The sequence below is a fragment of the Chenopodium quinoa genome, unplaced genomic scaffold, assembly GCF_001683475.1.
Source record: "Chenopodium quinoa cultivar QQ74 unplaced genomic scaffold, ASM168347v1, whole genome shotgun sequence".
Lineage (NCBI taxonomy): Eukaryota > Viridiplantae > Streptophyta > Magnoliopsida > Caryophyllales > Amaranthaceae > Chenopodium > Chenopodium quinoa.
In genome coordinates, this window is record NW_018742263.1 from 2,813,584 (window position 1) to 2,885,672 (window position 72,089).

The 72,089-nt window shown below is 37.4% G+C and overlaps 4 protein-coding genes and 1 pseudogene across 5 annotated transcripts; 2 read left to right on the forward strand and 3 right to left on the reverse strand.

Annotated features, from left to right (window-relative positions):
- Positions 1-4,979: 4,979 nt before the first annotated feature.
- Positions 4,980-5,807, forward strand: LOC110683408. Its single transcript, XM_021859772.1, has one exon. The coding sequence runs from the start codon at positions 4,980-4,982 to the stop codon at positions 5,805-5,807; it is 828 nt and encodes a 275-aa protein (XP_021715464.1).
- A 3,406-nt stretch (positions 5,808-9,213) lies between these two features.
- On the reverse strand, positions 9,214-27,037 carry LOC110683748 (pentatricopeptide repeat-containing protein At3g46870-like). Of its 2 annotated transcripts, none has more exons than XM_021860150.1 (3): positions 26,461-27,022; positions 21,412-21,802; positions 9,214-9,533 (listed from the first exon to the last, which is right to left on the reverse strand). In XM_021860150.1, exons 1-2 carry the CDS (start codon positions 26,860-26,862, stop codon positions 21,413-21,415), a joined length of 792 nt encoding a protein of 263 aa, XP_021715842.1. In that variant the 5' UTR covers positions 26,863-27,022; the 3' UTR covers positions 9,214-9,533; position 21,412. The 2 variants fall into 2 exon arrangements, with proteins under 2 accessions (XP_021715842.1, XP_021715850.1); XM_021860158.1 differs by lacking the exon at positions 9,214-9,533 and adding an exon at positions 9,540-9,727 and having other exon boundaries at positions 26,461-27,037.
- A 1,823-nt stretch (positions 27,038-28,860) lies between these two features.
- Positions 28,861-53,318, forward strand: LOC110683427 (annotated as a pseudogene).
- Positions 53,319-69,676: 16,358 nt separating this feature from the next.
- LOC110683437 lies at positions 69,677-70,153 on the reverse strand. Its single transcript, XM_021859814.1, has one exon. The coding sequence runs from the start codon at positions 70,151-70,153 to the stop codon at positions 69,677-69,679; it is 477 nt and encodes a 158-aa protein (XP_021715506.1).
- A 32-nt stretch (positions 70,154-70,185) lies between these two features.
- On the reverse strand, positions 70,186-71,191 carry LOC110683447 (putative uncharacterized protein DDB_G0286901). Its single transcript, XM_021859827.1, has 2 exons — positions 70,942-71,191; positions 70,186-70,826 (listed from the first exon to the last, which is right to left on the reverse strand). The coding sequence occupies exons 1-2, from the start codon at positions 71,189-71,191 to the stop codon at positions 70,186-70,188; spliced, it is 891 nt and encodes a 296-aa protein (XP_021715519.1).
- Between the last annotated feature and the right edge of the window lie 898 nt (positions 71,192-72,089).

Genomic DNA, 72,089 nt, shown 5'->3' on the forward strand with positions numbered 1-72,089 from the left:
CCTCCACCATTACATCTTCCTTATCTAGCTGGTTAAGTTAAGATTGATGAGCTTGATAGAAGTCTATAAAGGAGGGAAAGAATGATATCTGAGCTTCAATTTCACTTGGAAAAAGCTCAACAAATAATGAACAATCAGGTTAATAAACACATATCAGATAGGGTGTTTCAAGTAGGTGATTGGGTCTAGCTTAAACTCCAAGCTTAGATACAGTTTACTGTTCAGAGAAGATGCAACTATAAGCTCTCTCATCAATATTATGGTCCATTTCAAGTTGCAGCAGTTGTTGGTAAAGTTGCTTATAAGCTGAAATTACCTACTGAAGCAAAGATTCATGACGCATTTCATGTGTCCCAACTCAAGAGTTTCGGAGGTCAGCTGCCAATGGTAGCCCATATTCCATATGTTTTCAAGGAAAAATTGTGGGATCTAAAGACATTCGACCTACAGCTATTCTGGATAGAAAAATTGTAAGGTTTCAGAATAAAGCACAAGTGCAGTACTTGTGCATTGGGAAGGTTTTCCTGCTTATGAGGCTACTTGGGAATCTGCTGATTACTTGGAGCAAAGATTTCCTGATTTTGTTAGTTCTTTTGAATGGGGTGAAGCTGCAATACAACTGGAATTTAGTTAAGCAAGCTAATTCAATATTAAATCACAAATTATGTAATAATTAGAGGGATATTTCTACAGTGTCATTTTTCAATAAATGACACCACAACATAATGATGTGTCAAGTTATAATTGGCCAATTTTTAATTTATTTTTAAAAGGCTAAATGTACTATACATGTATACATGCTTGTAAATACATGTATTTATATAAAGAATACATCATTATAGTTTTTTTTAAACAAAATAATCATTCCCAAAACTTAAATTATAATTAAAATTCTGAAAATCAAACTTAGAAAAGAAAAAAAAAAACTGCAAATCAAATACTCCGTTTTCATTGTTCTTCAATTGACAATTGTGTTCATCACGTTAATGGCCATTTTTTTAATGATATCTCTCCTGGGCAATTAGGTGCAGCGATTAGGTTGCAAATTCCGGCGACTCTTCCTGCGCACGTATATCTGGCAAAGATTCAAGGCAGCGGCTCTAGGTTCCGACGAATTTCTATGCGGTTTTAGGCGTATTTTGGGTGTGTTTTTGGTGCTTTTTTAGGGGTCTTTCTGGGTGGGTTTCTTGATTGGTTTTGGGGTGGGTTTCTGGTGCGGTTTTCAGGCTACAATATAGGCATTTCGGCATGGCAGTTCTTGGCTATTTGGCGATGGTTTTAGGATCGGTTTTGGTCAATTTTAGGAAGGTTTCAGGCAACTTTCTCGGGGTTTGATATGGTCAGTTTTCAGGCAATGTTTCCGACAGTCATTCTTCTTCTCCGTCCCGCAGCAAATCCATGATTGATGATTGATGAACGATGATGATGATGGATAATGAACGATGATAAACGATGAACGATGATAAACAATTTAGACGTAGATGTGAATTTAATTTTATGATTTCTAATTATAATTATAAATTTAAAAATTAATTTTAATTATAAAATTAGATTTTCATAATTTATAATTATGTATTTCTAAAATAAATACATGTATGAAAAAAATAATACAAAAATAAAATACAATTTTAATACATTTTGGACATTAAAAATAATTCAAAATGAAAATACAAAATACAGACCAATCAAATTTTGCCACATCAGCAAGTTATAGTGTCATTTTTAAAGAATGACATTGAAGAATTTTTATAATTAGAGTATGTTACAAGTTTGTTAGAAATTGGATTAGTTAGTGGGAGGGTTAGTTAATTTTTTTTTTTTTTGAAAGAAATCCTAAAGGACATTAAATTTCATTAAATAAAGCTATACGACATCTACAATTGACAATTAACAATAATGAAAATGAATTTAACAAAATCAAACAAGAATTAATCGGGGAAGGGCTAAGAATCCAAATACATAAATATAACAATTCGGCACATTCTCGATTCGTTGTCTCATACAACTTTTTGAGTGGATCCGTCGTCGCTTCGCAATTTTGTGAGAAAGTTAAATCTTGAGCTGATTCCGTAATCCGAAATCGAGCCATAATCAATCATAGCCCCGTACAACCGGAGACCAAATTAAACACAAATAAAACCTTGTCTTTCGAAGGAGTCCAAAAAACCTTGTCTTTTGAAGGAGATCGAAAAAAACTTGTCTTTTGAAGGAGATAGACCCTTTCTTTCGAGGGAGACATTATTATTGTAACCTAAGAAACAAAAAGCTTAAAAGAAAATAAAGATTGGGGCTTTCCACCGATAAAATCTGATGGAAGCCCCTTCAAAATTGATAATGGAGGCTAGAGTTTAGGAGAGATAAGAGAGAGAGGAGGCTAGGGTTTTTTATAATGATATTACTTCAATGGGAGGGTTAATTATTTTCACTTAGTGAAAATATTACGGAATCCACTACTTAATCAATTGTAATATTGTAGCTCGATACATCAATATACAGAAAATCAATTCTTCTTCTTCCCTAATTCTTTCTGCTTCTCTTTCTTCTTTCTCTCTCTAAAAATACCCACAATTCCGCCATTGGAGAAGCTTCAAGCGACCTCCATTACCATTTACACAAAAATAATACTCCGCAATACAACGAAAAAGTCTAGAGCGAGAAAGTCTCTAGAGTAAGAAACTCTTTGAGTGAGTAAAGTCTCACACATACTCATCTAACTTTCTTCCCTGTTCTTCCTCTAACTTTATCTTTCAAGTGTTCTACCTTTCACTGTTCATTTTTTCTTTCCTAGGAATTATCGTTTTTATAGAACTATGTCCCGTTTTATAGTTCCAAATACTTTTGTTTATCCTCACTACATAGGAGAGGATTATATTCCTCCTCCTCCTCTTGATGATGGGTTAAATTTAGATTGGAATTGTAGTGTAATTGGGTGTTGTTGGGATGATAGAAAGGATTTCAACCCTATTATGGTTCAGCGTTTAGTGTCGCGCTTTTGGCACTTAAGGGTTCCAGTTCGTGTTTTTCCTTATGGCCGAAACTATATCTTCTTTTGTGGCACTCCGGAGGATGCAAATGAACTTGATTCGAGAGGCTGGGTTCATTTCCGGGGTGGTATGTTCGTTCTTCAGCGTCTAAGGGGTCATTCGGTTCCACTCAATCTCAACCTAAACTTAGTGGATTTATGGGTTCAAGTAGAGGGTCTTCCAGTTCGCTATTCTACACCGGATATAGCAGCCATTGTTCTATCACATGTCGGAGATGTTACAATGGTTGAAGACTATTGGTCAGTTTCCTATACCTCACCCTCGTGTTAAAATTCTAGTTGACTTTTCGTTGCCTTTGATTCATGGTTGTTATTTTCCTATTATTAATAATCAAGTCACGTGGGTTCGATTTAAATATGAGGGTATATTTAGATTCTGTAAAAAGTGTGGATTTATCAGGCATGGTGGGGATTCTTGTGTCGCGGATTAAGCATGAATTAACTACCATCTAGAAGCTCGCTTCCGTCAGATCCACGAAAGCGGCGCTCGTGTGCTATATGGTCCTACAGACTCTAAATTATACTCTAATGCTCTTCGTGGAATTTGTCCAGTTTGTTCAAATTGGACCACGGAGTTGTTTTTTGGTGGTTATGACGATGAGGACCCACAGGAGAATTCGGCTGATTCTCGGCCGACGGACTATGATAGTGGTGGCCTAGGTCTTCCCTTGGATTCGGATGATTCAAGGTCTGGGTCTACAGTTAATGATCACGCTATGACCGACTCTTTTCCGGGCTTGTCTCCACCACCAGCTGGTGTCTTCCGAAGCCGCGACCATGAGGTTCGCCGGAGAAATCTTAGGAATAATCGTTTCCTTCGAGAAGAGCTTGAAACACGAGATCAGGTTGACACTTCTACACCACATGTCACTCATGCAACTCCTGTTAGGGATCGGTGGCAGTTTGAGATGAATCAAAATTCAGAAGATAACAACGGAGGCTCTTTGTTAAATAGCTCACATGATGGTTGGCGACGGTATTTGGATTCTTCTGATATTCAAGGTTGGTCAGATAATTCTCAAAATGTTTCACGTCAAATGGGTTGCGATGATTCGGGCTGGGCTTTAAGCTCAAGGATGATCTCTTCTGAAATAAGCTCTCCTTTGTCATTTGAGTCTTTTTCTAATGGGCTAGATGGTTCTTCTTTTCTAGGCTGGCCCAATTTTAATGTCGATCCCTATTTTCAAGCTTCTCAACATTTCACGGGTACGGATCAAGTAGTGCCCACTCCAAACTCGGTTCCTCCTACTTTTTCTCCTCCCCCAATGGGCCCTTCTGGCCCAATTTATGAAGATCCCTTTGGTGCAGGGCCGAGTAACTGGGAGGATCAGACGGCTACCGTTTCTCCTTCACCGTCGCTGTCGTCTTCTTTCCCGGTTGAAAGCTCGGAGCGCTCTAGGTACGTAGCTGATTCTTCCTCCGGCGCTTTTGAGTTTTTGCCCTCTTCGGATTTGATGGCAGAGGAGAATCTGCAGGATACCGAGCAGCTTGGTTCGGAGCATGATTTACCAGATTCAGATTCTGGTTCGGTAATACCCATGGACTGCTCTCCACCATCCTCGCCTTCTTCCCTGGATGTTATCGTGTCTTCTTCTCCCAAAGCTCTAACTTGCTCCCCTCTGCGTAAAGTTGGTAGCAAATTGAGGTCTTATTCTAGCCTTAAACTGCGGAAAAGTGGCGAAAAAGTGTGGGAATGGGTTAAGCAACACAGTCCGCGTAAAAGGGCAGGGGGGATGTTAACTCCAACGGCAACGCCACTCCCTGATAATCAGCAGCACCTTCTTGAAAATGAGCAGCAGCAGCAAGTTTCAGCTTCGCCTTATCTTCCTTGTTTTCTACCATACAAGAAGCGCAAGGCTGATATTGGTTCTTCTTCTCACATCTCTTCTGAGGGTTCGTTGACTTCACGGAACAAGTCACCAAGGACTGGATGAAGATGGCTTTATGGAATTGTAGGGGTTTAGGACAGGCGGACTCCTCTAAAATTCCTTATATTTCCTCTCTAGTCCGCTCTTATGGTTTGGACATGATCTGTCTTTTGGAAACTATGTTACCTGTAGAAAATATTGTAAAAAAATTAGCATATTTGCCTTTTTTGGGTTGTTGTGGCATAGATGCTATAGGACATAGTGGTGGTTTGTTTATATGTTGGTTTTCTCCGGTAGGTTTGGGTCCTGTTTATAGTTCTCCTAATGTATATCTCTGTAAATTGGTGCAAGGAGATGAAATAAAATATGTAATGTTTGTGTATGGCTCGCCTCATATTGCTAATCGTATGGAGATTTGGAAATCGATTAGCGATATTTTAGAGTCTCTTTCGAATGTGATAATCATTGGAGATTTTAATCAAGTGGAATATGGTTCAGATAAATTAGGTGGTAATTTTTTTATCCCAGGTCAATTGGAGTTTATGACTTGGCGTATGAGTATAGATTTATTGGATGTTCCTTTTACGGGCCTTCGTTTTACATGGTCTAATAATAGATTAGATTCCGATCCTATTTTCGAACGTTTGGATCGAGCTTATGAGTCTTCTACCTGGTTCTCTAATTATCCAGACTCCAGAGTTATTCACCAGCCTATTTTATTCTCCGATCATGCTGCAATCATTTTTGATGATACAGCTCCTTCTGATTATACCAAACGACCATATAGAATTGAGAACTGGTGCTTATCAGCTCCGGAAGTTCAGAACATCATTTCCTCTGTTTTTTGTTTGTTTTTTCCAGGCTCTCCCATGTTTGCTCTTTCCAGGAAACTCTAAGTTTCTAGGGATCGCCTTCTTTCTTGGTGTGTCTCCCACAAAAAGGCGTGGGGTATTAACTAGAGAGATTTAGTCTTCGACGTCCAACAAGCTTCTCTTTCTTTAAACACACGGATGGATCGCTGTTTATTTATCTCAACCAAGAATGATAAGGTTGCTGAAGCACAGGCAGCTTATATCTTTTGGCAACAGCGAGCAAAACTTAAGTGGGATGCTCTGGGAGATTCCCATTCTCGTCTTTTATTCTCCTCGGTTCAGACACGGAGGAGGAAAAATAGAACTTTTGGTTTAAGAGACTTGTCAGGATGTTGGCATCGAGATTATTCTCAGATAGTGTCCATTACCCAGTCCTTTTGCAAAGATTTGTATTCAGTCTCGGATCGAGCCTCTTCAAAGGATGTTGAATGGTGGGATAGTCTTCAATTACCCTCTCTTTCTTCTGATCAACAGAAATTTCTGATGGATCCTTTTACTTCGGAAGAAATTCGGAAGGCGATTTTCAGCATTGAAGACAGTAAGTCTCCAGGTCAACACGGTTTCTCTTCCGCTTTCTTTAAAGTATCATGGGAATCAGTGGGCTCTTCGGTGGTCAATGCAGTTCAACATTTTTTCGCTCATGGCTATATGTTGAAGGACTGGAATCGAACTTTTCTGGCCTTACTCCCACAGGTGGATGCTCCGGAGTCTATTTCTCAATTTCGCCCGATTGGCCTATGTAATGTTATTTACAAATGAGTGGCGAAATGTCTTACGAGTCGGCTTCGCTTGGTGTTGCCTAGTTTGGTCGCCGACTTCCAAAATGCCTTTGTTCCAGGACGTCTTCTCTCGGATAATGCTTTAATCGCACATGAAGTTATATCCTATATGAACAAGTCAAAAGCAAGAAAGCGGTTCTTTGCAGCTATCAAGCTGGATATGAATAAAGCCTATGATATGGTCAATTGGGATTTCCTATTTCGGTTACTCACTGCTTATGGCTTCCCTCCCTATTGGATTCACATTATTCAACAATGTGTTACTACGGTTTCTTATCAGATTTTGGTTAATGAGAATCCGCTACAGGCTTTTCATCCTCAGTGTGGTCTTCGTCAGGGTGATCCTCTTTCTTTCTATCTGTTCGTTTTGTGTACGGAAATTCTGTCAGCCATGCTTCGTAAGGCCGAAAAAGCATCTTTGTTTAAAGGCATTTCAATTACTCGGGGTGCTCCAGCAAATTCTCATTTGTTCTTCGCTGATGACTCTTTGTTATTCCTCCAAGTTACTCTTGAGGCGTGTGAGAATCTTACGAACCTATTATCTGAGTTTTGTTCTATGTCAGGCCAGGTAATTAATCTTCAGAAATCTTTTGTCAAATTTAGTCCCAATACTCTAACGGACTATCGGGATTTTCTGGCTAGTAGTATGAAGCTCCAGTGTAAGGCTAGCCTGGGTTCTTATTTAGGCTTACCGGTGGAACTTGGACGTAGTAAAGTCTCGGAGTTTAGTTTTCTGATTGACAAGGTGGTTCAACGTATTTCAACTTTCGCTTCATTGGGACTCTCTTCAGCAGCAAAACTGGTTATTATCAATTCAGTTCTTCTCTCCCCGTTCAATCACATTCTCTCAGTCTTCCAGATTCCTTCCTCTATCTGCTCCAAAGTGGACAACCTTTTAGCTCGTTTCTGGTGGAAGTCGGATTCAGGTTCCCGGGGTTTGGCTCTTCATTCAAAAGTTCTTTTACATCTTCCTAAGGGTCTGGGTGGCCTAGGCATTCGTCAGCTGAGCTCCTTTAACTCAGTCCTTTTGGCTCTTCAGTGTTGGCGCATTCAGCATAATCCTCAATTGCTGGTTTCCAGGCTTCTTATGGCAAAATACCCTTCTCTTCAGTTCTTCTCGACGAGAAGGATTCCAGGTTCCTCCTGGGGTTGTCGAAGTCTGCTTCAAGGTCTTTTCGTCCTTTCTAACGGCATTGCCTGGAAGGTTGGTTCGGGGTCACAGGTTCGCATATTGGAAGACTCTTGGGTTCTTGGGGAACCTATTTCATTTCGTGATAATGGTGAGACACGTGTTCCGTCTCATGTTTCTTCTATCATCAATTCGCGTTCTTACGCGTGGAATTCGAATATAGTGCACCGACTGTTTAATTCCTCTACAACCCATCGTATTTTAGCTATGGAACGTCCTAGTAAACCAATGGATGATTTTGTATGTTGGAAATTTACTAGGGATGGTAAGTTCACCACAAAGTCGGCTTATGCAATGTTATTATGCCGACTTAGTTCTTATGGAGAAGCAACCTCTTTTTCCTGTAGACTCAACTTGTGTTTTCTGCCTTGGAGGTCCTAATACCATTGATCATCTATTTCGAGACTGTCCCGTTGTCTCTTCTCTCTAGGTTTCAGTTCCTCTTTTTTCTTCAATCACAGTGGATCAGGATAAACCTTTTTCCGACTGGTTTGTAGAGGTGGTGGTTTCTTTGCGGAATCTAAATCTTGGGAGGTTTTGGTTAGTTTGGTTTCTTTCTATTGGGCTATCTAGATAGCTCGGAATCACAAGGTGTTTCGTCAGGCTGTTCTTTCTCCGGATTTGGTTCTTTTCTTTATGCAAGATTGGGTTTCGCGGAGTTCGACAGTCTCTGAATTTAAAGCCTCGATATCTTTATCCAGTAATCGTTCTAGTGCTTCTCTTCGTCCTGTTCCTCTTATCTCTCTGCCTCACAGGATCTGTTGAGTCAGACTATAATATTACTTTGATATTTGATGGTGTGTTCAGAGTGCGGGATCAATATGCAGGTGCGGGCTGAATTTTCAAATATTCTACCTCAGATTTGGTAATCGGGAGAGGTTCAAGAGCTTTTATCTCATCCTCTGCTATTCACTCGGAATTACAAGCTTGTCTTTGGGCTCTCCGAACAACAGATCGAAGGGGTTTTCGACGTTTGCTGATCTACAACAATTGTTCGAACTTGGTTTCTCATCTCCATGGCAAGAGTAGTTCGGATATTTCCTGTTTATGGTTACTTCAAGATATTAGGGATGTCATTTCCAGGTTTTTTGCTTGTGAGCCTTGGAAGGTTCCTCGTCAGTGGGTTGCTCCGGCTCATTGGTTGGCTACCAAAGCTTGTCAGCAACAATTTCTGTTCTGTTCTAAGTTTTTTTAATTTTTATGTTGTCTTCTTTCTTTCTTAGTTCGTCTTGTCAAAAAAAAAAAAAAAAAAAAAAAAAAAAAAAAAAAAAAAAATTACTCCGTAATTATTTATGTAAAAGCCGCAAAGTTTGACCTTGTAAATATAAATGAAATAATCTTGGGCTCCAACCCGCTGGTTTAGCTCGCTCAACAAGTTCCTGCTGACAAAGACGACAAGTTCTCATAAAGATGGAAGTAAAATTTTGTCATATATCCTTCATTGAATTTTAAAAAAACGTTATTGTATCTTCTAAATAACTTTCTACTTCTATGGTTGTTAATACAAAGATTAGAATATTTTCATCTTCAGATGAAATTTTCTCAAGATCCCCACCACTGAGATATGCAGATCACCTATAGGGCAAAAATAGGAGCAGCTAACAGGATATTCATACAGAAAAACAACAAATGCAGAACTTAATGCCCCTTGTCGAAGGCAATCATTCTCCTCCCAGAGCCAAAATCACATCCCTCTCATGAAGAACCGACGCTAGCTTTCACTGTACCTCCGATGCCAATTTTGTCCATGGCTTTTTTAGCCTTCTTCACTTCAGTCAAAATCTGATCCAACCCAAATTAGATTCAGGATCATTGGAAAATAGATATGGCCCAATGACAATTGAGTAAATCAAATTGTGACAACCAATGACAATTGAGTAAATCAAAAGGCAAGGTATACAGGTAAAGCAGAGCATGTTAGACTGGAGGGTGTAATAAGTGATGACAATTGGACTAATAATATGCGTAGGAGCATTCTGCAGCAAAGAGAGTACGAGAATTAGAAAAGGGGCAAGCATTGAGACAAACAAGAAAATCAACAAATATGAACCCAAAAAAGTAAATATATTTATTTTAATTTAAAAAAAAGTTAACTCAAGTAACAACTAGAGGTGGTTATTGGACAGGGTAGTCCAATGATAATAGGGTCAGGGCCAAACTTATAGGGTTTTTAATGGACAGGGCTATTAATGGACAGGGCCCTTATTGGGTAGGGTCAATATAGGACCAACATGTTTTTCCAATTTAGTTGATAAAGAAAATACATAATGTAAAAATAATTATATAGATTAATTTGTATTCATATGTATTTAATAATGGCTTTGTCCAATATTTGTTTTAATAAATATTTTGTAGGCCCGCCCATTATCGACCCGCAGCCCGCATTGTACCGACCCTATATTGACCCTATAAAATGTGACCCTCTTTGACCCTGACCCGACCCGCCCAATAACCAGGTCTAGTAACAACCCATAAAACTTGTTTGGGAATGCAGATCCTGCTTGATTCCTTTTTCAGGTTCTTTCATGAGTGCATCAAGTCCCTAACCATACTAGTGCTACACCAAGATTGTCGAATAAAAGACCAATCTCTTTGACAGATAATTAACTAAAAATTCAAGTAACTGACTTTGAACAGGCTCCCCAAACGCATTCATAGGATTATTGTGCCTTGTATAAGCAAGCTGATCACCACCTAGTGGCAGTATAAGGCCACTGTATAATTTTTCATTTTGGATCATAACAACTATTCATATAACCAAGCTAAATGACGAGTTTGATTTCAGAAGAATCATGCTATTTTATTATGATAATATAGCATAAAACAGGGTAATCAGACTTTCAGATGATGCAAAGCTGAACAAAATTCTCTTATTTAAAATTTAGCCTTCAGGGATTAAAAAAAGAGACACAAAAAGAGTAAACCTAACGAGAATCTAAGACACAAAATTGAATTAAGAAATCCAATACCCCAACATAATAAAGAGAAACAGCTAACAAGTTATTTCAGATGATTTAGGACATAAACAAAGTAGCGCAAATCAGAAAGAGCTTAACCATAGGAGCAGTACCAATCAGAAAGCCTTAACTATAACCCAATGAGAAGATATTAACCAAAGCCATGCTGATCAGAACGACTCATACAGTTAGGCTCAAATCAAATTTGAGTGTTCCGTGCAAAATGTTCAACCAAAAACATGGAGACTCTGAAATTACTCAATAAAAACAGAAATTGTTAGATGTAAAAGATCTAAAGCCGGGTTAGAGTCCATGCAGAAGTAAAATACTGAAACATTCTTTTAGATGCCACCTTACCCACTGCAGCAGATACACAGATATTTATAGTCTTCTGAACAAAAATATTCTTAATATTTATATACTAATGCATCTGTTACAAGTGTTTGTTGAAGATAATGCTGCCAAGTCTAGTTGGTTACCACAAGAGACTGTTAGTAGGTTCAATACTATATTTTGCTGTCAAGACTAGATAATATACATAGCCTGTAGCTCGTAACATTAATCTAATCATGGGAACAGCCAAAAGCTACCTTTGCATGATATCAGCTCTTTTCTAAGAGAAGTATGGTAGGAGACCTCTTCTCTTACTGAGCTCGGCTGGTATGGTTGTGTCCCTATCAATTTTGGCCTTGGGTCCATGTTTCATGAGCAATCAGCCCATATGCTCAGTTGGGCTATTGTTGTCAGCATGATCGCAATCTGTGCTGATGTTTTTTTTTTTCTTTTTTTGCAGTGAGACTATGGGCCCAAGGGATGAGTTTGTCGGTCTCTGTAAATAGGTAAGTCGGCGGTGTTATGGCGATGACATTTCTGAGAATTACAGCAAAGATTAGGGTAATGTTCTTTGAATTGGACGGAATAATGGTGTTGGGAAAAGTGTTTTTCTTTTTTGTTATGCCAGGAAGTAAAAAAAAAAAAAAAAAAAAAAAAAAAAAAAAAAACTTGGAGGATACAGGTTAATAGTTTGAGGATAAGAAAGTTAGTGATAAAGGAAGAGAATCAGTGAGACTGGAAAAGAAAATACAGTAAATAGTTGATGTTTGATTCAAATGATCAACATCCCATATACTTAGAATACATCGATTTTTTTTAAAATGTAACTTAAAATCAATTACAATAGCAATATGGCTGGCATGCTAAAGCAAAAAGGGGCATGCACTGAGACAAAGCAAGAGAGTAGAAGAGAGACTATGAAACCAGAAAATCAACAGATATGAACACACAAAAAAAAATTATTTATTTTTTAATGTACTTTTTTAAAAAAATAATTAAATTAAATTAGGAAGAACAAAAAATAAGTATATGAACAATCGAGCTTAACCTATGTTAATTGTAAATCTAATTTGATAAATTCGGTCTCATAAACCTTTGATTTTCTACAAAATTCGAGCTAATCCCAAATCATTTAGAACCCTAGTTTGAAAGATCTAGACACTTATCGGAACATTAGTCAAAAAACCATCTTTTAATATATTCTTTAAAATTCCGTAAGAAGCCACCTTTTTTTTTTTTTTTTTTTTTTTGTGAATTAGCACCTTATGCCGAATTCTGAAATTTCTTTTTTGGTGTTGACCACTCACGTGCCATGCACATGACCACTAAAAACACCCTTTTCAACTATATCACCACCAGACCCACAAATGTCGGCCCAGCGAACCTCTCCAAAATCCAACCAACTCCCTTAAAAGTTTAACACCACCCAAACACCTCTAAAACCAATTACACACCACAGAAAACCCCCTAACTCCCTTTAAACCACTTAACCACCACCATAACCACACACCTACCTCATAAAATCACTCCAATAAAAAAAAAAAAAAAAAAAAAAAAAAAAAAAAAAAAAAAACCCTAACCTCCAAAACAATGTCAAGAAAACCATGTCAGCTACTTCAAAATCAAGTTCACCCACTCCCAAAACAACTTGGAAAACTTGAAAACTAACACTTAACCTAAAAACAACCTCAATCAACAGAAAACCCACCAAACAATTAGAATTAAAATAGATAGAGATAAAATTAAATAAACAAATAAATAAATAAACAGCAATAAAAATAAAAAAAAGAAGAGAGAGAAAGGAGTAGTGAGAGGGGCAGTGACAATGGAGGTGGGACTTGGGAGAAAGAGAAATAGTGGTGGTGGAAAGGAAAGAAGAGGTGGTAGTCCAGCCACGGAACGAGAAAAAATAAGGGTTGAGCGAAGTTAATGTCAAAAATAGTGAGTCAAAGGGTGAAATCCGGGCCTATCTAGGAAAAGGTGGTCTTCTGACTTCATATAGAAATCAAATATATAATTTAAGAGTTTTTTTTTTCCAACTTTCATTCACAGCACTCCAAATTCCCATCCCTGCAATTCTAGTCATCTTTTTTTTTTTTTTTAAAAAAAAAAAAAAACCAGTAACCACCATTATTCCTCATAACTACCCATATCACTCAATCAAAATCCAGCCCTCTATTAAAAAAAATAAAATAATAATAATAATATAACTAATATATAAAGCTAAACTTTTATCCAGGCGACGAAATAACGACACTTGGCGTTCTAAATTTTTGCCAAGTGTCGCGCCACATAGGATTAAGTTATATAGAATTCAATTTGTAGGATAAAAAAGTTAATTTAGAATTCTATTTTCAATCAAATTTGGATAGAATTTAAGCATAAAATTGTTAATATAAAGTTTTATTTTCGATAAAGTACTAATATTTCATACGTACAAATTAAATTATAATTTTATTAAAAAAAAAATTATAACACTCATAAATTATCATGTAAATTTATTTTTTGTATCATAGTATTTTTTTTGGAGCGAAGGAAGTAGCTCAAAATGCACCACATCCATTATTTATAATATATTCTAATCAATTAAAACAATATACTTTACAATCTAATATAATTTTATTACTGTGTAGACATGTCAATCGGGTCGGGTCACGAGTCATTTCGGACAGGGTCATTATTTCAGGTTACGGGTCCAGAAATGTTTTTCACCAATGTTATTATTATTAGTCATTACATGCCTACTATATAGTTTAAATCATCACAAAAACACATCAATTCCTAACTAATTTTGTATCAATGATATGTTTTCAAATTTGACATATACATTAAAAACTTATCTTAAAATTCAATAAACAACCCGGGCATCGCACGGACACAAAACTAATAATAATAATAATAATAATAATAATAATAATAATAATAATAATAATAATAATAATAATAATAACCACCCTTTAATAACTATCACTTCTACTATTTTTTTTCTCATAATATATACTTCCTCCGTTTTTTTATTATTGCACCATAAGAGTTGGGTATAAATATTTTGGTAGTTGAAAAAAGTAAGAGAAAGAAAGGTAAAAAATACAAAATTGCCCATGTGACATTGATAAATTAAAAAGTGTGAAAAAGCAAGGGTATGTTGGGTATTTGTAATGTGAGCACAAACAATTTTTTTCCTAAAAAAGAAATTGTGCAATATTTGTGAAACTTCGCAAGTGATGCAATAATAAAAGAACGGAGGAAGTATACTACATATATCCCGTGCATGAGCACGGGTACACTAGTAAATAAATAAATTTTGAAGGTGATTTTTGACAGAAACCCAATTTTATAAGGTGGTTTTGACTGATTTATCTAATTTATTAGAAATTGAAATCACACCCAAAACCTAAGATTTTACATGAAAATCACCCACAAATAAAATTATGAAGAACATGAAACAAAGGGTACCTAACATCAAATGGATTAACAACTATTGAAAGCATAGGGGCAAAGGAGTTACAAGAAAAAATAGGGTTTTGGGAGGAGAGAGAAAACGTTAAGCGCTTATGCTTTCAATAGTTGATTCGCTTGTATCTACAAAAAAACTTGGGTTTTGGGTGGAGAGAGAATTCTTTAATCTCATGGAAAATAATCAGTGATTTGCTTTTCCTAAAATGTTAAGCGCCAAAAGTGTAGTGAAATTTCATTGGGAATTTTAGTCTCAATTACTCAATCTGGTGCTAAGAAGCAAAAAGCCCGCCCCCCCCCCCCCAAAAAAAAAAAAAAAAAAGAAATAATAAAATAAAATGAGTTTGTTTCCAGCTTATTAAAAAACACAAGTGCAGTGTTGTCACAATATCAGGCCTCATGTAACATCCAAGATGTATGTGTATCATCTTTCCCTAAAAGGCTATCAACATCATGGTTTGAAAATGTGGTTTCGACCAAGGTTTCGGTCGCGATCACGATAACGGTAACGTGTCGCGGTAACGGTGTTGATGCGGTTATCACGGATGTGGAGACCGAATTTTAGTTTTATAATTTTATATGTTTTATCAATATTACAACTCATAAATTTTAAAACTTAATATTTTTTATCTTTTTCTAATAATTAAAATTAGTACTCCGTATTATTTTCAATTATTAGTCCAATTCCTATGAAATAAATTGTCTTAACAGTAAGTTATGGTAACACACTAACACATAAATAAAGAGTACAAAGAAAACAACTTGTTAAGTTACTGGAATAGGTCAAAAGTAAAAAGTAATGGTTTATTAAATGACACGTGTCCACATGGGCTACATCCCAACTCTCACCTATCTGAGAGCTCATTGGTCACCTCACACCCCTCTCTCTCTCCTCTTCCTGCCCTTCTCTCTCTCCTCTTTCTCTATCCTTTTCTTTCTGTTTTTCAATGGAGTCAGAAGAAAAAATTGCGAAATTATGCGATTTCTCGGACGATTCATAGTTATATCGGTGTACCGGACGATTCGGGCCAAAAATGCGGTGTATTTTAATAACCCGCATCAAATCACTCAATCTAGGTTCGGCAAAATTGAAAATCGCTACATCTCGACCGATACGTTATGATAAGGCCGCATTTTTCCTAATGTTATTTTATTTCGAGTCACATCATTAGACTATTGGAGCACTCCTTTTTTAAACTTTAACTAATTATAAGAATAAAAAAAAAATAAAAAAAAAAGTTAATAACAATTAGCCAATCATTTTCAAGCCTAACTAGAGTCGAGCTCTATTTGAACCAAGGAGAGTCGAGGCTCAAGTTTGGAGCTTTAGAGACAAGCTCAAGTCATTTCACATCATAAACACCTTTGCCACCACAATTTTACTCAATAAGATACACTTAGGCCCTGTTTGGTTAGGCTGAAAACCATTTCCAGGAAAACTATTTTCCTCATTTTACGTTATTTGGTTTGGGCCGGATAGAAAAAGGAAAATTTGGGCGGAAAAACTATTTTCCTTGTACAAGAAAACGTTTTCCCCCAAATTAGAAGGGAAGCCGTGTTTTCAGATTTTCACCCTCCTTTTATCTTCCCCCTTCTCCTTACGCTGCTAGCTACGAACATAGGTAGATCTTCGTCACTCAATTTTTTTTACAAATTTGGTAATATTCTCTCTCTTCTTGTCTTGATTATTAATCTAGGGTTTAATTTGATTTAAAATTCGATTGTTTTTTGGTATTTCTTGTACATATTTTGATTATTCGATTGTATTTTTTTTTTTACAAATTCGATTGTTTTTGGGTATTTTTTTGTACATATTCGATGGTTATAATTTGGAAATTTGTTGTTAGATTCATTCTACTTGCTGCAAATTTTATTTTCTTCAAATATTTTACATGTTTTTATCATGCCCACAAAGTGTTTGATAAAATGCCTCACCTAAAATTTGTCTTATTTTGATGATTTTTTTGAAGATTGTAAGCTAGTATGATGTCGGATCAAGGGGTAGCATCTCAAAATTCACTTCAGGTATATAATACATCTCTAATGGTCTGATTTTACTTGCTTCATTATGTAGAGAATGTAAGAAAATTTCTGTCATATTCTTCTGGAATCTGGTAATACTCATTAGTATGTTACATATTGTAGAATAAATCTATAACACATTCACATGCATGTTGTTTCAGTAAAATAAACAAATTAATTAATACCAACATGTTTATTGAAATTCTGTCTGCAATGTGCATTTGTGCTGTACATAGATCCAAGTAGTCATCTGACCTTCAATGTACTTGGTAGAATATAGTCATATTGCACTTCTGGATGTGTCTGATGAAATGATCAATTGGTACCCATCCTCAATTGCACTAGAAAAAGCACATTTGTTCTCTGGTTAGCCAAATCCAATCTGATTTCAGATTTTTTTGAGCCAAATCCAATCTGATTTCAGATTTTTTTGAGTACCCAGCTGGTTTAATTTTGTAATTATTGAGATAATTTGCTATTTTTGTATATGTTATGGCTTATTACATAATTTGTTGTATATGTTATTGTAGATGACCCATGAAATGAAAGGCATGATTCTTAGTTTTGTGGCAGCTATAATTGCTTCTGTTCTTTCTCTTGTTGAAGAATATAGGTTAAGGAATAAAAGGCCTAGAATAATTAGGCAACCTTATGTGAATAGAGATAGTTTGAGGGAGGCAAATATCAATAGTATTTTACATTGTGGTGACACTCATTGTCTAGGACAAATTCGTATGAGGCCTGCTGCATTTTATAGCCTATGTAATATTCTAGTTGAAAGAGGACTTTTGCGGGAAAGTGTTCGGATGAGTGTTAAGGAGCAAGTAATTATATTTTTACACTTATTGGGGCATAATGTAAGGTTTCGTGTGATTGGGGGAAGATTTTTTCGGTCAACATGGACCGTACACTACTATTTTCATATTGTACTTCAAGCTATCGGCAGTGAAACCACCAACAACTTCAATTCAGCCAGAAATTCAAAACAACCCTAGGTTCTTTCCATGGTTTGAGGATTTCATAGGGGCTATAGATGGAACACATGTGCGTGCCTCCGTTCCCATTGAGATACAAGATAGATTTCGTGGTAGAAAGGGCGGAACAACGCAAAATGTGCTAGCTGCTGTTGATTTTGATGCCAAGTTCACATATGTTCTAGTTGGCTGGGAGGGTTCTGCACATGATTCAAGGGTCCTTAATGATGCGCTAAGTAGGGGTTTCAAAATTCCAGAAGGTAGTTGTCTCTTTTTTGGTAGTTGGCTAGTTGCAAACTGAAGATAAATTGATTATAATATGCATTTTTATTTTTGTGTGCAAGGAAGTATTATCTTGCAGATGCGGGTTTTGGTAGTCGCAAAGGTCTTATTCCTCCATACAGGAGAACCTGTTATCACTTGAAAGAATTTACAAACAATCCTCCAGAAAATGAACGGGAGTTATTCAACCTTCGACACTCTTCAATTAGAATGGTTGTAGAGAGGGCGTTTGGAATTCTAAAGGCGAGGTTTCGTGTTTTGGATGCTGAGCCTTTTTGGTCATTTAAAACCCAGGTTGATGTGGTTTTAGCATGTTGTGTGATACACAACTTCCTTAGGGGTGTGGACCCTAATGACCAGATAACTAGAGAGGTAGACTTGGAGATGGATTCACATGATACAAGAACATTGCTTACTCGAAGGGAAATGCGAGAAGAAACAAATGAGTGCATTAATAAAAGAAATGCCATAGCATTAGCCATGTGGACTGCATACAAGAGGTCTCAAACAACCTGAGTCTTTCTATTTATTTCCTTATGTTGTAATGCGTTACACTAATGATTTGAAGTAGAAATTGCAAAGATGTTTATATTCTCCTTAATTACATGAACTTTTATTTTGGTGAATGTATATGAAATGATTAGATTTTCTTGATAATTCATGTGGTTTGCATATGAGAAGCATGTGTATCTACAATTGCAGGTGAAGAATGAAGAAAAAAAAGGGAATTTTCGTTGGTCAAAACAAATGTCCAAGGAGTTGCTGGTATTTCTTGCAGAAGAAGTGAGAAAGGGAAATAGGCCAAATAACACTTTCAAAACAAGCTCATTTGTTGCTGCTGCAAAAAATATATCGAAAGTGAAGCTCATGTGTATCTACTTCCTGCACGGCTGACCATGTTGAGAACCACATGAGGACGGTGAAAGCTAATTGGGCAATCATATCGAAAGTTCGTGGTAACTCTGGATTTGGGTGGAATGACACTGTGAAGATGTTAACAGCATCTCCTAATGCAATAACTATGTTCAGGTATCTTAACTTTTCACTAGCTTTTTACATGCTATAAATTATTATGGTGTGTATAGAAAAACAACTCAGAGAAGAGTTTTCCAAATCAGTTGTGTTCTGTGATATTTATGCTGTATTCTTACATGCTTAGGTATTTGGGGTTTTTTTTTTTTTTTTTTTGGATAGATAATCACTTTTTCAAACTTTTGGCTATATATGACAAGGGAGCAGGGCTAGATATCTGGAATCTGGTCCACTGGTATTACATGAAAACTTAAATAAATCTGCATTTGCAATATGTTTATGTTCCTCTATGTTCAGTGATTCTTATTGAGTAAGCTATCATCTGTAATTTTCAGCAGATTATTCTTGATTCAACCTACTAGATCTGTGCATTACATAGCTGTCAGATACTCTCTGGCCTGTTTCATAATTATAAGTGTGATATCTAATTGCTGCAATTTTGTAGAGAATAAGTTGTTTATAGTACGTATAGTAGATGGTTGGGTAGTGACGTATAGTAGATGGTCTTATAATTATGCTTTCATAGTCATGGTTGCTTTATATTACATTGTTTCAAGTATTTCACTGATATTTTCTCCTTTTGTATACAGGAAAATCCTTCTCATGAGAAATATCTCAACCGAAAAATTGATATGTATGAAGAAATAGCAATCGTGGCTGGTAAAGACATGGCTCGTGGAGACTTTTCTAAGAGTTTTGCTGATATTGAACTTAACAATGAGAGTGGACAAAGGCATCCTACAAGTATGGCAGAAGATGGGACATCAAAATCAGATAGTGCCACTTCTTCAGAGCCAAGACAACATCGTAAGAGGACTCGAGGTGAAGACGACACTTGTGACTTGCAACAAATATCTAATCAACTAGGAGAAGTGGTTAGTGCTCTGAAAAAATTCTCAAACAACCAACTTGATGTGGAGAAACTTTATGAAGAGATAATGAAGATGGATGATTTTGAAGAAGCAGTTCGTGATGCCGCATTTGACCACTTAGTTGAGCGGGAGATGCTTGCCAAAGCTTTTTTGACAAAGAGCAAACCTCTCCGAAGAGTTTGGATCCGAAACTTCATAAATTCCCTTAATCGTTAAAATTAGAATGAGTATGTTTTAAACTTCATATCTACTAAAGGTCATCTCGTCGTTCAAACACTTTTTTCTTTTGTTTGATAGCTTTGTTGCTGCTACTTTGTACTAGTCTACAACATTTTATCTTACTTATATAATTTTATTATGCTAATTTTTACCCTTTTATTTCTAAATTGCAAAAAATATTTACAAAAATAAATTCAAAGTTATCACTTAAAAAAAAAAAAACAAATTCAAAGTTAGCTTAGAAAAAGTTCGAAGATTATGATAGTATTAGTAGTACGGTATGAGAAAGAACTGATAAGATCTTCCTTATTGAACCAAACGACGGAAAATGCTTAAAAAGGAAAATCAATTTACATGTAACCAAACAAGGGAAAATGTGTAGGAAATTACATTTTCTTATGAAAAAGGTTTTTCATGGAAAATCATTTTCCATTGAAAACATTTTACACCCAACCAAACAGGGCCTTAGGCTCTTATTGTTTTGGTGGAAATTGTTCGAGTAGAAAAAGATTGTTTTCATTCATTTCTCTATTTCCTTTTGCTTGTTTTGTTAATTCAAATCATAAACACCCTTGCAACCAAAATTTCACTCAACAAGATTATACACTTAGGCTCTAATTATTTTAATGGAAATTATTAGACTAGAAAATGATTATTTTCATTCATTTCTCTATTTTCTTTTGCTTTTTTGTTAAAGGGGGAAATCGATTTGTCATAGGTGAAAAGTTACTTATTATAGAAGGAAAACTAATAACCTCTTGTAAAGAATGTATGTGGCGTATGCCACATTTTCCACGTTACTCCTCACTTCTCTATTTCTCTCCTTTATCCTTCCCCTCCCTTTTACTTTCATATTTCTTTTTTCCCAAGTTTTCCTATAATAAAAAAACAAAGGAAAACTCTTTTCACAATAACGTTTTCCATTAAAATTGTTTCTTAATGGTTTTCCATGAAAAATATTTTCAATCAAAGCCTTAAATTAGTTTTAAAAAACAAGTCGAGGTCAAAGCTTCCTTACACAAACAAAATTAATGCTTTTAACAGCCTACTAAGCAAATAAAACTTCCTTACGTATAGCTTATCACACACATATACAACACCAATTTGAAATCAACTCAATATTTCCCAAAAGTAGCAAATAAGTCGGCCACGTTACAAGGCAATCCTTCTCTTTGTTTCACACAACATAAAATATCTAAATTACTACGTAGTAGTTATGTTACACATGTATAGAACTAAAAACTCTCAATATTATATATACAAGTATTTGGCATACCAGTGTTTCAATGTGAGTTACCAATTTACCTCCAGCATACCACACATATTGTCAAACAGAATCCAACACTTCAACAGTTATAAAGCACAAAGAGCACACATGCAAACACAACAGCAACAATATCTAGCTCTCTGATGCATGACATATACAAAAGACCACAAATCACAGTATGACATTTTGTACAAAGGAAAAAGGAGACGTAGATCTGACAACAAAATAAGTATCCAAGTTACAAACCTCATCGCATTCCGAATATCTCTTGAGGTGGATCATACACAGAATGCTCAGGAAAAAGTTCCTCAAAATTTTTCTTAACTTTGTTTCTCAAAAGTGGATGTGGCAAAAGACCTTTCATTAAAATCCTAAATGGCAGTTCTGCTGGAAGTTCTGGAGCCTTCAGCATGTCCTCATAGGTGTTCATAGCATCTGCAGGGGAACCATCTCTTAAGAAGCCTCTAATAACTTCAGTATATGTTTGAGAATCAGGAAACAAATTCTCTTTTTTCATGTCTTCCCAAAGTGTCGTCACATCATCCATTCTTTTAGATCTCGCCATTGCAATAATCAAGTCCTTATAAAGATACGTATCAGCATGATACCAGTCCTGCTTTTGTATTACTCTAAACATCTGATTCAAGAAGATAACCGTTAAGATAGCTATTGGGGAGAAAATTTTCTTTTCAAAAGTTTCCAATGGCCATTTGTATACATGATTGAGTAGGTCACATAGAATAAAATAAACACTGCTAGTTGTATGGAAAGAGCAAACTTCCTAGAAAGAGAGTAGTCATTTCCCTACATAGAGGGGGCGTTTGTAGGAATGGGAATTTGGACAATAGAGACTGGGATATGGAATGGAATCAATGCCTTGTAAGAGGTAAATGCAACTAATTTTAATAAAGAGGGCATATAGCCGTTTCCAAGCTTTATTCCCAAACCCAAGAAACTAATATGGGAGGGGAGTTTCATCCAATTGAAATCAAGTCCCACTCCTACCCTAAACTCCCACATACCTACCACTAACAGAGGGACACAGATTTGCAGAGCATCCAATTGCATCTGCAAATCTTTGTAACATTTATTTGGACTAAGCTTAAAGCAATAAATTAGCATATAGCTGTCAGCATCTTAAATATGATATGAGTACTTGCAAAACTCCACTTTTCTAAATATTAGAAATGAAAAGTTCACAAAATGGGAAAAAAATAAATTCCCTCATAAATCACTAGATCTAACTATCTAAGTGTCTTGTAAAAGTGCAAAACTACTCACAAATAAAGCATTGAAATTAACAGAAGTTCAACTCAAAAAAAGTTTGGCCCATACAAAATACTATAAGAGTTTTTTTTTTGGGAATAATAGTACTTCAAATTTCAAATAAATATATTCAGGATCTCAAAGAAAGTCAATGATTGTTCATTGAGCTCTGATAAAATTATGCAGAGGAACAACCTATTTAAACTTTAAAATCATTTCTTGTTCACTCTTCATAATGTGGTAAAGAAACATTCGAAGAAAAATGTGGTAAAGAAACATTCGAAGAAAAGATTCACACTAAAGTCGTCATTATTATAGCCAAAAGAATGGTAGGATCAAAAAAACTGGGTCAGGGAAGTCAAGATACTTCTCGAAGTTGCTACAAGAATTTGACAGACAAAGAAGGGCCGACTTTATCAGAATGATCATCCGTGCTTCTCAAAGTTGAATAAATTTCCAAAGCTGGAAACAGATCTTAGCAAACAGTAATTCTACCAACCAGTTTTCTAACTCAAGTCACCACATTTGACTTTCAGCTAAACCCACCTAAAATGTTCTACAGGCTCCTCGTGTAAAAGTCACCATATACTTGCTTAAATTCTTAATACAAGCATAGAATAAAAATGCGTCCGATATGTACCGGATTTCAAGCCTACCGATCCGAGAATTCCCAATTTGATGCGGTGTTTTTTAAAATGCCGAGTTTTCGGCCTATTCAACCGATACGAACTAAATTTCGCCCGCATTGACCGATATTATCTCACAACTGGTTAATTTCCAATGAAGTACTTGCTTAGGGAAAAGAAAGGGAAAAAGTGGAGAAAAGTCATAAACCTCCATTAAAATCAAAGAATTCTTGGAAGAGGAGAGAGAAACTAGTTGAGCAGGTGAGAGAGAGTGAGCTGGCAGGATTTCTTTTGGGTAGGTGGGGATAGTGGGGTAGGATTTCTTCAAATAAAATAAACAACACCACGTGATACTATTCTAGACCTCTCCTCTTACCTTTTAATTTAGTATTGTACAACTGTATAGTGTGTATAGTGTCTAGTTCGATATACTTTTAGTGAAATTCGAATTTTATAGGGTTAGGAGGCCTGTCAATTGGGCCAAAAAGCCTTAAATTTAATTAATAATCATAATATATAAATATAAAATAAAATAAAATCTTAAGATTTATTTTTTGGTTTAATAAATTTGAAACAAAATTCTGCCTGTACAACCGCGACCTAGCCCGCGACAAACACATCAATTCCCGATACCGTGATACCGCGACCATTTCCGCGATCGCGACCAATACCGCATTCTTATCTTATGATTACAAGTCAACTTGTTGCAATTATTGATAAACAGAATAAGTACTAAAAAACGAAGGGAACAAAAGATTGCACAATCCAGAAGATTCTAGTCACTAATACTCATTCCATTAATAATTACAATAACTTTTTTCTCATCCCCCAACTACCCCAAACCAATAAAACCATCTGCTTCAGGTAATGACAGCATGCCGGCATCCACCCCAGCCTCTAGGGATGCCGGCAAGCAAGCTGTTTTAACACCTAGAAGACAATTATACCCCACTCAAGAGCCTGTTTGCATAGGCTTATTCTCCAATTTAGCTCCGATGGGGTTGTCTTCTCTGTAAAAGTTATGTGGTGTTTTTTATTCTGCCTATTAATAGGTCTTCTTTAAGTAGTATGTGCTAGCTTATCTGTATTGGTGTTGGTGTGATTTCATTCTCATTTTCATGAGTTTCGCTAGTATTTTAGTGTATTGTTCAGTATAGTTCAACTGGAGCAGTGTGAGGACGAATCAAGTTAGGCTTCCATTGTGTGTTATCATCTAGAAAATTTGGAAGATGATTAGTATGTTGAAGAATTATTTGAAAACACTTCTAGCCTGGATGAAGCTATCCCTTATGCAACATTTCTCCAAGGAGCAGAATTCTCTCTTCAAGGGGAATGTAATTGGTACTGTGGTTGTGAAGTATAACAAAGCAATCAAGTGTTTGTGTGTTAGTAACAATTATTTGTGATGATTTTCCAGTGCTTGTGAAAATAATTCATTGCTTACAGATTTTGCCATAATTTGAAATTGGCAGCAAGTGTAATTAAACTAAATGACTGGGCAAAGCCATTGCCTATTGCTATATGGTGTTGGGGATTAATAAGAGAAATGTGAAGACATCAGTTTAGAGACCCTTCGGTCGGAGGTATAAAGCTGTTTACTAAAACAGTTCTAGCCTTAACCAAAAGTTCGAAAAGCTAAGGAAGCAAGGCAAGCATCAGCTTATATCCTCAAGATTCTTTCGACTGGATTAATATTAGCAATTGAATAATTAAGTCATAATGCATTGGTTGATTGTATCATTAACCATTTATTTTTTTGGACTGTGAGGAACTTATCATGAATCCCCTGTAAAAAAGAGGAATAGTCTTATTGAAGTTTAGGATGTTTGATAGGGCTTACGAAGACTTGGATAAGGCAAGGCTATTGAAACCAAATAACAAAGTTATAGCCAAGGAGTTATCATCAGTGAAAACAGCCCTTTTAGATTGAGCCAAAAGTTGGTTTCAGTGATCAAAGTATAAGAAAGAACCCCATACCTTCAGAAGAGGGGAAGGAATTAAGCTCTAAGGCCCAAGACTAGGACTTTGCGGATAAAACCAAGGAAGGGAGCGAAACCTCATCTTGAAGTGGTAATGAAGGGGATCTTCCCATAGAGGAGAGCATAGACATTGATAATGTGAAGGAGACAATATCACGTGCCTTGTCTCACAAAGGCCAACAAATTGGGAAGACTACCTTTGTCAACACGAGAAAACCTTCCATGCGTATGAAAATCTTTCCTCGAGGCAAGGAAAAATTAAGGAAAGGCAGGGAGTTGTATCTTTATCATCCTCATACAAACTCTTTTATGAAGGTTCGTACCTTCAAGCAAAAGCTTTGCTCCAAGGGAAGTATTGAGTGAGAAAATCTCTAACTAAGACAGAGGCCATTCTTACACATGTAGTTCAGAGTCTAACTATGTAAGCTAGACAAAGGACCTAAATATTATTCTGGTTTTGTTTTGTGGCTGATAAAAAAAAATACTCATTCCATTTATATAAGAATTTGCTTCCCAAGCAATGAACAAAGCCTAAAAGCCATACAACTTATAACCGAACGAAACAAAGTGACAAATGAATAATTTGGATAGCACTTTCATAACTAGACTTTAGCCCTAGATGTTTTTATATGATTAAAACGTAGCACAAAACATATTTACAAATAAAAATCTAAGCAAACCTTCATCTTAATTAAAGGAAACCTATACAGGCTACTATACAACTACACTAAGGCCCCGTTTGGTTTAACGTAAAATGTTTTTATAGAAAACGATTTTCCCATTTTCCTTTGTTTGGTTTTTGAAGGGGTGGAAAACCATTTTTTCACAATGGTGGAAAATTGCATCCTTGATGATGGAAAATATTTTCCTTTACAAAACAAGGGAAACCATATTTTCCTCCTTCCTCCTTACATCCTTTTTACTTCCCTTTCATCCATTCTCACATTTCCACTCCTAATTATGAATTTTCTTGAACTTTTCTTGTATGCAACCAAACAAAAGATAACTAATCTGCCAATTGTACTTTTCCTTGAAAATATGTTTTCATCAAAGCTAAATTTTCATTGAAAATATTTTACATCAAACCAAACGGGGCTAAGTCAACACAAAAATTCCCAGCTCTAGCCATTATTAGAATTTGAAGCAATAATATCATACTAAGATGCTTGTAACCAAATTGTATCATGAGTAATTAAGATTATTAAACTCAACAACTTAAAAATGACCACAACAAAATCGTAATAGCTTAAACGATTGCATAAGCTGTATAAAAAGAATAAATGATTCAAAAATCATGCAAAATTAAAAACCCAAACATCAGAATCAAGCGCAAAAAATCACACAAACTTCACAATAATGCGCAAATAAACAATAAAGATCAAGAATTTACACATAAAAATTGAATTCGAAAACGTAAGACAAACCTTGAGGGCCAAAGAAACCTCATCTTGTCGCTGAAGTTCAGAAAGAACAGCAATCATATCCATCTTCAGAAGCCTCAACACATGATTTTTGACAAATTTATCAAGCTTCTCTTCATCATCCTTAAACCTCTTCAAACCCAGAATTACAAAAAGAGCCTCTTTTCCAATTAACTTCTTACCCCTCCAAAGAGGACCTCTTGGTCTACCATCGTGGTATTCTCTCTCCAAAATTAAGGAAAACCCATTTGTTGGTTTTGCTATATCATTCGAACCCAAGCTCGATAAATTAGGGTTTAACAACGAGGTTAAAGGCGGATTAATGGGCAATGTTTTGTTCAATTGAGGAAGAATTAGAGGTGATAAAAATGGAATTTTTGCTCTAGCAAGGATTCGAATCAACATTAGTCGGAATTGAAGGAAGACAGTGTTGATAGTGAAGGTGAAAGAGGTGGTGGTGGTTACTGAGATTGAGAAAAACACAAATCAAATTTACGGGTGTCTATTATTGGAAAAAAAAAATCGAATATCAATCCAATTCAAACTGAATTATCAATTCGGATTGTATTGGATTGAAATTTTTAAAAATTCAATTTTTTAGATTTTGACCTTGTTTGGATTCAAAAAAATCCGAATTAATCGAAATATGAAACCATACTTTTACAAATAAAAATTGTTTATATTAACTAGGTAAGATTATGTTGATAATTACATTAATTTATTATGTTAAGCTATGTTATCAATAATTGTATTAATAATATACAACTTTATAGTTGCATTTTTATTTTTAAAATCACTATTTGGCCTAATTATAGCATGACACGTGTCGCCTGAAAAAGGTCTCCAAGTGGACCATCCAGGGAATGACACGTGTCAAGCAGATAGCCCATCAGGAATTGACGGCTTTTAAGGCCCAATTCCTGAGGTAGCCGCAAAACGGCGCATCCAAAGATACTAGTTCATCAAACCCTAGGACAAGGACACACATTTCTAGGACCCTATAGATAGGGAGATTCCCCCATTTAATGGGGCACGTTCCAATCATTACCTCACCCATCACTCTCGAAAACAAAGAGACACCCGATCTCAAAATCCGAAAAGATATATACTTTCCGCATCTTTTTCACTCCGACCCGTACTAACATGATCATCGGAGGCGGAACTTCGAACATCCGGAGCTTCCTGTTGTTTTTCAGGTACATGCGGCTTGACTCCAACCAGCGAGCTATAACTCTCCCGAGGGACATAAAAAAAAACCCAAAACATTTGGCGTCGTCTATGGGGAGAGTACCTCAAAGATGTTTCACAAGAACCTGTACCGCCACCAAAAACCAACTGGTTGGCCGGATCCTCATAGATACAGGGCAGCTTCTCTAATATCATCAGCTACAAGTGCTTAAAGAAGCTCAAATACAAGCCCATCAGCATGCATCCGGTCGCCCACCCCTTAGTTGGATTTCGGGACGGCGTGGTGCACCCGGTAAGTAGGATCGACCTACCCATCTGGCTAAGAGAGAAAGTGTAATACTCCATATTTTATGTATTTTTATAAAGTATTTAAGTATTTATAAAATATATTTTTAAGTGATCAAGTATTTTAATTAAACATTTTAAATAGTTAAAGTATTTTAACTATAAGGTTTTATAAAAGTAAAATATATTTTGGGTCAAACGTCTATTAATTATTGGGCCTTATTTAAAATATTGTATGTAACCTAGTCCTACATACCTTTATTGGAATAACCCATTTCATTTAAATAAGTCCAACCATTTATTTGAACCCTTGTGGTTCAAATGTTTCATAACTCAAGCTCATTTATTTATTGAGCCCAAACTTAAACCCTACTCTCTACTCTATAAACCTATTAACTATTACTAAAACAAAAGTTTGCTGAAATCATACACCCCCCTCCCTGTCCTACGTGTCACTTCCACATTAAAAAATTTCCCGCCATTTTGTTGTATGATGTCATCACCTATTATATTAAATTTTTTTTATATATATAAAAAAACTACAAGTTGCACTATAATTACGTAGATGATAAAGTTTGTTTTGGTGTTGGTTGCCGCCTATAATTACTTAGCTATATATCTATCAAAGTAGTGTATGTTGTTCTAAACTCAAGTATTATACAGTATTAGATAATTAGATAACATCCATAAACTAAAATTTGTGAGGATAAGTAGTGTAAATAATAATAAAAAAAGCAATAATTATCCTATGAATATGAAACTTTATCTAATGTACGGTGATCATGTGGAGCATTTGCTAATATATATTTTAACGTATCAACTTTTTTCAACATTGTGTGTGTCTTATGTATTTGAAGGTATCAAAATATGTGTCTTCCACATTTCAATTAGCAATTTAAATTTACTCATATTGATGTCAATTACTATGATTATTCGGTATTAACTTTTTTAATCATGCAGGATATATGAAAATGTCTGCACAACAATATGAGTTTATTGAAGACATAACTCCAATGAAGGGAAATATGACAATTAAGATACGAATTATACGCTTATGGAAGCCACCAAGCTTTGATAATCCAAATGACTATAATAGTATTGAGATGGTATTTCTTGATGAAAAGGTATTGATAATATATTCAAAATAAATACTTAAGTCAAATACAAAACAATTTTAACTCTATTTTCTAAACGTATGATTTTTATAGGGTGAAAAGATTCAAGCATCTGTTAAGAATGTGTTGGTTAGAAAGTTTGGTTGTATGCTTGTGGAAGGCCAATTGTATATCATTACAAAGTTTTGTGTTGGGCAGAATATTGGAAGCTTTAAGCCAACGCAACACCCTTACAAAATCAATTTCTTCTACTCAATAATGGTCGATCATTGTGAGGAAAACTTGCCTATATCCCTACATGCATTTAATTTTACATCATTTGATGACATATTATCAGGGAATTTGGACACTTCATTCTTAGTAGGTACGTTTCATTTCTAAACGTTACTATTTTCATTCACTCTTCAAATTTTTGTAATTGACTATAGAAGAAATTCATATAACAGATATTATTGGACAAATCGGTGCTTATGGGTCTCTTGAAGACACTACAACAACAACCAAAAAAAAAAAAAAAAAAAAAAAAACAGGGTAAAAAGCTTATGGTGGAATTAAATGATGTTAGGTTAGTATTTTTACATAAAACTACGTATAAACATATATACCTTAGTGTTCGTATTAAAAAATTGTATAATTAATATGAATTGAAGTTTTAACTTCTTTTTTTTTTTTATTATTTGTTTTTTTTTTGTCCAGGGGAGTAAAACTCATGTGTACATTTTGGATATGTATGCTATTGAAGTCTCGAACCATCTTGCGGAAAGGAACTTAGAACCCATTATTTTAATCATGCCATATGCAAAAATTAAAGAATGGAAAGGTATATTATATATAAAAAGAATAATTTTAATTTCATTTTTCGATTTGGTTATCTAACATACTTTAATTTTATACATCATAGGACAAGTTACTTTGTCAAATTCACTATTTTCCACAAGACTATTCTTTGATGAAAACATTGATGAGGTTATATCATTCAAGAACAGGTTGTCATTAATTTAAAGTTCATAATATTCATTTATTTAACTATTGATTTTAATTTTTTGCAACTCATACCAAATTATTATAGCACCTATTAATTTATCAGGTTAGTGACAAATGCTTCTGCTGTCATGCGATCGGACATGTCAACAACAAGTTCAGTTTCTATAACAGAAGAGTTTCTCCAACGACATGAACGGAAATCTATAGATGATATACGTGAGATTGACAAGGCAACTTATTGCATAACTCTAGCAACCATTAATCGCATTGAGTTAGAACATGGATGGTATTATTTAGCGTGCAAGAAATGCAATAAAAAGGTCAAAGAAGATGATGCTACTAACCAAGATGATCAAGATACTGAAACCAAATGCACTAAGTTCTTGTGCAAGAAATGTGATAAATTGATCGATGCTGATCAAGTCCTACCAAGGTAGATATAGCATAAGTTCAGATTATATAATAATTAATCCTATTGACTTCATTGTAACCCTTTTATATTTGATATTATACAGGTTTAAGGTTCAAGTTCGAGTAATTGATGAAAGTGGGAGTGCATCGTTTCTCATGTTTGATCGAGAAGTTGTGTCGATTGTGCACAAATCAGCTTACACTTTAAAGTTGTCAATGACAAAGGTAAAAGATGATAAGCATAAGATTGGATAATTATGGATAATTATGTATAATAACAATATTGTATTTATCTTCTCCTTGTTTATAACCTAGAGTTTAGCATAGTTCTTATCTTTTAGCTAGTTTGTTATTCTCTCGTGTTGTATAAATATTTGTTGTACATACCTTGCCAAACCTATGAAAAACAATTATTATCTTTCATGGTATCAAAGCAGGAAGATCCAAACACCTCCAAATTTTTTTTTTCCTCACCGTGCTCCACTTTTTCTCCATGGCTTCCACTCCATCTACAATCCCCAACGATGCTCTTCCCTCTTCTCCCCTTATTATAGTCAACCTCACTAATGTGGTCAAGCTTACCAACCTTAACTATTTATCCTGGCGCCTACAACTCGAAGCTATCCTAGTTGGACATGGCTTATTCCATTTTGTTGATGGCTCCATTACTCCTCCTTCGCCCACCGTCACATTGGATGATAAAAATACTCCTAACCCTGCCTACACCACCTGGTTCCGACAAGATAAACTACTTTTTGGAGCTTTTCTAGGCACCTTAGAAACCACCGTCTCCCCACTAGTATCACGCGCAACCACCACCAAGGAAGCTTGGGACATTCTAGCCCATACCTTTGCTCGTCACACACGTGGCCATGCCAAACTCCTAAAAACCAACCTTCGGTCTATAACCAAAGGAACCCAATCCTTTACTGAATATATGAATGCCATCCGCGTTTGTGCCGACCAACTAGCTGTTCTAGGAGACCCCTACAAACCTGACGATCTTATTGAACGTGTTTTAGAGGGCATTCAGGATCCTGCTTACCAATCCGTTATTGATGCTGCAAACAACCGGGATACTCTTGTTACCTTTGATGAGCTTCATGAAAAACTCCTTCTAAAGGAAGTTCAAATTCGTAACACACCTTCCCCCACTCCACTGCCCATCACAGCCCACGCCACTAGCACCCGCCCCACTGCTCCCTATCCACGCAAGCACAACACTACCACTCCCCCGTCACAGTCTACCCGCAAGCACAGCTCCCCTACTCCATCTCCTACTGACAAAGCCACTGGATATAAGGGTAAATGCCAGTGGTGTCACACCCTCGGCCATTCTCTTTACCGCTGCACAGCTTTTCGCCAACGCTTCCCGGATGCTAGGCCCACTCTACCACCCCAGCAGCCCACGCCTTCCCCCCAAGCCAACCTTACCGTCGCACCTAATGTCTCTGCCTCCTCACCTTGGTTGCTAGATACCGGTGCTTCTCACCACGTTACCCATGATCTCTCTACTCTCTCCTTGCATCATCCATATGATGGCTCTGAAGAAGTAATTATAGGTAACGGTTTGGGTGTTTCTATCACCCACACTGGCTCTCTTTCTCTTCCTTTATCTCCCTCTAAATCGCTGCTATTATCTAATATTCTATGTGCTCCTAATATGTCTCGCAATCTTATTTCGATTTCCAAACTTTGCTCTGATAATAACCTTCTCATTGAATTTTCTTCTGATTATTTTACCTTGAAGGATCGCCTCACGGGGGCACCACTCCTGAAAGGGCCGGCTAAGCAGGGACTCTATGAGCTACCTCCATATTTGGCCATTCTTGCACTCTCTTCCATCAAAGCTCCCGCAATAAATTGGCATCACAGATTGGGCCATCCCTCTATTTCAATTTTCAAACACATTGTGTCTGATTTCAATCTTTCAGTATCAAGCTCGTTTAATTTTAATTGTAACGCTTGCCAGTGTAATAAAAGTCACAAACTCCCGTTTGCTCAATCTACTTTAGTCTCTAATGCACCTCTTGATATTGTTTACACAGATTTATGGTCTTCTCCCTTACATTCACTTGATGGTTTTAAGTACTATGTCATTTTTGTTGATCATTACACCAAATATGTTTGGTTTTATCCTCTCAAATTCAAATTTGATACTAAACAAATTTTTATTCGCTACAAAGCTTTAGTTGAAAAATACTTCTCTAGGCCAATCAAGATTCTTTACTCCGACAATGGTGGAGAGTATGAAGCTCTTGCCTCCTTTCTCACAATTGATGGAGTATCCCACCTCACCTCACCCCCCCCACACCCCTGAACACAATGGTTTTGCAGAACGCCGGCACAGACATATTGTTGAAACCGGCCTATCTCTTCTTTCTCATGCACACCTTCCATTGTCCTACTGGTCCTATGCCTTTACTACCGCATCCTACCTTATTAATCGACTACCCACTCCAACTCTATCCATGAAATCCCCTTACCATTGTTTCTTTGGCGCACCCCCGAACTACCTCAAGTTGCGGTGTTTTGGTTGTTTATGCTATCCTTGGCTACGACCCTACTCCACCCATAAACTACAACCCAAGTCCAAACCTTGCATCTTCATTGGTTACTCCAAAACACAAAGTGCATATCACTGTTTAGACCCTAGCTCAAACCGTGTCTACACTTCTCGGCATGTACAATTTGTTGAAACCGAGTTCCCAGGCCTCACATTACAAAACACACAACCATCCAACCCAATCCCAACAGCCACGACTTGGTGCCAGCTCTCCTTGCCACTTCTTCAAGCCCCGAGTAATCCAACCCCAACAGCCACACCATCCTCTACCGCCACAACAGACCCACCACCCACTGCCTGCACCCATGACCAGCCCCCAGAAGCACCCAGCAGCCGTAACCCAGCACCCTCACGCACCACTCCAACAAACCAGCCCCCTGGCATCATCACTAGATCCCAAAACAACATATTCAAACCCAACCCAAAATATGCTCACCACACCAACATCCAACCAAAACCCTCTATACCATGCACCATTACACAAGCCCTTAAAGAACCTCAGTGGAAGCAAGCCATGGAAGAGGAACTAGCAGAACTCCACCGTCTTGGCACGGGGGTGCTCTCACCACCGAATGCTGCCACCAACATAATTAAATGCAAATGGGTTTTTCGCATCAAATACCATAAGGATGGTACTATTGAACGCTACAAAGCTAGGCTAGTAGCAAAAGGTTTTCAACAGCGTCCCGGCATTGATTACTCAGCCACCTTTAGCCCAGTTGTAAAACCTGCCACAATTCGAACCCTCTTGAGTCTTGCAGTCTCAAACGGTTGGCATCTTCGTCAATTAGACATAAATAATGCTTTCTTACAGGGCAACTTATCGGAAGAGGTCTATATGACCCAACCTCCAGGGTTCACTAACCCTACACACCCCACACATGTATGCAAGCTCCGGAAGGCTATATATGGCCTTAAACAAGCCCCTAGGGCATGGTACACCGAATTAGCAAACTACCTTATTGGGTTTGGCTTTCGGCGTTGTTTTTCGGATGCCTCATTATTTATTTATCATCACTCCACCACCCCAATATATCTTATTGTCTATGTCGATGATATCATTGCTAAATGCCCTAATACCACCTTTCTTAATGAGTTTATCAAAAGCTTTTCTAATCGCTTCTCTTTGAAGGACTTAGGTGATCTATCTTACTTTCTCGGAGTTGAAGTCATGCCAACACCTCCTGGTCTCTTTCTAAATCAACGAAGGTATATTCTGGACTTGTTAGAAAATCTCGGCATGCAAGACTCCAAACTAGCATCAACCCCCATGATTTTGACAGAACACTTAACAACTTCTTCAGGTACTCCACTAGCCGTCCCTAAAGATTATCGCATGGCAGTTGGAAGTCTACAATACCTCACTCTCACAAGACCGGATGTTGCCTTTGCTGTCAACAAGCTATCCCAATTCATGCATTGCCCAACCACTTCTCATTGGACAGCCCTCAAACGATTACTACGTTACTTGAGTGGCACCCTAGACAAAGGTTTCACAATATACCGAGAGTCTACACCAAATTTGCATGGTTTTTCGGATGCATACTGGGCTGGAAATCGTGATGATTTTACGTCAACAATGGGTACATCATTTTCCTTGGTCGAACTCCAATCACATGGTGTTCAAAGAAGCAACGCTCTCTTGCTCGATCATCCACAGAAGCTGAATATAAGTCAGTGGCTACAACAACTGATGAGCTATTATGGGTCCGAAATCTACTCCTTGAAATGGGTATCAAGCTGCCATGCACTCCTACAATATTTTGTGATAACTTAAGTGCAACATATCTCAGCGCAAATCCGGTGTTTGAATAAAAAATGAAGCACCTTGCCGTAGCCTATCACTTCATCCGAGAAAATGTTCAAAAGGGGCTACTACGGGTTGTACATGTGCCAACTGGTGATCAATTAGCGGACTTCCTAACTAAACCACTGTCTAGACCACGTCTGGATACTCTTCTAACCAAGATTGGACTCACTGACTCGCCGTCCATCTTGCGGGGGCATGATAAGCATAAGATTGGATAATTATGGATAATTATGTATAATAACAATATTGTATTTATCTTCTCCTTGTTTATAACCTAGAGTTTAGCATAGTTCTTATCTTTTAGCTAGTTTGTTATTCTCTCGTGTTGTATAAATATTTGTTGTACATACCTTGCCAAACCTATGAAAAACAATTATTATCTTTCAAAAGAGAGGAGAACTACGTACATTTTGTTTGATGCTTTATTGTCTACTGCTAATTAAATACTTAAAACCATTTCAGAATGATGATGATGGTATTCGAAAGAGCTTGATAATCTTGTGGGGAAGAGATTTTTGTTTAAGGTCGAGGTGTCAGATTATAATATAAAGCAAAATTGGCCCGTGTACACTATTACTAAGATGAGCGATAATGAAGATTTAATACAAAATTATTTAAGTAGCTCTTCTGGTTCAAACAAGGTATACAACATAATTTAAAGTGTTAAACACTCACAATGCATTTATTTATTGTCTAACAACATTACTTACAATTGTTTAACAGGATGTCAATTCAGATATTACCTCCGTTGACAACGACAAATTAAGGACAACCAATGAAGCTGAAAAGGTTTTACACTTATTCAACTACGTGGTTAAAATTGTTATTTTAAAATAAAATAATAATACTCTTTATGCTGAATATTTTTTATACGTTTTTGTAGGAAGCAATTTCATGCATGGGAGACAATGATCAACTTTCCGAGTTATCACCCACATGTTCTTCCAAAAAACATGCGTTAGAAATTGATTCAATTAGCTCACAAGAAGAAATGTCTGCTACCAAAAAGAAGAAGTTTGAAGTTAAGATAGAAAAGGATTAGGAGTAATAAAATCATTAAAACAATAGGATTAAGTTATATGGTTTTAGTTTTTATCATTATGTTGGTTTTTTAGGCTTTAAGTTTACTTTGATTTCAATTTTTCTACTACCTCCGGTCCATTTTAGTTGCAACTTTGGGGGTCATTGCGGAGGCCGAGGCAAAACTTTTAAGGGGTTGATTAGAAAAAGTAAGGGTAAGTAATTAGGGGAGTAATATGGAGGGAATATTTGTGGTCCCATTATTTGACTTTTTTGGACCACTTAAACTTTCTGATTTTTAGTGGGAATTTCCCACCAAGAGATTCTGACAGCATACACACATGTGGGAAAATTGTTTCCCACTTTGTTTCCCTCCCAAATTTTCACCCCAAATTCAAAAAATTTCCAACTTCCCCCAAAATTCGAATTTTTCATAGTCATTCAAACAAAATGCCCCTTATAAAAGGAGGGCATCCTTTCCAAAACCCCTTATCAAAAGAACAGTATTAGGGGAATTGGGGAGGGGTTGGGGGGTAGGATAGTTAAGTTAGGTTACAACATAAACAATATTTAGTTCATTCAAAATACAGGTAGCCCTATGCATTTTCCTAATTCTAGATTAGCATTTTCCTAATTCCTAAAGATGTGTTAGTAGATGCAGCTTCTTTAATTACAGGAATAGGCTCAGTTGAAGACCGACAAAAAAAAAAAAAACCAGCCGCCACTTCATCACCAAAAAGCCACCCTGAAAAATAAAAATTGGAGGGACTCATGGCAGAGTTCATAGATGAACTTATGGATGAGTACATTCAGCATCAACAAGCATTGGATGATGAATTCATAGAAGATGCACAGATTGAAGAAGAATATCCATGGTTGTATGATTCAGATGATGAACAAGATCAAGAACATGAAGCCAATGATGATGGATATGATGCAGATGATGATGTAAACAATGAAGAAGCACAACACCATGTCAGAGCAAGCAGAGAAATGAATGTAGATGAGAAAAGAGCACTTGTTGATGAGATTATGTTGCACATGGAGGGGGACTCACTGCCAAGAGGCTTCTTAGCTAATTTGGCTAGAAAACATTCAGTGCACAAATCAACAACAACAAGGTGGTTCAAGGTAATCAAACAATCTCTAGCTAAAGGTATTGTTGTTGATGTTAATACCAAAAAATTAGGCAGAACAGGACCCAAACCAAAAGTGTACACAGATGAATTTCTAACATCAGTACCACTATACAAGAGAGGGACAGAGAGAGGTTATGCTGCAGCCCTCAAAATACCAAAGACAACACTTCATAGATTGAGGCAACAAGGCAGGCTAAGAACACACACCAGCATAAATCATCCAGCTCTAACAGAGAAGCAAAAAGTGGCAAGACTGAAATGGGTCCTAAGTCACATAGATCCCATTCCAATAGAAGAGGACCCAAAATTCAGAGATATGCAACAGTGGATACATCTAGATGAAAAATGGTTCTTCATTAATCTAGAGACAAGAACTTTTTATTTGCTGCATACAGAGGAAGATCCATACAGGGCACAACAATCAAGGAGATTCAAGATAAAAGCAATGTTCATGTGAATGATTGGGAAACCCTTGTTTGATGAGAAAAAAACATGGTACATGATGGGAAATATGGTTTATTTCCTTTTGTAAAGTATGAAATGGCCAAAAAGAAAAGCAAAAACAGAGATGCAGGGACTCTAGCGACAAAGGCACTTCAAAGTGTCACAAAAGACTACATTAGGGACATGCTAATGACACATGTGATTCCAACTATCTATGAAAAGTGGCCAAAACAGCTAGCACATATTCATTCAATGGGATAATGCAAGACCTCATCAAGTTCCTAAAGATGAAGAATTTCAGGCAGCTTGTCATGCACATGGATTCAACATCCAATTCATTTTCCAACCAGCTCAATCACCAAAAACAAATGTTTTAGATTTAGGTTTGTTTAGTGTCATTCAATCACTACAATACCAATCATTCCCAAGGAATCTAGATGAGCTCATAAAGGAAGTTGCTAGAGCTTTTGAAGAGTATGATCCAGTGTTGAACAAGTACACATGGATCACACTCCAATCATGCTTGATTAAGATATTAGAGAAGCAAGATGGGTATAACTTCTCTCCCCCTCACATGAAGAAGAGAAGTTTGGACAGTCAAGGTCTACTACCACAGTTACTAGAAGTTGACAGGAATCTCATTGGTCAAGTTGTTCATTATTTAGATTCAGTGACAGTAATTGGTGATGATTAAGGACACATGGAAGTGGATGCAGACTGAAGCAAATGAGGAGAACAATGCAAATGGAATAGGGACTTAACACATGACTGCCACACATAACCTTTTAATATTCTAACAACTTTTTTGAGTGAGTTTATGTCTAGGTTATGTGTCCTTTTGGTAAATACAAGTTACACAATTATTAGGCAGTCATGTATTCAGTGTTAATCTTTTGTTTAGTGAAACATGTAATCAACCCACACTATGAAATGTTTTGTAACTAATATTTCCATCAGATTGGTTGTTTTTTCAATCAAAGCTTTAGTGAGTGTTGATACCTCAACAAAACCTCATACAGAGATTACAGGAGCATCCACACCACCCAAGTAGCTATTAGGTGAGTCCCATCATCATTTGGAAAATAAACAAGGTATGCATTTACAGTTTGGGGGACTCAATGCATTTTAGGGACTCAAATGCTAAGGAAGGCCATCTAGTACATGCATTATGATCAACCAGGGGACTCAGAAGGGTTGTGTTAAGCATTAAACATTTCACATGGTTCAACTAACACAAGTACAACCAATAGCAACCTAATGCATAACCCTAGGACAACCATAGAACCACATTAGCCACAAGACAAAGCACAACCTTAGCAGCACATCAGCCAAAGGACTGAGCATAAGCCTACCACCACACAACACAGACCACAACCAACACAAAACAGAGCACAACCATACCAGCACACAAGACATAGCAGAATCAAGACAACATAGAGCACAACCAAACCGGCACACAAGATAGAGCATAACCAAGACAACACACAGCCCAACCCTATCAGCTTTAAAGATACAGCAAAGCCAACACAGGCCACCAACAACTCACAACCAACATATTCCATAGAATATTATACAGTGCATAACCCAAGTAACCAAAAAGCAAGTTATAAATACAGAAAATACACAACAAAATACAACAATAATTTGTAGAACATGTAGCACACAGAAAACAAGATCCAAGATAAAAGCAAGACAATCACCATCATAATAAACCAAACATAATCGAAATGAAATCCAAAAGAAACTAGGGTTTATAGAGTATACGCTGAGCATTCAGTTAGGAGGAGGGTTGAACTGAGGGTAGTAGATCTGCAAGTACGCCTCAATCACCTCTTCCCTCGACATCCCTCTAGGTGGACCAGATTTGATCCTCTTAGCTCCGTTAGAAGGCCCTTCATCGGCGATGTTTGGGGGTTTTCTGTGTGTCCTTCAGGAGAGTTACAATTTCCTAGCAGACTTCCTTCTTACGCCTGTACCTGCACCTAGCAGACTTCCTTCTTACGCCTGTACCTGCACAAGTAACGGAGACTCCGGATGGGGGGTGGGAGTTCCGCCTCCGAAGATTAAGTTAGTATCTTTTCGAAGTGGAATAAGAACAGTAAAAAGCTTCTCGGTTCGAGAGCGTTTCGGTAGGTTTGGGCTTTGTTTGGTTTTTTTGTGGTTGCAATTAATGTATGTCATAAATGAGGTCTACCCTTACTATTTATAGTAAGGGAGAACTGTACCTCAATTAGGGTATAAGGGACACGTGTCTGCAAAGGAATTGGGCTTTTGCAGACCGCTGAAAGATAGACACGTGTCAAGCCTTTATTGGGCCACGTGTCTTAGGGTATTTTCACCCTAAACATCTGCCCCTCACAGGTGAGATGTGGCAAGCTCACGTGTCATCTGTGACAGACGTAGGGTGCATGGGGTAAGTGACGGTTCGTCTGCTTCCCCCCTCTTCTTCTTCTTTTTTTTTTTTTTTTTTTTTGAATTTCAAATTTTCGTGCAGAAGGTGACTGTTCGCCTTCTGCCTCTTTCTATAAGTAGGGTGGCTACCTCTTTCCTCCGCACTTTTTATTTTCAAAAATTTCCTGAGAAGCTCTGATACCGGCTGCTTCTTTCAAGACTTTCGAGCATCCGGTTTTCGCAAGTACTTGACATCTGCCTTCCGACTGAGTACGGATTTAGCAAAGTACCGTCTGCATTCTCCCTCTGCCCCTAGATTAAGGACCTCACTCGGCATTTTGCCGCCTGGGTATATTTTGTCCAAAAATTTCTGAATTACCCCTACCTCATCCGGGATTTCCCGTGTGGTTTTTAAAATATTTCCCTAGTTGTAATATGCCCTCATCCGTCATTTTGCCGCATGGGGCTGGCTTGGGGCAAGTCCAAAAATCCCCCTCATCCGGCGTTTTGCCATCTGGGATGTTTAATATACACCCATCCGGCATTGTGCCGCATGGGACCCCTTTGAGCCAACTTTGTTTTTATTCAGACTAGTCACAAGTAACCCCATCCGGCCTTTAGCCGTATGGGGGTGGTTTGATCAACCTTTGCTTTCAAACATCTTTCAAATTGCCCCCATCCGGCATTTAACCGTATGGGGGTAGTTTGAGCAGCCTTGGCTTTTTCTCAAACATCATTCAAATTGCCCCCATCCGGCATTTAACCGTATGGGGGTAGTTTGAGCAGCCTTGGCTTTTTCTCAAACATCATTCAAATTGCCCCCATCCGGCATTTAACCGTATGGGGGTAGTTTGAGCAGCCTTGGCTTTTTCTCAAACATCATTCAAATTGCCCCCATCCGGCATTTAACCGTATGGGGGTAGTTTGAGCAGCCTTGGCTTTTTCTCAAACATCATTCAAATTGCCCCCATCCGGCATTTAACCGTATGGGGGTAGTTTGAGCAGCCTTGGCTTTTTCTCAAACATCATTCAAATTGCCCCCATCCGGCATTTAACCGTATGGGGGTCGTTTGAGCAGCCCTGGCTCACACTTTGTTTCAAATTGCCCCCATCCGGCTTTTAACCGTATGGGGGTCGTTTGAGCAGCCTTGGCTTTTTCTCAAACGTTGTTTAAATTGCCCCCATCCGGCGTCTAACCGTATGGGGGTTGTTTGAGCAGCCTTTAGCTTTTTCTCAAACATACAAATAGCCCCCATCCGGCGTCTAACCGTATGGGGGTTGTTTGAGCAGCCTTGGCTTTTTCTCAAACGTTGTTTAAATTGCCCCCATCCGGCGTCTAACCGTATGGGGGTTGTTTGAGCAGCCTTTGGCTTTTTCTCAAACATACAAATAGCCCCCATCCGGCGTCTAACCGTATCGGGGTTGTTTGAGCAGCCTTTGGCTTTTTCTCAAACATACAAATAGCCCCCATCCGGCTTTTAACCGTATGGGGGTCGTTTGAGCAGCCTTGGCTTTTTCTCAAACGTTGTTTAAATTGCCCCCATCCAGCGTCTAACCGTATGGGGGTTGTTTGAGCAGCCTTTGGCTTTTTCTCAAACATACAAATAGCCCCCATCCGGCTTTTAACCGTATGGGGGTCGTTTGAGCAGCCTTGGGCTTTTTCTCAAACATACAAATAGCCCCCATCCGGCTTTTAACCGTATGGGGGTCGTTTGAACAATTTCCAGCCCATCTCTGCTATCCCTCATCCGGGACTCCACCGCTTGGGGGGCTTTTAAATGAGCTACAAATGGCCGGCTAAGGGAGATCCGACAAACATGACCATGTCTTCAAGAGACGTGGTCACCCTTACTGCAACCCTTCCTGCCTTTCTTTTTAAAAGGAAACCAGTTGGGAAGGACTGGGAAATAAGAGTCCCGCCTGTTAATGCAGCCGTCGTATGGACGGACGACTTGGACCATGCCGATGATTTTTTCGGCTGTTATGAGGCGGCATTCAAAGCAGGCCTCCGGTTCCCCCTTCACCCCTGCATCAAGGACATATTGCTGGGGTATGACTTGGGCGTATGGTAATTGACTCCTAACTCTTGGGTCAATATTTTGGGGTACATTGCCGCATGTGAGCTGCAGGAGGTGAACCCTAGTTGGGAGGCTTTTGCACACATGCATTACCTCAGCCGGGCTCCGGGTGGGTGGAATGCCTGGTACACCCTTACCACCAACCAAGAATACATGATGACTTTGGAGAAGCCATCAAAGTGGACCAACTGGAAGAGCAAATTTTATGTCGTCTCTTCTCCTTCCACTTCCCTAAATCACCGGCTGCGGCGGTATAATAAGCACCCGGCATTGCTGGGCAAAAAATGCGCGCTCCCGAAAGTGCCGTCTGAGGCCTGGGACCAAATAATGGAGACGGGTCTCTTCCTCAAAACGACCCATCTGATGGAGGACGGTAGTGAAATCATCATCCCAAAGTTCTGGGTACCCCTCCCGGAATGGTTCAGGGACGAGTCCTTCTTGTCCCTTTGCAATCTAAGTTCAATGTTTAAAAAGAGTAGGTTCATTAACCCATCCGGTATTCTGACGCCTGATTATGCGTACACGCTCTAACTCGAATTTCCCTTTTTTGCAGGTAAAGCTAAAAGAATGGTGCCTCCTGAAAAGACACCTGCCTTCTCAGCTATTGAGCTGAGAAAGAAGCAAATCGAAGAGAAGAAGGCGGCACTGGCCGCCAAGAATGGAGTAAAACCTCTTCCATTTCTTACCGGATGACATATGATCTGCCTTTGTTTCTAACTGATTGCTTTGTTTTGACTATTTTCAGGGTGGAACCCAAGGCATGCCAAAATCACTAGCAAGCATGCACAAAAGACCGGCTGGTGAGATACCCCAGCCGGCTTCAAAAGCTCCAAGGCTGCCGGGTCCACCTTTGGCAGCTAGTCCCGCAAAGAGGACGTCTGACCCTGCCAGGCCAACCACTGCAGGGAAGAGCCTGCAGCTAACGCCGAGTGCCTCGGCGGGCCAGACCTGGATGGGATCTGGCTCAGATGCGGCTGGGGGGGATGGCACCCCACAGCCTGTACAAGGTAAAACCTCTGCCTTTGACCCCCCCTGGCCGCTTGGGCATATGAGAGTCAAAACTCAAGCAAGCCAGTCTGGGGGCTCCTCTGGCAGCCGCATGAATATAGGCGGCGCCTATGCCCAGTATCTGACAGATAACCCTTCCTTTGCAGATGACTCTACCAGCCGGCCCGACTACAACCAATACGCCAAGAGAATGGTCAAGACTCTGACCCGTTCTGAAAAGGAGGCGGTGCCGGCTGTACACCAGGTTAACCTGGATCGCATCAACTCTCTTCTTGCTGAGGTAAATAACCCGAATGCCCTATGCTTGTCTCAAGCTCTGCTTTCGCCGGATGAGTAGTAATTATCATCATTAGTTCTAACTCCTTTTCCGGTTGGTACCATAGGTGATGCTGAGAGTGGACGGGCTCCGAGTCCCCTTGCGTAAAAAGCAAGAGGAGGTAAGAGACGCTCAGAAGCGTGCCCTTGACCTAATTGACGTTAGTCAATTTCACAGTATTAAATATGATTTGGCAACTAAAGAGAGAGAGTTGCAACAGGAGGAATTACTGAAAGAGGCTGTGCTGGCTGGGGATGAGGCCAAGAAGAAAGTTGATGAACTTGAGCTCAAGGTCAAGGACCTCCAGGCTGATCTCAGAGCTCTGGAAGGAGCTGACAAGGAAAATGCCAACCTCCGCCAGAAGAACAGCGAGCTGACTGTCCAACTCACTAATATTCAGGCGGCCCACAAAAAGGAGCTGAACGAGGAACTCAGCCGCCTGATTACAGAGAATGAAGCCGACTGCGAGGAGCGCATGAAGCTGGCTTGGGACCTCATCCATCCGGACTCTGACTTTGACTATTTCAACCTCCGTTACTTGTATGCTTCTGAAGTTTATGAAGCTCGAGTACTCGGCACTCCTGCCCCTCCTCCTTTCGACGAGTGGGCTGAGAAGGGGTTAGGGTCAGAGCCGGATGGGGTGCCAATGGGAAACCAGCCGAAGCAGCTGCAAGAGCAGACGGCTGAGACTCAGGTTGGGCAAGCTCAAGGGTTGGAGCAGCCTCAGCAACAAGAGCAACAGCAAGATTGATATTTTTTTTTACCGGCCTGCGTGCCGTGTATTTTCGATGTATCTTTCCCGGACAGGGGTCCGGCTAACATTTCAATTAATCTATTAACCGACATAGTCGGTTTTTCTATCTATTATTTGCAATTTTTTTTTATATGCATTTTTACAAGTATTTCAGTCGTTCTATATATGCCGGATGAAGAAGAGATACCACAATATGACCCTGAAATGGCTACCTGTTTACCCCAACAGTAGACAGGCAGTCGTTTCATGGAAGCCGGATGGGGGGTCAGTGACTGACCTAACCTTGCCCCGTCTGGTAGAATTATATATAGGATGGGATGTAAAACCGTTTAGGTGGTTACGGTGGCCCATTAGGAATTTCATTTTTCCGGATGGACCTCTTTTGGGTCCTTGCCGGATGAATGCTAGATGCAAAGGATCATCTCTAACGGCTGCAAAATTGTTTGACAAATGCCGTTGAGTTATTGGATCGCTAGAACAATGTTCCACCCAGAAGGGAGCTGTTCTCTCCAGTGATTCACCCGGATGGACCTCTTTTGGGTCCTTGCCGGATGAATCCCAGATGCAAAGGATCATTTCTAACGGCTGCAAATCGTTTTAGACAAACGCCGTTTGAGTTATGGGATCGCTAGAACAATGTTCCACCCAGAAGGGAGCTGTTCTCTTCAGTGATTCACCCGGATGGGTGTCACCGGATGACTGCTCTTTTTGGAGCAGTGGTTTTAACAAGTGTTCTTCCGTCTGTGTTCTTGCACTAGACAGGTGCAAATACAATTGTATGAATGGAAATTATATGTTTTCACATTTCAATCCTTAGAAGTAGTACTTTTTCAAGTTATCTACATTCCAGGTACGAGGCAGCCGCATTTCGTCTGGGGTTTCCAGGCGGTATTTGCCGTTTCTAACTTCTTCAAAAATCCGGTAGGGTCCCTCCCAGTTTGGGGTCAGTTTCCCTTGTTCGTATGCCCTACCGGTTGCTTCAAGCTTCCGTAATACAAAATCTCCAACTTTGAGGGGGCGTTTAAGCACCTTTTTGTTGTAGGCCCTCGTCATTCGAAGGCGGTAGATTTCATGACGCAAGGCGGCGTTGCCCCTTCTTTCTGGAAGAGTATCCAGAGACAGGCGCATGGCTTCTCAATTTGCCTCTTCATCATACAACATGATTCGAAGTGTTGGCTCATATAATTCAATGGGAAGCACCGCCTCTGTGCCATATGCCATAAGGAATGGAGTTTCACCGGTTGACCCCTTCTCAGTAGTTCTGATGGACCAAAGAACGTGAGTTAACTCTTCTGCCCAAAGCCCGCCTGCCTTCTCGATCTTTTTCTTTATGCCGCCTGAGATGAGCTTGTTGAAAGCTTCAACTTGACCGTTTGCTTGCGGACGGCCAACGGATGCAAAGTAGTGGGAAATCCCTTGATCTTGCAACCAAGTCTTCAGGACAGGCGTGTCGAACAGTCACCTTCTGCACGAAAATTTGAAATTTTTGAAAATAAAAAGTGCGGAGGAAAGAGGTAGCCACCCTACTTATAGAAAGAGGCAGAAGGCGAACAGTCACCTTCTGCACGAAAATTTGAAATTCAAAAAAAAAAAAAAAAAGAAGAAGAAGAGGGGGGAAGCAGACGAACCGTCACTTACCCCATGCACCCTACGTCTGTCACAGATGACACGTGAGCTTGCCACATCTCACCTGTGAGGGGCAGATGTTTAGGGTGAAAATACCCTAAGACACGTGGCCCAATAAAGGCTTGACACGTGTCTATCTTTCAGCGGTCTGCAAAAGCCCAATTCCTTTGCAGACACGTGTCCCTTATACCCTAATTGAGGTACAGTTCTCCCTTACTATAAATAGTAAGGGTAGACCTCATTTATGACATACATTAATTGCAACCACAAAAAAACCAAACAAAGCCCAAACCTACCGAAACGCTCTCGAAACGAGAAGCTTTTTACTGTTCTTATTCCACTTCGAAAAGATACTAACTTAATCTTCGGAGGCGGAACTCCCACCCCCCATCCGGAGTCTCCGTTACTTGTGCAGGTACAGGCGTAAGAAGGAAGTCTGCTAGGTGCAGGTACAGGCGTAAGAAGGAAGTCTGCTAGGAAATTGTAACTCTCCCGAAGGACACACAGAAAACCCCCAAACAGGCGTCGTGGGACTCAGGTGGCTTAGCCGCCTCAGAAACCTCCAGATCTACTAGGTTTGACTCCCTAGTAGCAGATCCAGCAGCAAATACCTCACCCTCAACATCTACAGCAGCAGTAACAGGATGAACCTCAGCAATTGGAACCACCTCAAGTGGTGGTTCAACAGTGGCCATAGCCACAAGGACCACTTCCCGAGGCTTCTCCTCCTCATCGCTCAACTTAGCAAGTTTTGCACCACGGATCTTCCTCCTCGCAATCACTGAAGCACGTCGAATGGGTTTCATGTTTCCCGTTCCTCGTTACGGCTTATAGGTAACACGCCCAGATCGGCGCTTAGATGCATTTGATTCAAGGGTCTCATGGCAAAGAAGATCGAGTTCTTAGTCCTTTGAACTAGACATAGTGGGACTCAAGAAGTAGAAGAACAAAACAGAAGAAGGAAGGAGAAAACCCAGATCGCAACAACAGTGACAGAGTTAGAGAGAGAGAGAGAGGAGATCCAAAACGGCGAAGAGTGAGAAAAAAATGAACTAGAGTTTTGGGGGGGGGGTAATATAATATGGAGAAATCTCCAGAATAAATGCAACCAACCATATTCATCTGATGAATTGAATGTTGTAGCATTCAATTGAGTTGGTTGGGATGATGTAGAATTTAAAGAGTTGGGGTTTTTTTTTTTGGTGGGAATGATTAATCTAATTGTTGAGTTAGGTAGTGTAATTATATTAGGTTAGTAGTATAATAACATAGGTTATAAAAATAAGTAAGGGTAAGATTGTAATTTTACCTAAAAAAAACTTACTAAATAAGGAAAAAAATGGGAAAGTTGCAAGTAATGTGGACCAGCCCAAAAAGGAAATAGTTGCAACTAATTTGGACTGGAGGTAGTATATAACTTTGAAATTTTCTACATTATTAATTATAATTATTTAGTTTTGTTGCTATGTTAAATTAAACCAAAATTATTTCCATTATTATTATTATTATTATTATTATTATTATTATTATTATTATTATTATTATTATTATTATTATTATTATGCTTACTAATTATGTATGTGCTGCAATCAATTGCCAAAATCAATACGAGTAACAATAAATGAATCATATGTTTACACTTTAAACTACGAGTAGATAATAATGCATACTACTATATATTATTGGTCTATAAATACATAAACTATCAAAGTGCATAAGATAACCAATATCCATTTTAAAATAAGCTTTAACCTATAAATACGTAAACTATCAAACTGAAACGTGATTTACATTTTTTTTATGAAATCCGAAATTGATTGACTTTTAGCCTAAACTAGATTAGACCTGTACAAGGTACAGATTTAAAAAAATTATTAGAGTGAAAATATATTGTTTCTTTTATTTATTTTTCCGTACATTTTCATAAATTAGGTCATAAAAACATATCTTTCATCATATATTATAAATTATACTATATGCATACTTATAAATTATTTCAATTTTGTATAACAAACATCCATTTTAGTTATACGTGACTTCCTTAAAAATTGTATTCAATTCACATTGTAATTATAAGTGTAAACAAAAAAGTAAAAAAAAAACATTAATGTCAGAAATTCCCTCCTATTTAATTGTGATGATAGATATGAATAAAAGAGGAAATACAGTATTAACCAAAGTAATTGACTATCCAAGATTCCCTCCTATTTAATAGATGCACATATAACAATAATAATGAAAGTCAATCATTCCAATTGGTTCTCCTACTTTATAGGTGTAAATTAAAAAAAAAGGAACGATATATACTATAATAATACGCTTATTCAAAGAATGATAGAGTACGAATATTTTCATATCATAAATAATACTCCGTAATCCATTACAAAAAATAATACTCCGTAATCATCTACAAAAATTACACGAACATGTGTTATTTATTTATTTATTTAATTTATTTAATTCAATTTAATAAACTATAAAACAGACTTACAAAAACATTAATAGGAGGGAATCTTACTATTTAAGAGAAATTTATATATAAATTAAATTTTGAATATTGTGAGATTTATACGAAGTAGTATAACTTATTTAAAAACAAGTTCCAATTATTATACCAATAACACATTATTCCATATTTTTCATAACTCTGTCTTGCAATGGATGGAGAAAAGAAAAGACAGTCAAGGATGAACAGAAAGATGATTATGAATCGAAAGAAACATAAGACATATAACACTTTACAAGGTAATGCATGCATCTAATTTTCATTGTCATTTAGATCACATATACTAATTAATTGTGGCACCTTTAATTTTCCTTTTTTTTTTAATATGCGATCTATTGCAGAAAACAATCCAACTCCATGCCAACATTCTAATGAAGAATCATCGACGCAATCTATGAATTATTCTCGAGGGACAACCATATTCAGAATCCCTTTGAACAACGTATCAAATAGTATGTCATTTTGGTTTCCAAAATTAAATTCTATAGTTAGTTTTGTCCTTTAGAATCTTTATATTCTTTTTAACAAAACCTTTTTTAAAAAAAACATATATTATATGACTAACCAAATGTAAAATGATAGGTTTTGGTATAAATCTGTCACATGGATGCCTTTCAACAAGTGAGCGTTACAATATAAACCATGGTGCTGTAATACCTGTCAAGTCTGGGAAACATATATTTCAAAGTACAAATAATATCAAGCAATCTTCAAGAAATGTATCAGACTTAATTGCAGATTCAACCCAACATTATGACTCTACGACGTACACACAACTAGGTAAATTGCTAAAAGATTGAATACACTAATTAACCTTGCATTAATATGTCTTTCATACCTATTGAACTACTCTTCAAAGAATTGATAAAGTGAGTAACGGATTAGGTGGTTTGACACATACCCAAAATGTGGATGAACGCGAGGTTTTTAGCCAGAGAACACCAATACAAGAAATTTGAAACAGTATGTATCTTTTCATTTATCTTTGTTTACATTCTATATTGTTTTATATCTTACTAGCATTTGACATTAAAGTTGCATATCTTGCTTATATCAGTACCCATCACACCTTTATCAAGATACTCATGCTCTGATCAATCACTTAGCCTGAGAAATAAACATGTCAACATTCGTCAGAGGATCACATTGCAATCATCAATAAACAATAAGAACAACAGATGTGTTGATACAGTTTCCGAAGATGAGGGTAATTCAACTCGTGCAGGTATTGCATTTCTAACAATTCAATAGCATTTTTATAGAAAATTTTATGAATTTTTAAAGAGAATTCTATACCATGGAGCATTCTTTTATTAATCTATATTTTGTTGCTAAAAAGTAATTAATTTTTTTAGGCGGATATTGGGATATTGGAGATCCAACATGGACATGTAAATCTTGCGGTGCAATGATGTGGTATGAAGAGAGAATTCGAAGCAAGAGTAAAGAATCACAACCTTCATTTTCATTGTGTTGTATGCATGGAAAAGTGCAACTCCCTTTACTACAACATCGTCCTTCTACACTTGGGAAACTTCTTGATAATAAGGATGCTAAAAGCAAATATTTTATAAGAAATATCCGCAAGTTTAACATGATGTTTTCTTTTACATCTATGGGAGGAAAAGTTGACTATTCTATTAACCAAGGACGAAGCCCGCCTATATTTAGGCTTCATGGATAAAACTACCACAGGATTGGAAGTTTGTTGCCAAACCCAGGGTTATCTCCAAAGTTCTTGCAGCTTTATATACATGATACTGAAAATGAAGTCTCAAATAGAATGTCATCAGTGAGGTAATAAATTTAATCTTCAATAATTAAACTATATTTTAAACAATAATCATTAATATTTTTATGTTTCAGCAAGTTTAAGATTGATTTTATATATTATGCATGTGTAATAATTCAGTTTTGAGAGACGTTCGGGGAATAATTCAGATGTATATGATATCAACATTACAATGAGTTAAAGAGGATGCTTGATGAGCAAAATCCTCTAGATAAAGCATTTCGGATGGCAAAAGATCAATTCGAGTCTAATGAAAGTGACGATGTCAAGCTAAGGCTCATTGGAAGAAGAGATGTTGATGGAAGGGAATACAATTTACCTACTGCGTCTGAAGTAGCGACTCTTATTGTAGGCGACATAGACAACTCTTTTGATAAAAGAGACATCATTATAGAGACACAGAGCGGATCATTGCAATGTATAAGTGAACTCCATCCTTCGTATCTTCCTCTTCAATATCCATTGTTATTCCCGTATGGAGAAGATGGGTATAGAGTTGATATTCCTCTAGGAAACACCAATAACACTTCTTCCGGAAAAAGGAAAAGGATAAGCATGAGAGAGTTCTTTGCTTACAGAATTCAAGATAGAGCTAATGAAGCTGGATCGATTCTTTTTTCCAGAAAGTTGTTTCAACAATTTTTGGTAGATGCATACACAATGATTGAAGCAGAGAGGTTGTCATACATTCGAACCAGTCCGAAAAAATTAAGATCCGAAACATATAATAATTTAGGTGAAGCTGCACGTAGAGGAAACAATAGTCTTATTTTCATGGGAAAGCGTACAGTGCAACCATCTTAATTCACAGGTAGTGAGAGATATATGATGCAAAATTATCTAGATGCTATGGCATTGTGCAAGGCATACGGATACCTGATTTATTCATTAAATTCACTTGCAATCCCAAGTGGCCAGAAACACAAGATTTATGACACAACTGATATGTCCAATTTATATAATGTTTTAACCCCGTCCCATGGTCATAATTAGTGGTGTTTTTGGCTCTTTAAAGCCACTTTTATTACTAATTTGTGTTTTCTAGTGTTTTTGTAGTTTTGCTTGAGATTTGTAGGAAATTGCACACTTGGAGCGTTTTCAGGGTTTTTCACGAAGCAACTATGAGCATTAGGAGGACACGACTGTTTTTGAAGCCCAGGACCGATGAGAGCCGGTGATTAAGGGCTCAGTATGTGATACCGGGGCATATGGATCGAATATTCAAGACCCGAAGAGGAAATCCGGATTAGGCCGAAGAATTGAGCCCAATCGAAATCCAAGCCTCGAAGAAGAAGCCGGGCCCGATCGGGCAAGCATACGCCCGATCGGGCGGGCACGCACAAAGCAGCACCAAGAAGAAAGGTGCGCCCGATCGGGTGAGCTTAGGCTCAATCGGGCGCGGCGCACCATCAAGGACGTAGAAAAAAGGTGGGCCCGATCGGGTGGCCCTTCGCCCGATCGGGCGCGTGTTTTTTTTAGAGACTTGATTAGTTTTCGTTTAGGTTTTGTTTTAGGGAGGTTTAAGTACGATTTTTGTACGTAATTTTTTATTACCTTCTTTTTTAGATTTTCTCTCTCTACTTAGAATATTTTCTCTCTCTTAAACTCTCTCAACATTGTTCGTAATTCTATTCCTTAATCCAGATTTCTTTCGGTAACAATTTCTTCTCTTTTAATTTCAGTTATTTTAATTAATCCTTCCATTATGTCTTGCTTTATTGATTTGATTAGTTTAGATTTAATTATGGCTGAGTAGTTTTATCTCTAGGGTTTATGGGGATCTAATAAATAATATGAAGGGGTAAATTTGTGATTGTTGATTATCAATGCTTGATTAATTTCCTATTGATTGATTTAATGCTATGCAATTAGGTTTGGCCAGATTTAATTGTATGAGTTTAGCAACATTAATTTGAGATTCGACAGATGAGAATTGATGTTTAGGCTTAGTTTCAATAGGCAGACTAATTTATAAATGGTTAAGTCGAGATTCGACAAATGAGATTTAATACCGGAAAATTAACTTTGTGATTATAATACGTAGCGAAAGCCCTTTATAATCTGATTAATTGATGCTTGATGATTGCTTATTATGATTTGCCCTGAAATATTGTTTATTAGTGAACCTATGCCCTAGGTTTCCCTTTATTGATTTAAACCCTTTTTATTCCTTTCCTACTCTTACTTTTAGTATATAATTACATTTTTACAACAAACTGTTACTTAATAATTTAGGTTGCATTTAATTAATTAGGAATAAATTGACTTGTTTCCCTGTGGTTCGACCCTTCTTCCCTATCTACATAGTTAGTGGATTTAGGTTTATTTTTTATTAGGTGAATACGACTTGAGCTTGTCAACAACGAGGGCTTCAACCCGAAGATAGACCTGACATCCTTTGTTGAGTATTCAAAATAAAAATAGATCAGCTCATTAAAGACTTGAAAGAACAACAACTTTTCGGCCGTGTCCAAACAGATTTGTCTATAATGCTTATTTAAGACTTATGAATATTTTAAAGTTTGATTTGATCTTTTAATAATATTCTATAGCATGAAATTATGGATATTGATTTATATTTACGGAAATATATATTTCTTCTCAACAAGGTCACATTATACGGTTCAAATTTCAATACTAATTCTATATTATTCACTGTTAATGCAAAAATTCTCCCTAATTAAACACCATATATATTAACTGAAAAATTACAATTTCACCATATAATAACAAACTTACTTTTTTAAAAAAAAAAAAAACAAAATTATTATTACTATATTACTCTACGACTGAATATGTTAAATTAATGCAACCATTTTTTATTTTCAGTTGTTTATACTGTGGAGTTTCAAAAGCGTGGGCTCCCTCATGCTCATATATTGTTGTTTATGCATCGTGATGACAAATTTCCATCTCCCCAAGACATTGATAGGATTATTTCAGCTGAGATCCCTAACAAAGAAGAGTCTCCTAAATTGTATGAAGTTGTGAGATCTCTCATGATACATGGTCCATGTGGCTCTTTAAATATGCACTCACCATGCATGAAGAAAAAAAGGTGCTCAAAACACTATCCCAAAAGATATCAAGAGAATACCACAGTTGAAGAAAATGGTTATCCTATATATAGAAGACGGGATAACGGAAACACGGTGGAGAAAGATGGAGTACAATTAGATAACAGGTTTGTGGTTCCTTACAATCCAAAGCTTTTGTTGAAGTACCAAGCTCATATCAATGTTGAATGGTGCAATCAATCTCGGTCAATTAAGTATTTATTTAAATACATTAATTAGGGTCATGATCGTGTCACTGCATCTGTTTCTCAATGTCCTACTGGTGGAAATGACAAAAATAATGATGTTGTTGATAAAATCAAAATGTATTATGATTGTAGTTATAATAATGATGTTGATGAAATCAATTAAGTATTTTTAAGGAAGGATACTCGTTCGATGCGTAATCCAAATATATATATTAATAAATTAAAGTAGAGTCATGAGTGAAAGGTAAGTTGACTTGCGTTGAATGGCGAGCATGTTTTATTTATTTATTTATTTATATATTTATTTATTGTGTATTGCTAGGATATTCATGTTAGTGTGATTATTCCTATTGGTGCATATGTACTCAGCTTTTGTTATTCGTACTTTTGTGTTTGTGTTTGGATTTTCTTTGTATTGGCCCTATTATGACCCATTTTATAAGGTGAGTAGTGAGGTTGAAATAAAGAGAATTACAGGTTGAAGGAGCATATCAAGCATGATGGGATTGAGCTAATAGAGTTATATGTTTCTTTGTTTATTATTTATTGTATTAGATTATTTATGTAATTGTGACACTAACCTTAATTATTGTTTTAATATTTTAGTTTGGTTTTTAAGGGCCTTTAAAGGTTCCAAGGTAGTGTTTTAATGTAAGTTGGTTTTAAAGTTAAGTTTGGTTTTATTAATCTCTATTTTATTTGAGTTTTTAAAAGTTAGTCTTCCGTTGTGTGATTTTGAAAATAGCCTTAGCCGTTATCATGGTGGCGGTGATACCTTGGATATATCCTAAAAATGAGTTTTATTTAGAGTTAGAAGGTAATTTTAAAGAAAGGGAATTTTCGGGGTATTACAAAGTGGTATCTAGGAGCTTTGGTTGGATTTTAATTACTACTAAAGCCAAAAATGTGTTTTTAAGGTACCTATGTTCAAAAAGCTTGGCCAAGTTCTTATTTTAATGATTTCAAAAATATTTTAAGAGTACTTATTTTAAAATAAAGGGCCAATTTTTTATTTTTATTTTTGAAGGGTCCGGATTTTTCTATAGTTCGGGCAATGAATTTTCGAAAGTGAAAATCGAATTTTAAAATTATGTGTGCAGGCATACGAAGGAATTAAGGTATGTAATTATGTGTTAATCGCTTTTAAAAGCATGTGGTGAGATTGGGTAGGAGGAGAAAGGGCATATAGGCTAGAATCTATTTCTTTCCTCTGTGCATATATTTTTCTTATGAGATGTTCAAGCATGTTGTATGAATAAGTGTTTATTAATGAAAGCATGCAATATGTGAATTATTCTATTTGAGCTATCAAGATTTTATGATTGAACATCGAACTTAATTTTCAGCAAGAAGTGAATTATTGTTTTGGGAACGGTTTTCTATTGGTAGTTAAGCGCGTTTTTTTTACAAGATCCCTAAACCTATACCTTGTGAGTTTCTATGATGAGAATTTTGAGGAATGTTGAGGCCAGGATTTTGAAATTTCAATGGCTTATGTTAGGATTGTTCGCTTTAATGTTCTTATTTGAGATGTAATTTGGTGGAAATCTTGGGATGCACATCATCACATGGGTGTGAGTATTGTGTTTTGGGATAGTTTGCTGTTGAAATACCTTGTCTAGTTATTAAGAATAATGAGTACTTGAATTTTGTGCACTTGTGTATTAAGACACAAAGGTATGAGAATAAAGAGATTGATACTAATGATTAAAGAGCTTATAATTGGGAGAATTTGTGATTTTATATCCATTTTGAGGAATATGTTTTGTCTTTGAGCACGAGTTTGAGTTGAGATCAAGATTGAACAAAAACCCATGAGATTTGAGCATAAAAAAATTGTATAAAGATGAGTAATAATGAAAGTTATTATATGAGATGAGGGATACTCAATTCGAATCAATTGGAGTTTGACATTTTAAATTTAGTGACTTATGATTTCTTTTAATTATAGTTTTTTGTTTTAGGATGGAGAATTGAGCATATACATTTAAATTGTATAAAGATGAGTAATAATGAATCCTGATCGTCGTGCTTGTAAAGAAGTCGAATGGTACTTGGTGCATGTGTGTTGATTACACTAACTTGAACAGAGCATGTTTGCTTCCAAAGATCGACTGTCTAGTCGACTCTACAGCCGGACATGCTTGACGAGTTTCATGGACGCCTACTCAGGCTTTCATCATATTCCCTTGTGGAAAAAAGATCATGAGAAGACATCATTCGTCACTGATTAGGGGTTATTTTGTTACACTGTGATGCCGTTTGGCTTGAAAAATGCAACTAATTCTAAAGGATGATTAATACAGTCTTCATTAACCAAATTGGGAGGAATGTAGAGGCATACATTGATGACATGATAGTCAAATCCATGTAGCAGGCGGATCACCTTGCTGATCTCCAAAAAAATTTCACCACACTCAGGTGGCATAAGTTCATGCTCAATCCAAGAAGTGTGTCTTTGGAGTTGTGTCTAAGAAGTTTCTCAAATTCCTGATTGGCCAGAGGGGGATAGAGGCCAACCTTGAGAAAATACAGGCAATCATTGTCATGAAGACACTCTATATGTACTTAGTTGTCTTAGATCATGCTTTGAGTGTTGTTCTCCTTGCCGAAAGAGATGACATCCAGCTCCCGGTCTATTTCATCAGTCATGTTCTTAGGAATGCAGAACTTCGGTACACCATGGTTGAAAAATTTGGCCTTGCTGATCTAAGGCGGAGACTAGGTCATTGAAAACTAATCTACCCTCGGTTGAAACAAAATTTGTAATCTCTCAACATACCCCTATTCCAAGCATTGAATAAGTCGAGGGTCGAACCACTAGGAATGGGAGGTGAATGCTAATTTCAAAGCTAAGCTATTTTGAAGCAATGAAGTGAGGTGTGTATATTCTAAATAATTAAACAATAAAAAATGAAATCAAATCTATCAAGCACTAGGATTAGGATCCGCATATACTCGGAATGGATATAGCTAATTGGGATAGAAGATGACTAAGTCGAGTGTTGCGAGGGAAAATCAATTAAGCAATCAAGAGAGTAAGGTAGGCTAATCTCCTAGAGGTCAAGCTAGCGTCAACTACGAGAGACTCTAACTAGGAACCTTGCAAACCTACTCACTCGACAAAAGCAAGCCACAAATCAATTTTTCGTATCAATGCGAGCTTATAATGCATTCTAGTGTAATAATCAAAGTTAGCTACTCTTCAATTAATCACACACATGCACTTAATCAATCAACAAATTTAATCACAACATCAACTCCATCAATTTCCCCCAATTAGCATCAATCCATTACTCATATATGCTTCACCATTCCCCTAGCAAGAGAACTACTCACAACCATTGAAATCAAGATCAATACTAAGCTAATCAACAATTTCATCATCATTATATCAATAAAACTAATTCAATCACAAATTCAATTCAAACTTGAACAATCAACAAAGCAATTGAAATGACAAGCTAAAGATTGCATTAAAGTAAAAGAAATCCTTACAAACTTGCTTCAATTCAATGGAGAAAATGCTAGAATTACCAGTCTTCAATCATCAATCAAGAACTTCTCACTCTACAATCTAGAGTTTCTCTCTCTAAAATTCTAATTCTAATTCTATTCTAATTTTTGAATAATATTCCCCTCTTTAAAAATAGAATGAAAATCTATATATAGTAAAACTAACTAAGAGAATTTAGTTAGATCGTCCCCAAATAAACTCGTTCAGGCGCGGCTTACCATCAGGAGAGCGTGGCTGCGCAAATCTGGGTATGGAACAAAGACCCATACAGGCGCGCCCGCGCCCGATAGAGGCGCACCCGCCCCACCAGGCGGCGCGGCGGCGCCTGGGAACAGGGCAACTCTTTTCCCTATCATGCCGATAATCCTCGTACGTTCCACTTAATGCTCTTGATAAACATGGGACCTTGCAGTTTCTAAACTCCATATTTGTGGGTTTAACACGAGAAATCATGCCCCTACGACTTGAATGCACAGCTTAAGGACTTTAGGAACTTGCACTTCTCCATGCTTGAGCTTCAAATGGAGAACATTAGACATCCTAATTAATGCCAAACTAGGAAGAGGCCTCGGGAAACTTGGATAACGACCTTAACCTGAAAAATAAAGGAAAACAAGAAAATAAAAGAGAAAATAACGAAATAAACCAAGAAATGCATAAAGAAAGAAATCCAACTAAGAAAATGCAAACTAAAAGAAATAAAGAGTAAAATTAAGGAAAAGCTAAGTAAAAGAGCTATAGAATAACATGGAATTCACCCTAAAAAGAACCAAATGAGTGTCATAAATGACACTCATCAAATTCCCCCAAGCTAGACTTTTGCTCATCCTCGAGAAAAACAAAGCAAGAAATAATAAGGATGAAGGACTTATTCAAAAAGAAAAAGAAAGACATAAGACGGGAATATACACTAAGACTCACTAACGTAGGAATCACGGTTGTTTTGAGCTATAACAAGCCCTTTAAACCCCAAAGTCGCCTATGAGGACGAGTGAGGTCTCATAAAGGTTTCCTAAGAGCTTAACCTATAACTCTCCACCAACATACATGAGGCAAACCACAAAAAGTAAAATAAAAGAAAGAAAAAAAAAATTAAAACCAATACAAATTGGACTTTACAAAATGACCACATTTCAAATGAATAAACATCTTTCTTAAGCAAATAGGGGTATGCATGTTTCAAGATATCCGAGGTTGATTGAAACATAGAGTATGCTAAGCATAGAGAAATAATTATCACAATTCACCTTCATCCCGTTCGATCTTACCGCGTTCTCCCTATATCTCAAATCTCCCTCTAATGAGCATCTCAATATCTCCTCAAAGGAGCCGGAAAAGAACACATTTTTGGGCTACACGGCGTCTTGACTATGTATCCCCTCTCTTTAGGCTTTAACTCATAATGCCCTCCCTCGAAATTTGACTCAACCTCTAAGTCGAAAGTCTTTCCCAATGGTTGTAAAGTAAGGGCAAAAAGGGTTAGGGGTAGGCTAAAATTTTAAAAGTTGGCGCTATTCCTAATTAGTGAAGCAAAGGGTGATCAAACCTTCTCCTCATAACCAAGCAATCGCCAAACAAAAACAAACTAACTCCCCCAAGCTTATTCAAAGCTATAACCACAATCATATATACCAAAAGCGTAAACGCTTCTCCCCCAATTCTTGAAAAGGGGAAAAGAATCACATCAAAATATTTTTGATTTTTCTTATTTTCAATTCTTTTTTTTTAATTTTTTTTTATTTTTAATTCTTTCAAAGCAAATGTCCATGCCTCTTTAACTTAGGACGACTTTTACAATTATGCATTTATTAAGTCCTTGCCTTTTTACACTTAGGAAGACTTTTTCCATCAATCATTTGCTATTATTCACGAAATATACACAAATCACAAGCTTGCTTACAAAAGGAACCAATATCCATACTTGTATACCACAAACTCCAAAAACATGGCCATTTGCTTCACAAAAACCAAAAATGGAACAAAAAGAAACAAAAGGCTCAAAGTTTTAAAGATGTGGCTTGAAAAGAAGGGAAAAGGCTCAAATGGTTAGCAAGAAGGAAAATGTAAACCCAATGAACTAAAATAAAGAATATTAAACCTAGAAAAAGAAAAATTACCACCCCGAAAAGATGCCTTTGTCCTCTCTAGATGGTCCGGTCTCGTGTTTGAGAACTATGAGTCAAGATTCAAGATTATGTCCGCAATAGTCAAGGATCCATGCCACTCATGGAATATATGTAGAAGGCTTGAAAAATGATGAACCTCACATGGATGTAGCAAAAACCCACTCTAGGTGTCAAATCGACCATAGGAAGCAACTACCAACATGCCACAAACAAGTAGAATCCGGTTTCATGATCCTCCTAGTTCTAAAACATGCTACCTTAGCATACACCTATCCTAGAGTCAACCAAGCATATTTTCAAGCCGTGCATACCCATACCATTTAGGAAGATATTCATTCAAAAGCAAAAATCGGTTGTATATAGTCCAATTCAAAGGATTAACAAAAAGTGACAAATAAAGCCCCAAAACATACCCAACACCAAAAACAAGAAGAAAGAAAAATAAAAGATAAGAAAGGAGAAAAGGAAAAACATAGATAAAGGAAAATAAAGAATGGAATGTATATGCAAGTTAAACATGTAATTCCCAATCAACAAACAAGTGATCAAATGACAACATCACCAATGATCCCAAACACTCTAGGTGTTAGAAGCGTCCATCCTCAAACCATTCAACTTTTCCTAAAACTAATCCTAAACTATGCATCCAAGAAAATAAAAGAGATAAAGAAAAATAAGAAAGATCTCACTAGCCTTCGAGCAATGCTAATATAGTATGGTGAAGAATCAACCACCTCATGAAGCTCCAAGAAACAAAGCATCATCATCAAAGCCATTAGAGAACAAAAATGGAAGACAAAGAAACGGTTATTAACTTCAAAACAAAAGAAAAGAAACGAAGAAAAAAAAAGAAAGCAAAAATAAGCAAAACTAAACCATCAAGAAAGCAAAAATAAGAAAATAAGAACTAAAGAACCAACTAAACATCTAACTAATCAACAAAGTACTAATATACAAAATTTGGATTCAAGGGTTTGGATTCATGGGATTTGGATATTAGGGGTTTGGATTCTAGGGAGCAACTTACGCATCATCATCACAACAACAAGAAGATCAAGAATGAGAAAACACCATAAAAGAGGAATCAAGAAAGAGAATATCATACAAAGAGGCAAAGAAACAAGGTGAGTTTCAACAACAAATTGGCCACCGAGACAAACCCTAAGAAAAGGAAAAATTCCCCCAACCTAATCATAGATACATCTCATCATCCCATCAATACAAAGCAAGCACACATAAGGCAAGGGATGGAGGCACATGGAACAAAAATGAGGGAACTAACTACCACTACCACTCGGCCCGGTGCCATCATTGTTATCCCCATCATAGGAAAACCCGAATGGGGGACCATAAGGATCCCATCCCCCGGTGTAACCGGGTGGGCCAACCATAATGCCCCCTAAAGTTATCTTGTTTCCAAGGGGCAAGGGGAGTGAATTGCTCTCGCAAGGCGAGCGATAGTGGGTGCTCGGGGTGTACATAGGGGTAGTTAGGATCACCCCTAAAGTTGCTCCCACCGGAAAAACGATAATCATAGTTACCATGCTCATCAGGGAATGAGCGAGTCTCGGTGTTGGACCTTGGGGATCCTTGCCAATACGGGTACGTGGGCCCATCACCCCCAAAAGATGGTATAGGACCATATTGAGGTGGAAAGTAAGGGTAGTTAACTGGAGGAGTGAAGTCTCCCCGGTTAACACCCGCAGCATACAAATGTTGTTGTTGTTGGAGAAACATACATTGTTGCATCTCCGAAATCCTTCTCATATCAGAATAGAGGGCCTCAAAGTCTTGATCATACATGCCCTCCAACCGGATTTGCATGCCCTTCATTTGAGCACTAAGGGCATCCAAGTTGGAGTTAGCAAATTGGTGATGTTGCTCTTGATGTTGTTGTTGTTGTTGTTGTTTGTTGCTGTTGTTATTGTTGTTGTTGTTGTTGTTGTTGTTGTTGTTGTTGTTGTTGTTGTTGTTGTTGTTGTTGTTGTTGTTGTTGTTGCGGCTCTTCTTCCTCTTCTTCACCCATCTCCTCATCATCATCATAGTAGGGAGGGCGGTGACTTTTGGAGACATGCAAAATGTTTGCCACATTCTTGCGGTGGAGAGAAGTCAAGGAGGGGTTAGGGAGATAGCACTAATGCGCTTTATCCCTTAGCCAATCAGACACCTCGTCGTCATCATTCGTTGCTAAGAACTGGATTTCCTTCAGTTGCCGGACATCGAGGTAGAGAGAATCAACATCCCCCACCGGAGTGCAAGACGACAAATAGTCCGAGCCCAAGGTTAGTCACTAGCCTTGTGACCATGCTCCCACAACGGATCTCGCCGGAATCCCTATCTTGTAAATCTTAGCAATACTTGAAAAAAGTGTACCCCAAATTTAGGCAACCTTGGTACTCCGCACGAGTAGCCACCCAAAGAATCTGAAGCTCCAACTGACTCATCTTTCCCAACTCTTGCTTCAGAAACACCGAATACCCCAAAAGTCGATGGAGAACCCGGAGACATGGCTGGTACACCTTACTAATCTTGGCATACCGGGTCACAAAGTCACTTCACCCAGAAATGTCGTCCCTCCATGAATTTTGATCATATTCATCATTGAAAAAGAGTTTGGGATCCAAAATATCTGAGTTTGGATCGAAGTCTAGGGCCGCATTGAACTCTTTAAGGGTTTGATCAAATTGAATGTTGAAAAGCTGAAACCATTGATAAGTGAATTTTATGTCACTTTTAGGGTATTTTTATGCTTATTTTCCAGTTTAGTTTCTAATAATTTCCCTAGTTTTATGCTTTATTTCGCTCTTTTTCTTATTTTCCTTATATGATCTCTATTTTATGTATTTTAGTAGTTTTTAATAGTTTTTAGCTTATTTTGTTAATTTATTTAAATTTCTCTTATTTTCTGTGTTTATATTTTAAGTTTTTAGTTTGATAAGTGACATTTATGTCATGCTTAGGGTAGTGTTTATGCTTTGTTTTAGCTTGTCTTGAGGTGTTTTGTAGTTGTTTTTTTTTTCAAATAATGCGTTCATACATGTCTCGATGTGTTTTGAATAAAATCGCGTATATGCTTAAATGCTTCCCTTTATTGCGTGTTTTCACTGTTGCCTTTACCTTATTGCTTCCATTGGTTCTTGTGCTTAGGTATTTGAAGTCTTGGATTGCAAAGAAGAGGACAAGTAAGCGCGAGAGTAGAATCGAAGAAGCAAGGTGCGAGGGAGCGCAAAATGTGCGCGAGAGCGCGGCCATAGTGCGGGGGCGCGCAACCCTGTCAGATTCCGCGTAGAAGGATGTAAATTTCAGAATCGAGGCAGAGAGATTTGCACGGGTTGTGTGCGACCTGTGCGCGGGCGCACACTCCCTTGCGCAGGCGCACACCCAAGGCGCGTGAGCGCACAACTCAGCCAGCAAGCCCACACCCACAAAGGCGCGGGCGCGCAGCCGCCTTGCGCGGGTGCACACTCCCTTGCGCTGGCGCACAGATACCGTGCGCGGGTGCACAGCAAGCCCAGTTCAGCGTTTTTGCGCGTATCTATTTATATTCGAGGCTTGTTTTTGGACGGGACTTGGGGGGAGATTATTTGATCTTTTTCTCTAGTTTTAGGAGAGCTTCTCTCTCTCTTAGGGTTAGATTAGATAAGTTTAGAGAGAGAAAGTAGATTTTTACTCAAATTTCCTTACGGTATTCAACTTTTTCAAGTTTAATCTTCAATCAACCAAGACTTAAAGTTTTCATCTTTCATTAATCCTTTCTTTAGTAATCTCTAATCCTTTCTTTAGTTTTATTTATTTGCTATATGTTGCTTATTTTTGTTAATCTTTTTAGTTCATCTAGTTATTATTGTTTTCATTGTTTTTAATTGTGTTTTGTTTAGAGTTTCTTGAGTTTGTTTTTAGTTTTGATATTATGTTTAATCTCCTTTCTCTAGGCTAATCTTTTTGTTAGGGGAAGGGGGTGGAAGATATGAGTTGATATTGGATGAATGATGATGGTTGGATTGAACTTATGCCATAAATTGATGAAAAACATGATTTTTAATATCTTGAGATTATTGTTACACTCTATTTGATGTTTTCTAGTTTAAATGCATGAAAGTGATTTGAACTAGATTAAGATCATCTCTATTTTAATGATTGCATGAGAATGAGTTATTAAAGTGGAGTTTTTATGGATTGTTCTTCTTTATTTTCTTGATTTGATTGTAACTAATAGGATGCATGAGAATGATCCTTATTAGTGTAGACCTCTTTCATTGATTTGCCTAGACTATTGTATGAGAATGAATTGTTTATGTAGACTCTTGTGTTCTTTGGCATGTGTCTCATGATAATCACCATTATTCCCCTCTTTCTAATCATATTGGACACCCTCGTATCCTTAGCGTCATTTTCCCTTGGTTTTAATCATCATTTTCTTGCTTATTTGTAGTTTTAGTGTTCTTACTCAACAAAACCAACAAAAACAATCCCCTTTTCACTCTTGCATTAGTGAGTATTGATTTTGAATTAGTGTGCTTCCCTAGTGGTTCGACCCTTTACTTGCCACTAACTAGTTTGGTGTAGGTTTAGGTATTATAAATGATTAATTTGATTAGGGTAGTAGCTTAACGACCTATCTAACCTTTGATCAACCGAACACGGTAGTAACCACCCTCGGCCACCACAAGATCAACCGTGGCCAAGAACTCCAAAGTCGGTTGAACATAGGTACAGAAGCTCCGACTCACGAAAGATCCCATACGAATGTTGTTAAGCAATTCCCTTAAATCTTCATCAATTCCAAACTTAATCATGTCCGCTTGGAAGTAGTGTCAGGAAGGTTTAAGGGAACGATTTTCTTTGAGTTTGGTGTATCTAGATTTTTGAATGGGGTCGGTAATTTGTAGTTTGGGGATAGGGGTAGGTTGACGAGGTAGAGGGGGAAGGAGCGGGTTCTTCGATGGTTACATTGGTTTTTCGTTTCTTGAGGAGGTTTTTGATGTGTTTAGACAGGTGAATTCTCAAAGATAGTAACTCAACAATCCAATCACAATATACCACAATCACCACAAGAAACTCCAACCAACAATTTATAATGCCTCAATCAAACTCCTTTACTAATACCGTAAAGCAACAACTCACTACCAAAATCAATCAATCCCAAAGTTATACAATCACCACCAATTCAAGTCAACAAATGCATTCCAACCATACACCAATCGCAAAGGAACCAAGAACCAATGCTTAACAATATCAATGTAGCACTACCAAAATTCCGACCTCAACAATTCTCAACAATTACGATCAATTTAGCTACACAAACATCAAACAACACAATGCGAGGCAATAACAATCAACAACAACACATATAATCAAAAAAATTCAACATCAATCATCAAAATTACCAAAATTCATACTACTACTATTCACAATTATCAACAATACAATACTTGCAATTATATGATATAATTATGCATTTAAGAGTAAAAGAGGATGTTTATACCATAAAAGATGCAAGATTGAAAAAGCTTTGGCCACTAATTCCCTCACAAACGAAAAAGCCTAAATTTGTTCAACAATGGATGATAGATATTGAAGCTTGTAATCGATGAAAATAGTGTAGTTTTTGTTGAAAAGGATGAAAATGTGGAAAGAATTGATGATTTTTTATTGAAAATTTGTTGATTTTTTTATGAAATTTAATGAATGGGGTTAGGGTTTGAGCGGTTTCAAGAGAAATATGAGAGGAGTGTGCGTATGAATGAGATAGGGAAGAAGAAGAAATGAGGAAAAGAAGAAAAAATAAGGCTCGATCTGCAAGGGTGCGCGTCCGCGCGACTAGGCTGCGTGCTCGTGCTTGTGTCGCGCGTGGCCGCGTTCTCCCCTGGAGCGCCCGCGCCACTAGCTAGCTCGGCCTTTTGCTTCTTTGGTGCGTTCATCTGTGGGCTTATCGTTTAATATCATCCCGGGATTTTTGAACCCATCGTAACAATCAGTTTCTAAACATGAAGAATGTGGGTTCAACACCCCTAAAATAATGGTAGACCACGATGAACTCACCAAGTTCAAATTTTCTTGAAACTTAAGCACAATTTCCCTATCTTACATCACTAATATTTCTTACCCCTTGTTGCCTCAAAAATTCGATAAAATCGAACGTACATCACCACGAAAACCGCAAAAAAAAAAAAAAAAAAAACTCCTATCCAATGCTCGTGCTCCAAAAGAAAATAATCCATCTCCATGAATTACCCTATAATTCCAAAAGAAAAACAAGTGAAATAAATGAAAATAAAAGAAAGAAAATTAAGAAAATAGAAAACAAAAGGAAGGTCCTGTTCTCTTCACCTTAAAAAATAATATTAAGTAAAAATAATTTCAGTTCAGTAAAAATAAGTTCAGTTTAGTAAAATTAATTTCAGTTCAGTAAAAATAAGTTTAGTTCAGCAAAATTCAGTTTTATTAAAGAAGAATTATAATAAAAAATCAGTTAAAATAATTTCAGTTCAGCAAAAACTATTTCAGTTCAGTAAAATTAATTTCAGTTCAGTAAAAATAATTTAAGTTCAGCAAAAATAATTTCAATTCAGTAAAAATAATTTCAGTTCAGCAAAATTAAGGTGAAGAGAACGGGGTTCGAAAGGTTAGAAATCTCCGGGTTGCCTCCCGGGAAGCGCTTGCTTATGGTCGGTCCTAAGCTCGACCCTTCCTCCAAATCATGGAGGGTCAAAGAACACCACCTTGTCCAAGGTAGCAGATAGAACAACTTTTCCTTCATTTTTAAGCAACCTCTCATTGTTGTTTGACAAGACTTCACTTGCTTGCACTTTAAAAATAACCTTTTCATTTTTCAACTTCAATCTCATTCTCTTCTTCCTCGAAGCTCTTGCTTTCTTCTTGACCTTGTTTCTTTTTGTAGACGGTTTCTGTAGACACCCATTTGTGTCACCCCAAAACCAAACCCGGTGATGTGTACCTTTCACGTTGAATCATAATCGAATGAAGTAAAAGTGTGGAAAGTCTAGTGTTGCGGATAGTTTTTATTTCTTTTCTTTCTCTCTGTTTTAAAAACCTATTTTAAGAAAAAAAATCAATCCAGTTTGGTTTGGTCCATAGAAAGGGTCCAATAATGGTTTAGTTGGATGTGGCTTGAAAAGAGCTTTCCAACGATATATTATAAGCCCAATTCCGATGAATAATGAGGAAGTTATGGCCAAATTACTAAACTGGGCCCGGTTTGATTTTTATGCGCGGCCCAATGATCTAGAGGAGGGCCTTATATGGATTTATCATTACTAATGCAGTTAGAATTGATTTTAGTCTTCTAGATTCTTCGAGAAGGTTCTTTTCATTCCTAATTCAATTAGCATTGATAAATTGACTTTGGTTGACTTTTTAGAGTTTTAATCAGAATAAAAGAAGTGTTTTTAAAGGAAAATACGATTTTGCCCTTCTGTACGGCCAAATTTTATCAAAATTAAGAAACGCGTGAAACTGATTATTAGCGCCTGACGACAAGCATTAGCGCTTGGCGCCTAATGCTAACCTTCAGCGCCTAACGCTAATGTCCAGCGTCTGGCACCAATCGTGTTTTATTGTCGTCGAAACTCTGATTCTTTTTCTAATACATCCGGCTGATTTTCTCTATAAATAGCCTCCTAAAACCTCCGTTTTCTATCATCAACTCTCTAGTTTTCTAATTCTCTTCTCTCTCTAAGCTAAAGCTTATTCTCTCTCACTCCTAGCTTTTCTCATACAAAATTCCGCATTCACAAGATTTAGAAACACTTAGCGTTGTTCAAAGTTACCTTCGCCCTAGACGTGAAAGGTTTTAATTTCTGAAGGTTTGGTCCCAAATCTCTCTTTCAATTATTTTAATTTAATTATTTGATTTATTATTTTCCTTGAAGTTACTAACGTGTGTATTTTGTTATTAAAAAGAGATACGACACAGCCAAGTAAGTGCTTTAATTGATTTATTGATATTATGATATAGAAATCATGTTTAGGTCGTTATTATGATTCCTAGTGTCATGTTAGGGCGTTTTGATCTTCCTAGTATCATGTTTAGGGTAATAGCTATAATTTTAATATTAAATATGACAATTGTGATTCCTGCGATACTTCCTATTTTCTTCCTAATAGCATGTTAGTATCATGTTAGGGCTAAAGCTTTGATTTTTATTGCTTAATGACATGCTAGGATCTTGCTATTAATATTATGCTTTAACATGATTATGATAATTATGATTATGATGTTAATTTACGAATTGTTTCACGTAATTTGTTAATTTACGAATTATTTCATGCTATTTGTTAATTGACAGATAACTTATATATAATTTATTATGATGATGTTGCTTGATGTATATTTATTGTTATTGCTTGATCATACGTTTATGCATGTTTAAAGGGAATTGGTACTTGTAATCACACTTGATAAGATAATTAATAATCTTGTTTAGGGTTAATATGATTATAATTCTAGTGATCGCCAATAATAGATTTATTTTTGCACTAAAATTCAACCAACATAGATAAACAGGTTTACGGTTCAACCTATTGATTGCATGTTAGTCAGAAAGCACACATGAATATGATCAGAATAAAGTAGAGGCCTATTATTAGGGCAGGTTCAATCTCTTTAAGGTTGAATTTGTACCTTCATCCCTGAACTACCAGTCGTGGTTCCAGGCCTATTGGAGTTAACGATCTCCTGGATCGTTAAGGGGTGTAACTTTCACCTCGTGAACGATTTACAAGTTCCAAAAACTTGTTGGCGACTCTTTTGCTCTATCTTCTTTCTCTTTGGACGCCACCGTACTTTAGTGTATGATCACATTGGGGTTCAAGTTTGGGGTAATGCTTGAAATATTCCCTATAGTTTCACACCATCTATATCCATGGAATCATCCTCCTCCTCTTGAGGGCAAAGCTCAAACCAATGTAGAATGTCAATAACCTCTTCGTCCATAGCATTTGAAAGCTTTTATTCTTCACTAACTTTCATGGCATCAAACTTCACAAGCACATCATCAAAATCTCATGAACACCGTTAGTTGAAGAATTTATCACACAAACATTATCAATGAAGCAAAGGGAATTATCATTCATGACTTCTTTCACAAAAGACAAGGATTCATGCATTGGTTTTAGCTTAAAACTCTCTTTTTCATTACCAACTCTCAAAGTGAAGAGTGTGTTGTTTGGTATACAGACTTATTGGGCTCAAATTTTTATTCTTCCGAAGAAAATTCTAAAAGAGATTGAGGCTAGGTTCAGATGCTTTCTTTAGACTGGAGCCTCTGCTCCTGCTAAGAAGTCTTTGGTTGCTTGGAATAATGTTTGTCTTCCTAAAGTTTGTAGTGGCTGGAATCTGCTTTCTCTTCCTGAGTGGAATAAAGCGGCTGTCACTAAGTTACTTAAGGATATTGCTCACAAGGCTGATAATCTTTGGGTTAAGTGGGTTCATATCTACTATTTCAAGCACAAAGATTGTTGGACCACTCCTACCCCTGCTAGATGCTCCTGGTTCTTGAAGAAGATTTTGAGTTGTAGAGATATTGTGAATGATCAAGGGGATGGGATGGTTTCGTTCAGGGCAACAAGTTGAAAATCAAGAAGCTTTATGCTGCTATTAGGCCTCAAGTGCCTAAAGTTCCTTGGAAGAGAGTTACTTGCCATAACTTAGCAACTCCCAAGAGTGTTTTCATATTGTGGCTAACTTTATGGAATAGGCTTGTCACTAAGGATAGGTTGCTTCAATGGCACATCTCTTGTGATCCAAAGTGTTTCCTTTGTCTGAATGGCAATGAAAGTGTTCAACATCTTTTCTATTGTGATTTCTCTATGAAGGTTTGGAGTAAGGTTTTGGGGATCTTACGTGTTTCCAAGCCTGTTCAGCAGTTTAGTGATGAGATTGATTGGATGAAGAAAATCTGCAGAAGTTCCAGATTGAAGAATAAAGTGATCCAGGTGGCCTTCACTGAAACGGTTTATGGTATTTGGATTCAAAGGAATGCAGTTCTCTTTACTGGTTGTTGCAAATCAGTTGATGCTCTTGTTCGGGATATTGTCTTTCACTCAGTTTGTAGAATCCCGGCGGGAAGCAAATATTTGATCGTTTAGGGCTTGTCTCGGGCTCTTTGTGTTTTTGTTCTGGTTTCCTTTGTTTGGGTTCTGATACTGGGTTTCCCGTTGTTTCTTTTTGTATTGGTTTCCTTTTCTGCAGGCTTTTTCTGTGCTTTGTTGTGCTTCTGTGTTGCTGCTGCCTGCGGTTTGTGTTGCTGTGCTGTTGGTGTGTTGCTGCTGTTGTTGATGCAGTCTGCTGCTGCTGTTTCTTTGCTGTTGTTTGGTTACTGCTGTTGCTGATCTGCTGCTGTATACTGTGTTCTGCTGCCTGCTGTGGTTTGCTGTCTGGTGCAGTCTGCTGCCTGCTGTGCTGTCTGTCTGCTGCAGTCTGCTGCAGGTGTTGCTGATCTTTTGTTGCTGGTCTGCTTCTGCTGCTGCCTGTTGTGCTGTCCTGCTGTGTTGTTTGCTGGCTGTTGCAATCTGCTGCTGGTTGCTGTGCTTGCTGCTTGTTGTTGTTGCTGGTCTGCAGTGCTTGTTGCTGTTCTGTGCCTCTGCTGCTCTGCTGTGTGTTGCTGTGCACTGCTTTGCACTGCTGTCTGCCTTGCTGTTTTATGCTGCTGTTTTGTGCTTTATGGTCTTTTGGTGTTCTGGTGGTAGTTATAACTTAGCTTTTGTAACTTGTAACTTTCTCTCTTTGGTAATAAAATCTTATTTTCCAAAAAAAAAAAAACTCTCAAAGTGATACGACTGCCCTTAACATCTATTAGAGCACCCGAAGTAGCTAAGAATGGTCTCCCTAGAATAATAGGAATGTGGTCATCCTTCTCAATTTCTAGCACAATAAACTATGGGAATTGTGAAACCATAAATCCCTAGGGGAACATCTTCAACTCTTCCTTTTGGAAACTTAATAGATCTATCGGCCAATTGCAAGGTTATGTTCGTAGGAAGAAGTTCTCCTAGCTTAAGCTTCTTGAACACCGAGTAAGGCATAATGCTAACAATAGCACCTAAGTCACACAAAGCATTTTCAAACAACTTACTCTTGATCTTGCAAGGAATAGAGAAATTGCCCGGATCTTTCATCTTCTTTGGTAAGTCATTGTGAATCAAAGCACTACAACACTCACCAAGCTCTACCAAATCTACCTCATTGCACTCTCTCTTGCCACTCAAAATATCCTTAAGGAATTTGGAATATCTAAGAATTTGGGTCATAGCTTCGGTAAGAGGGATAGAAAGATGGACCTCCTTCAACATGTCAAGAAATCTCCCAAATTGTTCATCTAATTTGTTCCTCATAAACTTTTATGGATATGGAAGGTCGGGTTTTCTCACTTACTCTTGCACTCTCTAACACTCTTCTTTTTCTCAAGGACTTCCTCCTTGCTCACACTCTTTGACACATCTTTCTCTTTTTCCTCACTTGAGTCATAATCACTCTTCCTCTCATCCTCCTCACCATTCCTAGAAACTCTCTCTTCAAGCACTTTTCCACTCCTTGTGGTGATAGAATAAATGGGTTTCTTAGGATTAACTCCTTGAGAGGGTAGTGAAGAAGGGCTAGCACAATCTTTCAAAGTGTTGGCTAGTTGAGTAATTTGGGTTTCAAGCATCTTGTTGTGTGTCATCATCTCATTGAATTTCTTATCACTCACCGACATGTAGGTGTTCAAAATCTTGGTTTGGTTCTCAATGATCTCCTCTAAGGTAGTCTTGGAAGATGGGGGCTGAGTATAATAATTATCACCATTTCCTTGAGGTCTTGGAGCAAATCCGGGTGGGGGTCCCCTTTGATTGTTGTTTTGAAAATTTCCCCTATTTTGATTGTTCCAATTACCTTGGCCTTGATTGTTACCAAAATTTTGGTGTTGGCCACCAAAGCCATGAGATTGGCCTTGATTTCCATACCCTTGGCTTTGGTTTTGATTACTATAACCTTGGTTATTATAGTTACCTCGGAAACCTTGATTTACTTGATTCCAATAACCACCATTGTTGTAGTTATCAAAATTACCTTGTTGGTGAGAATTCCTATTCCCAAAATTCCTTGGACCATCAAATCTTTGTCCAACGTTATTATTAGAAACAATTCACTTGTTCACAATCATTGCTTTCAACATCATCACAATTCTCAAAAGCATTTGGACAATTTGAACAATCATGGTCATAAGACCCACAAATATCACAAAAGACACAACCACTTGGCATATTACTCAAAGTAGAAGGAGGAGTAGAGTTAGAAAGTGTACCTCTCCCTTTCATGTGGGAGGGAAGACTTGGTGAAATCGAAGAGGCACTCTCTAGCTTGGCATTAATCAATGTTATCTTCTTTTCCATGTTTGAGATTTGGGAATACAATTTATTGATTGCATTAAGATGATCAACCGAATAAACCGTTGAGCCACTCTTTCTTACGGACTCTCTCTCTCCCTCTTGCCAATCCATGTAGTGACGAACTACATCCTTGATTATATATACAACCTCTTCTTCAGTCTTGTTCATAATCGGGCCTCCGGCTCCGTGATCTAAGGAGAGACTATGTCGTTGAAAACTAATCTACCCTTGATCAAAACAAAATTTGTAATCTCTCAACACACCTCTATACCAAGCATAGAGTAAGTCAAGGGTCGAATCACTAGGAATGGGAGGTGAATGCTAATGTCAAAGCTAAGGTATTTCGAATCAATAAAGTGAGGTGTGTATAGTTTAAACAATCAAAATGAAATCAAATTTATCAAGCACAGGGTTAAGATCCGCATATACTCGGAATAGATATATAAAATTGGGATTGGTGATGATTAAGTCGAGTGTTGCGAGGGAAAATCAATTAAGCAATCAAGAGAATAAGGTAAGCTAATCTCGTAGAGGTCAAGCTAGCGCCTACTACGAGAGACTCTAACTAGTAACCTTGTAAACCTACTCAATCGACAAAAGCAAGCCACAAATCAATTTTCCGTATCAATGCAAGCTTGCAATGCATTCTAGTGTAACAATCAAAGTTAGCTACTCTTCAATTAATCACACACATGCACTTAATCAATCAACCAATTTAATCACAACATCAACTCCATCAATTTCCCCCAATTAGCATCAATAAATTACTTATACATGCTTTACCATTCCCCTAGCAAGAGAACTACTCATAATCCATTGAAATCAAGATAAAAACTAAGATAATCAACAATTTCATCATCATCATATCAATACAACTAATTCAATCACAAATTCAATTCAA

Excerpts from the sequence above, each read along its gene's own strand:
- LOC110683408 (XM_021859772.1), top strand. The coding sequence starts at position 4,980 with ATGGCTTTATGGAATTGTAGGGGTTTAGGACAGGCGGACTCCTCTAAA.
- LOC110683437 (XM_021859814.1), bottom strand. The coding sequence starts at position 70,153 with ATGAGGAACAAATTAGATGAACAATTTGGGAGATTTCTTGACATGTTG.
- LOC110683748 (XM_021860150.1), bottom strand. The coding sequence starts at position 26,862 with ATGTTGATTCGAATCCTTGCTAGAGCAAAAATTCCATTTTTATCACCT. Across the intron at positions 21,803-26,460 it reads AGGTTTCTTTGGCCCTCAAG|ATGTTTAGAGTAATACAAAA; the intron begins GTTTGTCTTACG and ends TTCTTGAATCAG.
- LOC110683447 (XM_021859827.1), bottom strand. The coding sequence starts at position 71,191 with ATGGAAAAGAAGATAACATTGATTAATGCCAAGCTAGAGAGTGCCTCT. Across the intron at positions 70,827-70,941 it reads TGATTGTGAACAAGTGAATT|TAAATCAAGGTTTCCGAGGT; the intron begins GTTTCTAATAAT and ends ATTGGAATCAAG.